The 72089-nt window shown below is 39.9% G+C and overlaps 1 long non-coding RNA gene across 1 annotated transcript; it reads left to right on the plus strand.

Annotated features, from left to right (window-relative positions):
* Nucleotides 1-41248: 41248 nt before the first annotated feature.
* On the plus strand, nucleotides 41249-48408 carry LOC141633146 (uncharacterized). Its single transcript, XR_012537949.1, has 2 exons — nucleotides 41249-41669; nucleotides 48024-48408. It is a non-coding gene; the product is annotated as an uncharacterized LOC141633146 (long non-coding RNA).
* Nucleotides 48409-72089: the final 23681 nt, after the last annotated feature.

Here is a 72089-nt window from a genome sequence, read left to right on the forward strand (position 1 = left end):
CCAGAACTCCTCCTCTTCGGTGGTCTCATCACATCGGGGGTAGTTTCATCAACATATTCCTCAAAGAAGGCACGGTTAGCCATGCCAACCTCTCGGTACTTCAAGTCGACAACCTCGTCCTTATGAAATTTGGATCTCTCTTCCAAGGACGGAGCACGTGACCACTTGACATAAGTGGGAGTCACCCATGTCGTGGCAACGTGGTTTGGTACCTCCCAAAGCGGCCGAGTGGTACCCTACAAAAAAAAAAAAACAAAGAACGTCAGGCGAAATTTCGGCATTATGACGGCATAAAATGGACAAGTCCAAAAAAAAAACACAACCTGCAAAACAAAACAAGGGCAATCCCGCCCAAAATCCAACCAAACAGAACAAAAAACAATTCACAAAAAAAAACGTACAAAAAACGACTCGCCCATATTTTCAAGCAACAGACGAGTCAAAACCACCAAAAAAAAAACGGCATTTCAAGACCCATACAAGGTCCGCCAACGAACCAAAAGTTCATTCCCAAGGCAATGGGAAATTTTTCTATGCCTCGAAAAGACAATTCATGCGCCAATTTGAGCACAAGCCGGTCAAAATTAAAAAAACGACCGCAAAAGGGGCAAACGTGATTTTACCACGCCTCAAGGCGACCTAAACTACCAATAAGGTCCATTTGAAGGCAAACTGACTCAATTCAAGCTCAAACAGACGCTTATTTTGTCAGACATAAGACCGTCACAAAAGGGAAAAATTCCAATTTTGCCCACAATACCGAACAAAGGTCCACAATGGCAAAAATTATCTTTCCCGACTACAATGCAACCTAGTGGGACCCATTATCCAAGCAAATAAACTTGGCATTGTGAAATGAGACGGTTTCTCACCTCACTCACGTTTTTCGAGCATAGGGAGCGGGAACGGGGACCAAAATGCAAACTAAAAGCACCCCTATACTCCTAAACTGTGACACCCTCATTTTTTTGCATTAAATAAACACGTAAATTCTACAGAAAAACTGACAGGATATGTTTGTAATTGGTTCAACTAGATAAAACCTGTAATTTTTAAAACTTTTCTAAACCATTCACAAACATATCCAAATGAAGAGTGCCAAAACCTGCAAATACTAACAAACTAATTTACATAACAATACTAAGTCGTGAGAATAAAGTGATACAAACCAAAGTAAAAGAGGGAGACATATGTCCCTCCAAAATATAAACACAACCATATGTTTAAAGGTTTACTACAAAATATAACCAAACTAAGTCCAAGGTTCTTTTGCTCACTAGCTCGTCCGTGTACCCCATCTAATCATCATCAACCTGTCAATCGCATTTTATACAAACACGAAAGCTACAATTCAGTGGGGAGTAACTTCGAGTCCTTCCAGCCACGAAATGTCATATTTAATGTAACATGTAATGTAACATGTAAACAACATCATAAATCAATTAATTATCGAATATTCTAACATATGAACACTAAAATGACCAAATTAAACTATCATGTGAAACATATAACAAGCAGTAATCCAAACTTTATCAATTGTAACCGGCTTGCATCTCACCTATTACAATTCATAAAATCACCATACAAGAAAGGGCAATATATCAAAGACATGCATAAGTTCTTAGCACCGTCAATAGTCACTCAGAATCTCGAGTCTATACCACGAGGTAGGGAAGGTAATCGAACCGGTATCTTGGCTCGGAGGTTCTATCAAAACATGGCCAAGACACAACACAACCCTAGTCCTAAATCTGCATGAGACCTAGACATGCGGATACACACCACCGCACCCAAGACCCACAATTTTTTTAAAACAAAGTGAGTACCCTAAGGAGTCCACCAAAGGGTTGGCTAGTACTTAAGCTGACCACTTACCCTCAAAATAAGTAACGAGGTCATGCCCCAACTTGGATATAAACCCACCAAGTCAGGAACACAAAGGCTATTAAGCAGTGAACATATACTCGTCAAAGACTATAAAGACCTATCTATGACAAACACAACAACCTGCAAGAAGTATTCAATACCAATTCCATTTCAAGCAATATTAACAATATTAAAGGTTTCGGGGAATCTAAGGCCGTTTCTACAATATAAGAACCCATTCAAAACAACCAACCACATATGTGAAATAAAAACATAATTAATGGCCTAAAACAAGAATAAGGCCAAATATCCACTTTTCACAAAAACTCATCCAACCGAATTTTTACCCGCAACCCCAGTCCTGCGACAGGTACAGGTTTAATCGCGGCTGACCAATCACACAATTGACTGACATCGATTCAGTCAAAGGGACCAAGGGCTCAGTTTTCGGCATAATCATCCAAACAATACAATTATCGCTATAAAATTCATTTTAAGCCTATTCATTACAATTTCATATCATAACCTATCCTAACATGTATAAACTACCAATATAAGCATAATTTTACCATCAACATTATATTTACTACTAACATGATTCATTTCATAAGACTACCCATATGTTACTTATACTAAATATAACATTAATTCATCCGAAACGACAAACAACGCATGGAAAATCGCGAAAACAAGCAACGGGCCAACCCGGGCCTGCCGTGGGCCTGCACGGGCCTGTCGGGCCGCCACCCCAAACCCTCCATTTCTCCATTTTTGTTCAGTTTAACATCGTCTGAAGCATCAATTAATCATTCCCATTTCATTTCCATACTAATATGTGAACTTAAACATACAAAAGACATGAATTAGACATGAATTTAACCCATATTATCATGTGAAATAAACCATTCAATTAACAATCACAAAATCATACAAAAAGCAAAGAATGTGACATTTAATCGTCGAGTAACTCGAAATATGTTACCTTAAGCTAGAAAAAGGCAAATAACCCTTGAGAAAACCCTAAAAACAGTAGCTACCCATCATCCTCTACTATATAGGAGTCCCCTATATCATCCTCATAATCTTCACCTATTAAAAACAACAAAAACACAACAATAATCACTAAAACCGAAATTATGCCCCAAAATCATCTTAAATCAACATAATGAAAACTGAAATTAAAACATACTAGGATGTAGATCTTGAAGAGAGGATTCCGAAAATATAAATTTTGCGAAAATCGGACTAGAAACGAAGAAGTTATGATGAAATTACGATTGTAAGATTATCTTATTTTTTTTTTGTGGATTTCGGTCAAGAGGCACAAAAGAAGAACAAAGGAAGTTCTAGGAAGGAATGGGAAGGAGGAAGAGGAGGTGTGCCGTGGAAAGGGTGTTGGGGTTGGTGTCCTTAACAGTTAGTGCAAGGACTTATAAACCTCTAAAAGGATCAAAGGGCATACTTTTGGTATTATTATCAGTTGATCCACGTTTATCAATAACGGTTGGCTTGCTAGATAAGTTTGACGTTATTGTCATACAGATGGCGGTGATCTACTGATCCCTAAAAGTCACACCTATAGGATACGTTCGAGAGATGTGACGGTATGAAAATACAGTCATGTAGATGCCAAATTTGACTAACCAGTTAGTCCGAGTTATTTGACTAGTAATTAGTCAAAATGTGATGTTGAGATATTATATTTAATACGGATTAAATATTATGGGCTAAGGCGAATTAACCAGTTAATTCGTAAAATTAAATATAAGCGTTTTATATTTGATTAATGTATATTGAATTTAATTATACAATATCGTCTTTGTCGGACATGTATTAATACTTCAACTAACCCGTGTTATTAGTTGATGTTTTAATAGCCAATAACCGATGACGATTTATAATAAACCGCGTCATATACATTTAGCAATTTTCGAGCCAGTCCACGAGGTAAAAATTAAGAGGAAGTGGAAGCCCACTTCCCCATGCATACCCTCGGTCCAGCCGAACCAAACAAAAGGAGAGACTCCCTCTCCTTTTGACCTAGACAATTTCATTTGACAGAAAACTAGGGTTTTGGAGATTATTTTCTCTCTGAAACTGAGATCTCACATCTCGAGAAAAGCTCACATCAAGTTCTCCCAATATTGCAAGGCAATCAGAGAACACGTTCTAGCACAAGGGCATTTCTCGGACAAATCTTGGGTGCAACAATTAGGAGGGAATCTCGTTTGATTTCTGTTCTTTACGCCGTGCATCAAAGGACCCGAGGTTGATTCTTTATCTTTATCGTTTTATTGTTGTATTTCGTTTATGACCATATTTCACATGTTAAATTTGCGTTATAGTCCTAATTTTATAGGGTAGTATACGGATATTACCCCACAAGTGGTATCATAGAGAGGCCACGTAAATTTTCATTGTGATTTTTCATAAAACGATTTGAAACGGTTGTTTTGTCTCGAAAACCGTGCCTTGTTTACACGGTTGAAATTTTTTTTTTTTGAAACCGTGACATGTTTTACACGGTTATTTCATCTTGTTTTCGATTTGTTTTTGTGCATATTGTTGTTTTATACGGAGATTATAACAATATGTCAAGTTTTATCAAATTGTTAAATTGTTTTGATGCGGTTTTGATCAAAATTGAGGTTGTTTTGTTTCACAAAATCTGTTTTCACGAGGGTTTTGTTTTTCCAGAAATTTTGCACTCGATCGAGCATGTTATTACTCGATCGAGAGGTTTTCTGTCATGTTTTTACTCGATCGAGTCCTTGCTTTGTACTCGATCGACCACTTTTTTAAACCTGATCGCTCGATCGAGACCTCCTCGTACTCGATCGAACAGTCTTCTTGATATAGGTCCTCGATCGACCTCATGTTTAGTCGATTGAGCACCTCCTGATTGGCAAACCCCTCGATCGAATGGCAGCCTCATTCGATCGAGCCCTTTTGTTCCTCGATCGAGCACTTATGTCCCTGGATCGAGGGATTTCGTTTTGGCAGCTTTGAAATTTTTTTCCTTTTGCTTTAAATTTTCTTTTGGCCTTAATTTGTACTTTATACGGATATTGTACACTCGCTATGATTGTGAAACGGTTCACACACGTACCATTAAGTTATTTTAAAGCGTATTTAAAGTAACGGACTGTATTAGATTAAAATTAAATTGATAGAAGCGGTTTTATCACATGAATTTTAATCATTAAAAGGTGGTTTGGATAAATTTCACATAATTACGGAATTATGTCACGAATGAATTTGTTTTTAGTTGATGCATTTTATTTATCGTTAATTATGAATGTTTTTGAATGCTTTTTATTACGTATTTATTTATTTATTTTGCAAACAGTTGTAACTTAGTGTGGCCTTAGTAGAACGTGTTACCGTAATGATGGAACACGGTCTTGGTTGTATTTTGAGATCTCGTATCTCCGTTTTGGATTTTTCACTTGTAATTACAGTTTTAATTAGAATGTAAATAGGTTTATATTTGTAATTTTAAATTGTAATTTTTGAGAAGACCAAAGATGAAGATCGGATGCTCACTCCCGCTACATGGATCGAGATGGAACATCAAGACAAGCTTGTCGGGTCCAACGGTGGATTCCAAAGTTGTTTTATGTTTTATTTTACTAGGATAGGCCACACTAGGAATTTTTATTTACGTATTGCATTCAATTTTTTATTTTATCGTAACGATAGTATGCATCATTTTCCGCCTAAAAACCAAACCACCTAATTATTGCATGAAAACTGACACATATAGAGGTCACGAGTTAGTTTTCATTGACATTCTCATGTCACACGATTTTTAAGCCATCACCCAAATTAATTCATTCACGCAGACGCTAGTTATTCGTTCACTTAATATGAATTATAATTTAGTTGATGGGATCTTCCTCGTATAAACAAAAATTGAGAACGGTCTTTATAGGTCAAACTCCAATGAGTCCCTTCTTCGTCGGTAGGCATAATATGACCCCTTCTACGTCGGGTAAGTTGGAACCAATTGACCTATTTTATCTCAACACTATGATCACTCGTACGATCCTGTGATTATGGTGGACTATAGATAGGATTTACAGAAATCTATCGACCAAGAGTTCTTACGAAAGAATTAGCTAAACAGTTGGCTTATCAGTTTACAGAAATTGAGTCTTGGGATCACTTGTATCATTCTTGAGGGAGATCAATTATGCAAGTGCGAGAGTCTACACGTTAAAACGAATTTTTAAATAAACTTAAATCACCTCGATGAGTTGCTTATTTCGTTTTTGTTTTTCTTTCTTTTTCAGTGTAGATCACGAACTTTTAAACTGCTAATATCAAATGGCTGGTTCTACTGATAACCCAATGCCAAGTGCCACATTGGACCGTGAGTCCTGGCTTCGGATCTTCATGAATCGGATGAATCGGTCTACTCGATCAAGAATGATGGATCAAACTTCGCGGACTGGGAGGCGGCATTACGGAATGCCGCGCTGCGACGGAAGCTCAAATATCTATTGGAGCCCATCCCGCAAACCCAGGTCCCACGGCTAGAGTCTGCTGAAAATCACCAAGTTTAATGATTTCTCGTATGGAAGTCAGTGCGATTAAAAACGTACTCATTTTTGCAATGGAACCCAATTTGCATAAACGCTTCATAGCCCATGGTGCGAACAAGATTTTCACCACGCTCACCAAGGAATTCTCGAAAGCACCGAGAATCGTGACCTATGAGCATACCACTCGCTTCTTTGATGCGAGACTCCGAAGGGCCAACCAGTTAGCCCACACATTCTCGATGATTGAGAATGTCGAGAAGCTGGAAACCTTTGATTGTAAGATCAGCGAGAACATTGTGATCGACCGCATACTTCACTCACTCCACGATGGTTATTCGCAATTTAGAGCGAATTACTATATGAATGATTTGAAGAAAACTCCCCATGAACTCGCACTCCTCCTCGTACAGACCGAGAAGGACATGAAGTTAAGTGGGAGCATGAAACAGGATGTTCTCGTTGTGACAAACAAGGGAAAGGGTAAGGGCAAAGCTCGAGCAAACCTAGCGAGGTAAGGCGAAGTTCAAGAAGTCGGGTTCAGGTAAGAGTGGACTGGTGAGTCCAAAGACCTCATCAAAGCGCGACAAAGAGCAAAACCGAAAACATGGAATGCCATCACTGCCACAAGACTGGGCATTGGAGGCGCACATGTCCTGTTTATCATGAAGACATAAAAGCGGTCGCGTTAAACTGTTGGTATGTCTTCTTCTTCTACTTTTATTCATATGATTGAGATTAACCACGCAAGTTACGGAACTTGGGTACTTGATACTAGTTGTGGTTCTCATCTGTGTAATCATGTGCAGGGCCTCCAAAATCTCGAGCCTCTCGTAAAGGGTGAGGTTGACCTGCGTGTCGGGAATGGAGCAAGAGTGGCTGCCGTCTCGAGGGGAACATATGTGATCCAACTTCCTAGCGGATTTGAGTTATCATTATATGATTGCTATTATGTACCCAGTCTTTCTAAAAACATTATTTCTGTTTCCGCACTTGACAAACTTGGTTTTTCATTTGTAATAGAGAATAATACTTGCATTTTCTCATTACACGATATGATTTATGGCAAGGCGGTCTCCATGAATGGAATTTATGTTTTAGATCAGACAACCGAAATATTACACGTAATGAATAAAAGGTTAAAGGTTGGTGACAAAGATCGACGTATCTATGGCAATCGCCGCATGGGACACATTAATGAGAAACGCGTAAAACAACTCATTAAACATGGAGCTATCTCGGCCTTTGATTTTCAATCATTTGGCACGTGTGAATCATGTCTCATCGGTAAGATGACTCGAATTTCCTTCAAAGGTGTTGGAATGCGCGCTGTTGACCTATTAGGACTCATACACACGGATGTATGTGGACCTATGTCAATCACCGCACGAGAAGGCTATAGGTATTTCATCACTTTCACGGACGATTTAAGTAGATATGGATATGTCTACTTAATGAAGCACAAAAGTGAATCCTTTGAGAAATTCAAGGAATACCGGAATAGGGTGCGAAACCTATTAGGTAGGAAGATTAAAACACTGCATTCGGATCGTGGTGGCGAGTATCTTTCTCACGAGTTTGATCAACACCTAAAGGACTGTGGGATTGCCCTACAGTTAACTCCACCTGGAACACCTCAATTGAATGGTGTGTCCGAACGGAGAAATCGAACACTACTTGATATGGTTCGATCCATGATGAGTCACACCGTGTTGCCTGACTCGTTATGGGGTTATGCTCTTATGTCAGCCGCTCTAATACTTAACCGAAGTCCATCTAAAGCTGTTGACAAGACTCCATATGAACTATGGAAGGGAACGGTCCCTAACTTGTCCTTTATACGGGTTTGAGGCTGCGAGGCTTATGTCAAGTGGAGACACGAGGATAAGCTCGGCCCGCGATCGGTCAAGACATACTTTATAGGTTATCCTAAAGGAACACTTGGTCATTACTTCTATTCGCCAACCGAACAACGTGTTTTTGTTGCGTCTAGTGCGACATTCTTAGAGAAGGAATTTCTCGAGAATGCAAAGAGTGATAGAACCTTCGACCTATCGGAGATTCCAGAACCAAGTACCGAGCATCTATTGGAGGAACCTGTTCCTTCAATCCCGGCTGCGGTTAACATTCCTGAGGAACCTAGGAGGTCGGGAAGAGTCTCTATTCCTCCGGACAGATACATTGGTATGGTCGAGGAACATGACATAGATGACGTTCTACTCTTAACGAGTAGTGAACCCGCAACCTATAAAGGTGCCATGACTAGTTCTGACTCAAAGCTATGGCTTGAGGCCATGCAATCTGAGATGGACTCTATGTATGAGAACAACGTGTGGGATCTTGTTGACTTACCTGCTAAGGTTCGTCCCCTTCAATGCAAATGGCTTTACAAGATAAAGCATTCTGCGGAAGGTCAACAAGATATCTACAAAGCACGACTAGTTGCTAAAGGTTTCACCCAAGTGCCAGGTTTGCACTACGATGAAATTTTTGCACCCGTAGTCATGCTGCGTTCCATTCGGATTATCTTAGCGATTGCCGCTTTTCATGACTATGAAATTTGGCCGATGGACGTGAAAACCGCCTTCTTAAACGGCTTTTTGGAGGAAGAGTTGTACATGGTACAACCCGAAGGTTTCATCGATCCAGAACATCCTAAGAAAGTGTGCAAGCTTAAGCGTTCCATTTATGGACTTAAGCAAGCATCAAGGAGTTGGAATCATCGCTTCGACCAAGTGATAAAAGAAAATGGATTTACTCGATCGGTCGAGGAACCATGTCTATATATCAAGTCGAGTGGGAGCAAGATTGTCTTCCTAATATTGTATGTTGACGACATACTCCTGATTGGGAATGACATACCTCTCTTAACTTCGGTGAAAGTATGGTTGAAAAACCATTTCCAGATGAAAGATCCGGGAGAGGCGCAAAGAATTCTAGGCATCCGTATCTATCGAGATAGATCACGACGGATGTTATCTCTCGATCAGGAGTCTTACATAGACAAAGTCCTAGAGAGATTCAGCATGACTAACTCCAAGAAGGGGTTTCTTCCTATGGTTCCAGGGGTGCATTTGAGCAAATCTCAGGCACCAGAGACACCGGAAGAGAAAGAGCGCATGACACGGATTCCTTATGCTTCGGCTATAGGATCAATCATGTATGCCATGATATGCACACGTCCAGGCGTGGCATATGCATTGAGTATGACAAGTCGATTCCAACAAAGATCCAGGTGAACCACATTGGCTAGCTGTCAAGAACATTCTTAAGTACCTACGGAGGACTAAAGATTGGGCATTGACTTATGGAGGCAATCAAAAGCTATGCGCAACCGGTTCTGCAGATGCTAGCTTCCAAACGGATCGAGATGACTCGAAATCTCGACTGGATTCGTTTTTACTCTTAATGGCGCTGCGGTCACCGGAAGAGTTCGAAACAAACTGTTCATGTTGATTCTACGACCGAGTCCGAGTACTATGCCGCGTCGGAAGCTACAAAGGAAGCGATATGGATGCGTCAATTCTTACATGGACTATCCGTAGTGCCTAGTTCGAATGACCCGATCACCATCTATTGCGACAATAGTGGTGCCATCTTCCAAGCTAAGGAGCCAAAGTCTAGCAACAAGTCTAGACATGTACAACGGAAAGCTCATCTAATCCGAGATTACGTGGAGCAAAAGGAAGTAGTGATAGAAAAGATTGCTACAGATGATAACATAGCAGATCCTCTCACTAAAGCATTACGACAAGATAAGCATGAAGGGCACGTTAATTCCATGGGAATTAAACGTGTTCCTAAGTTGTAGTACTCTTTTATGGATTAGATTCATTCCCTTTTGTACTCTATACGACATCATCGTTTTGATATTTTATACATATTTTGTTTTATCATGTGTAATTGTACGACAATTTTTGAACACCACAAAGTGAACTGAACGAACATTATATTTTTCAGTCCTTAATTGCCCACATGAGCTGATAACTCTGGCAATTATTTTGTGACGTTGGTTGATGGTGGGTTCAACGAGCCATAAGTCAACCGGTTGACTGACCAATCACAGAGGCGATTTATACGGATATCTCGTAGGACACAATTGTGACATCGACGTGGAGTCCTAAATGTTTTATAACATTCGGTGCCCGGTCGTGGATAGGACTTCCATGGTGATCCTAAGAGTCGATTCTTTTGACTATCGACTGTCTCTTGAGACTAAGGCATTTTGGGTGACTTTGGTTTCTTTCTCACGGTCATCCGTAACAGGGGGCCAAGTAGATTTTTTCTGGGTCATTTCATGCCGTGCTTAGATCGGAAGGAGTCGAGTTGAAGGAAATATTCAGCCTTTATCGTGTACTCGATATTTCTCGGGGCCACTCGAGGAGTCAGAATCGAAATGCATGGCCATGCTCGGATACGGATTCGTTTTATCGGTTAAGTTACTCTCTAGTCGGGGAAACCACTCTAGATACGGATCGATTGTAAAATACGACCTTTGCGGATCCGGATCTGCAAATTGTTTTACATTGAGTGGGAGAAATTTTAAATGAATATGAGAATCGGTTATCGCACATACACTTGTACGGACAAGTGGGAGTTTGTTGGGCTGTGTCCTCCAGTTAGTGCGGATAACGTCATTGCACATACACTTGTACGGACAAGTGGGAGCTTGTTGGGGTTGGTGTCCTTAACAATTAGTGCAAGGACTTATAAACCTCTAAAAGGATCAAAGGGCATACTTTTGGTATTATTATCGGTTGATCCACGTTTATCAATAACGGTTGGCTTGCTAGATAAGTTTGACGTTATTGTCATACGATGGCGGTGATCAATCGATCCCTAAAAGTCACACCTATAGGATACGTTCGAGAGATGTGACGGTATGAAAATACAGTCATGTAGATGCCAAATCTGACTAACCAATTAGTCCGAGTTATTTGACTAGTAATTAGTCAAAATGTGATGTTGAGATATTATATTTAATACGGATTAAATATTATGGGCTAAAGCGAATTAACCAGTTAATTCGTAAAATTAAATATAAGCGTTTTATATTTGATTAATGTATATTGAATTTAATTATACAATATCGTCTTTGTCGGACATGTATTAATACTTCAACTAACCCGTGTTATTAGTTGATGTTTTAATAGCCGATAACCGATGACGATTTATAATAAACCGCGTCATATACATTTAGCAATTTTCGAGCCGGTCCACGAGGTAAAAATTAAGAGGAAGTGGAAGCCCACTTCCCCATGCATACCCTCGGTCCAAATAACCAAACAAAAGGAGAGACTCCCTCTCCTTTTGACCTAGACAATTTCATTTGACGTAAAACTAGGGTTTTGGAGATTATTTTCTCTCTGAAATCGAGATCTCACATCTCGAGAAAAGCTCACATCAAGTTCTCCCAATATTGCAAGGCAATCGGAGAACACGTTCTAGCACAAGGGCATTTCTCGGACAAATCTTGGGTGCAACAATTAGGAGGGAATCTCGTTTGATTTCTGTTCTTTACGTCGTGCATCAAAGGACCCGAGGTTGATTCTTTATCTTTATCGTTTTATTGTTGTATTTCATTTATGACCATATTTCACATGTTAAATTTGCGTTATAGTCCTAATTTTATAGGGTAGTATACGGATATTACCCCACAAAGGGAAGAGGAGCGGGATTTTAGCGGAATTTCATTAGTCGGCTTTGGCTCGTTACGACGATAATTAGAACCGCTTGTCAAATGCAAATTCTGACAAGGCCAAAGTTCTTAAACACGAGATTACAAGAAGATTGAGTACTCATATGACCCATTTCCAAAATCGTTTGCCCAATTTTCAAAAGAATTGCCATTTTTCCCGATATGCCCTTATTTCGAAATAAAAGGTTTTTACATGGTTTATACTATTTTTAAACATTTCGAAACTATCAAATTAAATAATTTACTTCAAAATATAATAGAATTACATTTCGTTGAATTATTATTACTTCAAATACATTAATATTAAATTCAACTTGATTAATAAATTACTTTCGCAAAATAATAACGGTCCGAAATTACGGGGTGTTACATAAACAGGTTTCTAACCTAATGCAATCATCAATTTCACTCGGAATGGGCTCAATCAAAAACGCCCAAATCGATTTTCTAGGGTAAAATTTTGCCCTAATTCAATTAAGCCAAAAGATCAACAAAAACAAATGGATTCGAGAAGAAATGCATACCTTGAGATGACATTCTTGTTAACGGCACGATTGGAAGCTAGCAAGAGTCCAACAATGACGATTCTTTGCGGGTTTTTGTGTCGAAGGTTAAAGATGAAAGAGGAATGAAATGCAGCCAAACCTCGCGTCTTTTTACAGAAAAAAGGGAAGCCCCTTCGATTCGCCAGGTGGCTCGCGCCTCAATTAGGCGTCCCTTACTCTTTCAGCGAATTTTGGGCTTTGGCCCAATTTCCACATAACAAACTTCAAATTTTCATTGAAGATATTAAAGATCGTCATTTTCTCCAAAACAAATAGTGAAAATTTAACTTCGCTATTTTCGAAATTTTCAAACAAACGACGATCAAAACCGCCAATTTCAAAAATAATAGTGAAAATTCAAAATTCACTATTTTCTTCAATTTTCAAAAATAACAGTGAAAATTCACAATTCACTATTTCTTCAAAATTCAAACGGCGATCAAACAGCCAACTTCAAAAATAATAGTGAAAATTCAATATTCACTATTTTCGTCAATTTCAAAAATAATAGTGAAAATTCAAAATTCACTATTTTCTTCAATTTTCAAAAATAACAGTGAAAATTCAAAATTCACTATTTCTTCAAAATTCAAACGACGATCAAAACCACCAACTTCAAAAACAATAGTGAAAATTCAATATTCACTATTTTCGTCAATTTCAAAAATAATAGTGAAAATTCAAAATTCACTATTTTCTTCAATTTTCAAATAATAGTGAAGGTTCCAAATTCACTATTTCCATCACACGTCAACGGCGGCACATAAACCGTCACTTCAATCAATAGTGAAGATTCCAAATTCACTATTTTCACCACACACGTCAACGGCGGCACATAAACCATCACTTCAATCAATAGTGAAGATTCCAAATTCGCTATTTCCATCAAATGTCAACGGCGGCACATAAACCGTCACTTCAATTAATAATGAAAATTCAAAATTCGCTATTTCCATCAAAGGTCAATGGCTGCACATAAACCGTCACTTCAATTAATAAGTGAAGATTCCAAATTTACTATTTCCATCAAATGTCAACGGCGGCACATAAACTGTCACTTCAAACGTAATAGTGAAGATTTCAAATTCGCTATTTTATCACATGTCAACAGCGGCACATAAACCGTCACTCCAAACGTGATAGCAAAATTTAAAATTTGCTATTCCCTTCAAAATTCAAACAGACGGCGATCAAAACCGCCACTTCAAAATTCAAAAAAGAACAACGAATGGTGAAGATTCCAAATTCACTATTCCTTCAAATACCAGCAGGGGGCTTCCTCGAGGAACCCGCTCATTTCAACAACATTGATAGTGAAATTCGAAATTCACTATTTCCACGACGGCATCACGAGTTCGCTACTTCCAAAACAAGCCCATTTGACGCGACTATTCTCACGGTCCATTAACCGACCACTCATGGTTGGCGAGCCTTGCTACGCGCCATGGTTGGCGAGCCTTACTACGCCCCATGGCTGGCGAACCTTACTACGCGTCATGCCTGGCGAGCCTTACTACGCATCATGGCTGGCAAGACTTACTACGCCCCATGGCTGGCGAGCCTTACTACGCGCCATGGCTGGCGAGCCTTACCACACACCATGGCTGGCGAGCCTTTGTCCGCATACACCCGAGGACATATCCCGAAGATGCCTCAAGTACAACTCCTTATCACAGCTGGCGAGCCTTTGTCTGCAAACACGCAAGGACATATCTGAAGATGACTCAGGTATGACTCCTTCCTATGGCTGGCGAGCCTTTGTACGTAGTCTAACGGACTTTAAACGACCCGCACGGATTCTCGACAGACTCTAAACTGTTCCCGACGATAGGTCCTTGGCTCGTACCATCGAGTCGCCTTGGCGTCGCCCTTCCCGACGGCAGGTCCTCGGCCCGAATCCTTTCGAGGCGCCTCGACGTAGCTTGGGTCTCCAGGTTGTAATCTTCGATTGACCTGGGGGCTATACTTTGACTTTTGCCCTGTCTAAGCCTCAGTCAAAGTTGGGGCTCTGTAGATACCCAGTATCTGCTGAGACTCCGACAAACACCCGATGATTATCGGACTACAACACGCTTTGGAATCGCGGCGTTTGATCGACAGTTTGTGTACAACTTTACGTCGGAAAACTTAAAACGATTTCGAAAATAAAACATTTCAAAACATTTCAAAAATACCTGGAGTGTTTAATGCACAATGACGGGGTCGCAATGACACTAACTAGAGTCAAAACCGACACCGGACCAAAAACCGACTCAAAAATTCAAATCTTGACTCCAACAACGAGTCAAACAGAGTCAACCACCAAAAACAAAACATTTCCAACCTTCTATCTTTATTTTTCCCGGATTTATGTTTGGTCAAGTACCAAACATATGACTAAAAAACCTAGGATAGAACAAATCATGATTGCGTTTGTGTGAAACCGACAACTCACCTCGAAGACCTGAGACGTGGCTCGCGCTTCTTTGAGCAAACCAGGTGGGTACGTTGCTCAAAACTCACACAACCACTCATTTCCCTATAAATACCCCTCAAATGCCCCCCATTTGAGACTTACGCGAGTGTCCGCCCCCTCTTTTCTCCCTTAAAATTCTCGACTCGACTTCTTAAGTCACAATCCGACGCGTATTTTATTTCATTTGTTTTGACCATAAAACATTTTTCACCTTGGTTCCTCATACCATGACGGTTAAATCCGTGTTTCGGTGACAATATTTGGTTAATGACATTTAAAAGGCATTTGAAACCTTTTATTTCATTTCTTTACATTTTGGGAGGTATTTTAAAGCCTTTCATCATTTCTTTACATTTTCGAAACAAATATATTAGTCACCATCACAAAGTCATCCTTGGTTCTACATACCATGCCGGATTTTAACTCGGGTACGATGATGAGTATCGACTAATTATAGTCAAATGAACTTAAAACAATTAGTTCATAATCACTTTTAAACTATTCATGTCAAGCTTGTCAAGTCGAACCCAACACCGAATATTATCAAAGTAATGATGATTATTCGAGTCTAGTTCTTCAAATCAACAAATGCGGTCTAAACAACCCTTTCAAACCAAATCGGGTTCAAATAGCCATTTTTCAACACGTTTTATAATGTTTTCAAAAGATCGGGACACGGCATATAACCGTAGGCTGACCCACGCCTCAAGCAGGCCTTTTCTTTCTCATTTTCAGAACCAGGGGAGGCCCCTTTACATCACCGTCTGGCTCGCGCCTCATGTAGCCGTCTGGTACAGGGCCTGTTCCCTTTCCAGCATTAGTCTAGGACGATCCTGTTGGAATATGTGTCCTCCGACAATGATGCGATCACAACTGTCGATCATGATGATCACATGTTTAAGTCTCATTTTAAGAATACATGTGGGAAGTAATATTTCTACCACAACCGGTCCACACATATCGGTAATTATTGGCTGACTAGAGTTTGATATTACTGTCGTGCGACGGTGGTTATCAGTTGATCCCCTTAGGTCATACCTAAAGGGTAACACTCTTAATTGAATATTTAATTGGTCGTATGACGATACGAGTCAATTAAATTGCTTAAAATTGACGGACTATTTTGGGAGTAATATTTACGTGTCTAGTTGTAATTTGATTAAATTAGACACGGTCTAAGTAATCGAATTGTTTTATTGCTTAGATGAAATTATTGTTTACGGAAACAATTGAACTGAATGAATAATTTATTATAAATACAAGATGTTGTAATTTATAATTGGTAAAGTGTTTTGGTACAAGTAATTGTGAATTACTAAGTCGATTTTGTACATGACGTATTTTATTAATACATTGATTTTTAATACGTTAAAAATACATGACAAATTTACATGACTTGTGACATGTGACAAATTGAGAAATTAACAAAGATAAAATGGAATCCGTTTTATCTAATATGGACCGAAAAATTGGAGGGAGTATGGTGTTTAAATTATGTTTAATTAATTGAGTGGAAACAACATGATTACACTTCCAACACCTAGCCTTTCATGCCTATTTCTTGATTAGAGAATTAAGCCCATGCATTGGCTCCCCAATCCCTCCTCCCACCGGTTTTCTAAGACCAATTTAGAGAGTTTTTACTCTCTAATTTTCATTCATACTACACACAATTATTTTTAGAGTAAGAAATAAAATTTCCTCTCTACATCTCATAAAATTAGAGAGATAAAAACTCCAAAATTCTTTCCTCTATTTACCGAAATAATAGAGTACAAAATAAATATTTTGGGTCAATTTTAGTAAGATTATTATTATTCTAGATAAAGTAATATTAATCTATTAATGGGTTATCTTGGGTATTCATCTTTGGGAGAGATTCTACCTTTGAATCTTTGTTCATCCATATAAGGAAAGCTCAAGAACAAGTAAGAAGGATATCTTACTTGTGCCCTTTGATCCGAATTTTAATGTGAGGAAAACGATTTCTTCTCTTTATTTATTTATGTTTGCATGCATAAGATCAATATTTAATTTTATGACTAAATTATTTCATCACATATATGAATATATAAAGTAATAAGATATAGATTTCGAACAAGCGGTATCATGAGCTTTAGGTTGTTTGCATGCAAATCGGTTATAGTTTTTCCGAGTTATACGATTAACATATAAAACTTATAAATTTGTGTTTATTATGATACATCACGAAATCAATTATGCATGTTAAATTTTCTGATCCTAAAATGTATTTAGGATATTTTAGTTAATTTATGGATTTTTATTGTTCATTTTATATAATAATGGCATTAAAAATGTGATTTTATGATAAAAATGTCATTTTGGACTAAAATTAGCTAAACTTCGATTTTTTCAGTGGTTTTTGGATATGTTTTCACATATATTATTTTTAGATGACCTTTAAATTTTAATAATTTTATGAGTTTTATGCTCGAAATATGGATTTTTCATGATAAAATCGAATTTAAATGATAAAATAGGTTAATATGATAAATATTTCTAATATGGTCATATAAATTTATTATGTTGTCATATGTAATTTTACAAGATGTGTGTAAAATAATAGGCTATAATGAAGTCCTTATGCATGATTTATGAATTTTTGATGAAAAATAGAATAAATAGTGACTTTAATTAGTGAATAATTGCTAAAACATACTTCATGACTAAGGAAAAACGTCACATGTTGCATTTTATCATATATTTCAGATCTAAAATTGAAAAGTTGATAAATATAATTTTTCTCATGTTTTTATGATTATAATTGATTAATCCGATAAACCGCAACATTGTTTTTCCCGATAAATTTCGAAATTTTAACCTAAGTTTTTGAACATTATGAGTGTCATGGTATTTTTCCATAATGTTCATGAGTTTAAATTTCAAATTTCAAATTTATTTAAAATTTTTGTGATTTATTTGAAGTTTATAGCATTTTATTGTAATTTTTGAGTCCATTTATGAACAATTTTAAGTAATATAAGTTAATTATTGTCAATATGTTAGTGGAGACTAATTTTGAGTCCTAAGATGGTTAGGGTAATTCACTAATACATAAATGTGATTTTATGTAATTTATTGTGATTTTAAAAGGTTGAATCACGCAAATCCATAAAAACCGTTTAATATACGATATTGGCTCCTTAAAGGCGATTTAGGATAAAAATTGGGCATGTTCATACATATTATAATGTTGCATTTTATTTATGATTGTCATAATTTTATTTTATGTAATTTTTGAATTATGTAATTTTTACTTAGTATGGCCTTAGTTTTTAATTGGTATTACCCGAAATGTATGGGAATATCAATTTGGTTGTAATTTATTGTGATATCGTATCACCGTTTTGTAATTTAATAGATTTATTTTATTTTAATTACAAATGTATAATAGGAAATTATGTAATTTGTTATGTAATTTATTTATTCCGGAGAACCTTGAAGACAGTGTTACCTCGAGATGCGTGCCAAAACCGAAGTTCAAGGGACCAATGGAGTTGGTTTCCGAATTTGTAATAGTTTATTAGATTTACTATTTTAGGAAGGCCATACTAGTATTTAATTTATGTTTTGCATTTTATTTATATGTCGCATGCATCGCTAAATCGCCATAACTAAAACATGCATCATCATTTTAATCGAGTATTTCGACCGTGTCAATTACAATTATCGTATTTCACCGCTTTAGTTCACTTAAAACGTGATAGATGATAAATTGACATGACCTCTCGCTAAAAATAAACAATTGAGACTTAGCCTTACCAAAAAGTAGAAACCATGAAAACCTATTTCGTGAAGGAGTGCACTCGGCTTTACCGGGGTACAAACCTTGTTACGTAGGGGAAGTGGGTGATAAATGTATACCCACCGAATTTATAAAGATGAGGGTTGTTTTCGGCTTTACCGATGCCCAAGTTGATGTAAATTTGGATCATGGACACATTTATTCGAAATTTGGGTTGAATTCAACGAAAGTATTCTCGACGGTTGCCGGATGTGGTTCGGGCTATAGATAAATATTAATGTAATTTTATCGACCAAGAGTTCTAAAAGTAAAATCAATTAAAGCGTTAATCCACCGAGTTATATTGATAAGGGTTGTTTTCGGCTTTACCGATGCCTAAGTTAATATGAATTTGGGTCTTGGAATCATTTATAATAGTTGGGTAGAGGTCACTATATAAATGTTCATATCTTGTTAAATTTATTTACAAGTATGATTTAAAAAGACAAATGTTAATATTTCCTTTTCCTCCATATTTGTAGTTCATTACAAAGAATCCAACAAACGCTACCGCACCGATAACTATTGAGTCTTGCCATAATGTTTTTGACGACGTTTGCTTCAACAATGATTTCGACACTACTAGAGAAATTTCGTTTGGGATAGGTTCGGATGGAAACATAAATTTCATCACTTCTTCTAAACTCCTACTACTACTACTACAATATCTCTTGTGAGCCGGTCTCAGGAAGACCGCCTCATAAAATCTATAGGATCTTTGTCCTTGGAAGATAAAGATGCCAAAACTAGTGGGAGCTCAAGCAATCAAGTTCTTGCTTCAAAGGGCAAAAGGTTCAAGAAGAAGGGAAAGAAAAAAAACTTCAAGCAAGTTGAAGATAAGTGCCATTATTGCTATATATGGCATGGGACATTGGCTTAGGAATTGTCCCGTATATTTGCGAAATATAAGGGAGGGAATCATCGTTCCAAAAGGTAAAATTCCTAAGGAAATTTATATTAATATAAATTATACTTCCACTACGACATGGGTACTGGATACCGGTTGTGGTTCTCACCTTTGTAATCATTTACGGGGTTTAAGAGACGTGAAGAGGCTTAGCAAAGGAGATGTGGATCTACGCCTTGGAAATGGAGCTCGAGTAGCGGCCGAATCCAAATGAACTTATGTATTAGCTTTCCCTAATAGATTTGAGTTGTATTTACATAATTGTTTTTAAGTGCCTACACTCTCTAAAAACATTATTTCTATCGCTATGTTAGACATGGACGGATTTTGTTTTGTCATTAAGAACAATCGTTGTACTATTTCGAGGAACGACTTGGTTATAGGCCAACTTCTTCCATTAATGGCATTTACATTTTATAAACCTCGAATCCGACTAATGATATCTATAACATTCAATCAAAGAAACTCAAATCAAGTGACCCAAATGAATCGTTCATTTTGGCATTGTCGATTAGGTCACATAAACGAGAATCGCATCAAAAGATTAATTTCGACTAATGTGATTACACAATTTGATTTTCAATCATATGGAACATGCGAATATTGCCTTCTTGGCAAAATGACTCGAAATCCTTTTAGTGGTAAAGGGACACGAGCAAGTGAACTATTGGGACTCATACATACCGATGTGTGTTGACCAATGAGTATCACCGCTTGTGGAAATTATGAATACTTCATAACCTTCACCGATAACTTGAGTAGATATGGGTATATCTATTTAATGAAGCATAAAAGTGAAACTTTTGAGAAATTCAAGGAATTTCAAAACGAAGTAGAGAACCAATTGAACAAAAGAATTAAGGCACTACGATCCGATCGTGGTGGAGAATATCTTAGCCTTGAACTCGATTCACACTTGAAAGGTTGTGGTATTATATCACAACTTAATCCACCCGGAACACCAACCCTTAATGGTGTTGCCTAAAGGAGAAATCGAACCCTACTTGATATGGTTCGATCCATGATGAGTCAAACCGAGTTACCAAATTCGTTTTGGGGATTTGCGATTCAAACCGCAATAAGATCTTTGAACAGTTGTCCCACCAAAGCCACCGAGAAAACTCCATTTGAGATATGGAAAGGAAGAGTTCCTAATCTATCCTACATGAAAATTTGGGGTTGTAATGCTTATGTCAAAACCAAAAATGACAATAAGCTAGCCCCACGATCTGAAAAATGCACCTTTGTAGGCTATTCTAACACCCGAGGTTATTACTTCTATAAACCTCAAGAAAATAAAGTGTTTGTGTCTTCTGAGGCTGTCTTCTTAGAAAGGGATTTTATTTCTAAGAGACAGAGTGGGAGAAATTTTGAACTTGATGAAATTCAAGAGCCACAAACTGAGGTAGAAACGCAAGAAGATGGTCCTTCGTCGTCTAGCGCGGTTGTCCCTCCTCCTCTTAGAAGAACGGGCCGAGTTATTCGCCATCCCGATCGATATGTAGGACTTATCGAAGAAGATGGAACACTCGATGTGTTGGTTTTAGAAAGTGACGAGCCCACTACCTACAAGGCCGCAATCTCTAGTCCTAATTCCTCCTTATGGCTTGAAGCCATGATGTCCGAAATGGATTCTATGCATGAAAACCAAGTATGGAACTTGGTAGATTTGCCTAAAGGGACAAGACCTCTTCAATGCAAATGGATTTTCAAAGTCAAGAATGGCATAGAAGGACATGATGATGTCTACAAAGCTAGGATAGTGGCAAAAGCATTTACCCAAGTCCAAGGTCTCCATTATGATGAGACCTTCGCCCCCGTAGCCATGCTAAGATCCATACGGATTTTGTTAGCGATTGCCACATTTCATGATTATGAAATATGGCAAATGGATGTCAAAACCGCTTTTCTAAATGGGCATTTAGAAGAGGAAGTGTACATGATACAACCCGAAGGTTTTGTTGATTCTAAGAATCCTAACAAAGTGTGCAAACTTATGAGATCCATTTATGGTCTTAAGCAAGCATCTAGAAGTTGGAATCATCGATTCGATCATGTTATAAAAGAGAATGGTTTCACTCGAAGTGTTGAGGAACCATGTTTATACATGAAATTTAGTGGGAGCAATGTTGTGTTCCTAATCTTGTATGTCGATGACATACTACTCATTGGAAATGATATTCCGATGTTATCTTCTGTTAAGAAGTGGTTAGGTGACCACTTCCAAATGAAGGATTTAGGAGAGGCACAACGGATATTAGGTATCCGGATCCATAGAGATATATCCAAGAGGATATTGGCACTAAGTCAAGAGTCTTATGTTGATAAGATTCTTCGACGGTTCAGCATGGACAAATCAAAAAGGGGTTTGGTACCTATGGTAATCGGGACTATATTGAGCAAGTCCCAATCTCCTCCGAACCCCATGATGTTGAACGCATGAAGATGATCCCTTATGTTTCCGCTGTTGGATCAATCATGTACGCCATGATATGCACACGTCCTGATGTCTCGTATGCCTTGAGCATGACGAGTAGATATCAAGGAAATCCAGGTGAGAGTCACTGGATAGCCGTCAAGAACATCCTTAAGTACTTGAGAAGAACTAAGTATTCTATCTTAGTGTTTGGAGGAGACACCGAGCTACGTGTTAATGGATACACGGACTCAAGTTTTCAAACGGATAGATATGACATGAAATCACAAGCTGGTTTCATTTTCATGCTCAATGGTGGTACCGTTAGTTGGAGAAGCTTCAAGGAAGTTGTGACTGCAGATTCAACAACGGAGGCTGAGTACATTGCAGCATCAGAAGCTGCCAAGGAAGCTGTGTGGATCAGGAAATTCACGGAAGGTCTAAGAGTAGTACCTACCGCCAATGATCCCATCACTCTCTATTGTGATAATAGTGGGACGATCTTCCAAGCTAAAGAGCCTAAGTCTAGTAATAGATCTAGAAATGTACATAGAAAATATCATGTAATTAGAGATTTCATTGAAAGAAAGGAAATTGCGATATGTAAGGTTGGGACGGATGACAACATAGCCGATCCGCTCACCAAGCCTTTATCGCAGGCCAAGCATGATGGACATGTTGAGTCCATGGGACTTAAACGTGTACCAAGTTTTTGTTAGATTTTGAAATGAAATAAAAGTGTTATTTTTGTTCATGTTCATAATCACATTTGTCTTTTATCTTTTCTTTATATATTGTTACATCCAAATGGGTTGTAGTGACAAATTGAACCCCGTTAAAGTGAACACGGATTAACATAGTATTCGCCCATAATAACTTACATGAGGTGACGTCTCGAAGTGACTAAAGTGTGATGCGATTGATGGCAAGTTCAAGTGCCATGAAGTCATGTGAGATGATTAGTCGATCACATAGGCAGACTGTTAGGAACACTTTGTTGGGCCTTATGACCGCTTATAGAGTTCTGGCAAATTTATATAGCCTGGTCGTGACGAGAGCTACTATAGTATTCTAATGAGTCGATTCTTTTGACTAAAGACTGTTCGCCTAAGATGGCCCAGTTTCAGATTAACTTTGATTTGTGTTACTATGAGCTTCGTAAATGGGGTCAAATGGGCATATTTTGGGTTATGATGGCTGTGGCTAGTTGAAGGGAATAAGTGCGATAGGAATTGTCCACCCCTTCTCAGGGTTATAACAATATCTCAGGGCCACTCGAGGAGTAATGAATTGGAAATGTGTGGCCACGCTCGGAAGATATGTATGGTAGATAAATCCGGTCAATCAGTTATTCTCCAGATCGAGGATACCACTCTCGATATGATCACTTGCAAGTACGACCTGAAAGACACCTTGCATTGAGTGGGAGATAGTAATAGGACAAGAGAATTGGTGACGAACACTTGTCGAGGACAAGTGGGAGATTGTTGGAATATGTGTCCTCCGACAATGATGCGATCACAACTGTCGATCATGATGATCACATGTTTAAGTCTCATTTTAAGAATACATGTGGGAAGAAATATTTTACTGTTAACTGGTCCACACATATCGGTAATGATTGGCTGACTAGAGTTTGACATTACTGTCGTGCGACGGTGGTGATCAGTTGATCCCCTTAGGTCATACCTAAAGGGTAACACTCTTAATTGAATATTTAATTGGTCGTATGACGATACGAGTCAATTAAATTGCTTAAAATTGACGGACGATTTTGGGAGTAATATTTACGTGTCTCGTTTTAATTTGATTAAATTAGACACGGTCTAATTAATTGAATTGTTTTATTGATTAGATGAAATTATTGTTTACGGAAACAATTGAACTGGATGAATAATTTATTATAAATACAAGATGTTGTAATTTATAATTGGTAAAGTGTTTTGGTACAAGTAATTGTGAATTACTAAGTCAATTTTGTACATGACGTATTTTATTAATACGTTTATTTTTAATACGTTAAAAATACATGACAATTTTACATGACTTGTGACATGTGACAAATTGAGAAATTGACAAAGACAAAATGGAATCCATTTTATCTAATATGGACCGAAAAATTGGAGGGAGTATGGTGTTTAAATTATGTTTAATTAATGGAGTGGAAACAACATGATTACACTTCCAACACCTAGCCTTGCATGCCTATTTCTTGATTAGAGAATTAAGCCCATGCATTGGCTCCCCAATCCCTCCTCCCACCGGTTTCCTAAGATAAATTTAGAGAGTTTTTACTCTCTAATTTTCATTCATACTACACACAATTATTTCTAGAGTAAGAAATAAAATTTCCTCTCTACATCTCATAAAATTAGAGAGATAAAAACTCAAAAATTCTTTCCTCTATTTACCGAAATAATAGAGTACAAAATAAATATTTTGGGTCAATTTTAGTAAGATTATTATTATTATTCTAGATCAAGTAATATTAATCTATTAAGGGGTTATCTTGGGTATTCATCTTTGGGAGAGATTCTACCTTTGAATTTTTGTTCATCCATATAAGGAAAGCTCAAGAACAAGTAAGAAGGAGATCTTACTTGTGCCCTTTGATCCGAATTTTAATGTGAAGAAAACGATTTCTTCTCTTTATTTATTTATGTTTGCATGCATAAGATCAATATTTAATTTTATGACTAAATTAATTCATCACATATATGAATATGTAAAGTAATAAGATATAGATTTCTAACAGATCCCGAATCCGGTTAGCCCGGATATAGGACGGATCAGACGACTATTCGTTCGTTCAAAATCATATTTGCAAAATTCTTTACTAAGACAAACGGATCACGTTATGCACCCTAAACCTAATACGGTAAATGGATGTTTAATTTCCGTCTTGCATGAAAATCAATCATTAATCCAACCCAACATCTTATACTTGATACTTGGATTAAATCAACCGACTTAGAAAGCTGTCACATATTAGGTTTAAATTATTGGATGCGCATTCATGCATTTAAACCGTTTTATCAACTTTTGAATTCAACCAACCAAGATCGATCACTAGAGGCCGCTACCGTGGGTGGGATTGGGTGTTTGATTAAAGGGCTTCCCAATACGTACCTTCAACTCTTACTCAGAAACTTTGGAAAGTGAACGACCTTATCCAGGGCATACGAGAGTCATTCTAGAGATAGGATGCTAAAGAGGGACGATTTCCTTATCTTTAGTACCTATGTCAAACGCTGCTTTGTGCTTTGATTTGACCGAGGTATAAAGTGGATTTGAACGGGTTCCAAGCATCCCACAAATGCTTAGTGGCGACTCCGAACATCTCTAATCGTTTCGAGACCCTTACCGAGACGAAACCGACCGATCTAAAATGATCCAGTCGAAAGCATTTTTACGCCGCCGAGCGTGGCTTTCAAAAGACCGCTGCGTGTCCACGGATCGAAGTGGGCTCGCAGGTGGGCCATGTCCACAACTACCAATCATGAAACTAAATAGAATCAACCACTACAACCAACATACTAGACAACCAACAGTACCGTAGAAGAACCTACCTCTAGCAAACCGCATCGATTCCGCACACGACCACAAGCCGACAAGCAACCACCATAACCACATATAACAAACAGTATGACCATCTATTACTACTGCCACAATCACAAACGAAACCAAGGAAGACGATGATGACGATGACAACATACCTGTAACACCCCTTATACCAAGGTACCTTACAAGAACTACCCTCGCATGAAAGGTTGTCACCATCTCGGTTGCCCGAGGTTAGTATATATCAAAAGCAACAGTCCAAACACATTTATTAAAGTACAAAAGTTATAAAAGTTACATTGTCCCAAAAACCAACATAAGTATTATCCAAAACTAACAACTACAATAAGGACAGCTAAGACTCTTGACGGTGATAACTAATCTGCGTGGTGACTCTCCCAAGACTGCCCCATGCTCATCAAGTGCATCATCTGTCACAATCTGCTCACCATCCCCAAATGGATCACCACAGGTTTTACAAAACACAACGGGGTCAGTTACTGTATAATTAGAATAAGACAAGTGTATAAAGCAACCAGCTGATCATCCTCCATCCCCGGTCTCCCGATGTCACACAGTAACCGACTACACACCGAAGTGTGTAGCCCTGCCAGATTACCCATCGCAACAGGTAATCCTCGCCGCCAGTGGGGGACCGCAGCCAATCCCCACCTAAATCCCGCTCATCAACGAGCGATAACTCTATCCCTTAATGTGCACATCCCCTCCTATGGCGGGTTCCACGGAGGGCAACTAGGGTGTGAAGCTACTCCCGCAAGTGACTCCACCACAATCATCACAACACCATCACAACCACCACACCACCACCACACCAACACTCCAATGATGATCAACAGACAACAATCATACACAGTACAACAATATATCTCAAATCAATTAAACAGGAACTGAGTAAGGAAACCCTACCATAGCACAACAATAAGGAATACGAGCAAGCAATCTAGAACGACTCCTCTACTAAGTCTCCGCCTAATCAATAATCATATAACACAATCACTATATGCAAACCCCTTTTCCTTCAATTCATAATCAAAGACAAACCCTAAAATATAAACCATAGAATATGAAGACGAGAACTTACCAACGATGAATCAAAGGAAAGAATGCAATTGCTATAATCACCCACACACAAAGGAGAGATTCAAAGATGATTAGAGCGTTGTAGGATGTTTTAGGTTTTGTAAAACGTAATTAGAAACTGTTTAGCGTAATATATAATGCCCTAATAATTTCCAAATCAAACCGCGGAAATAACACTCGACAGACCGGATACTCGGTCGAGTATAGAGTATACTCGGCCGAGTACCCTCTACTCAGTCGAGTATTCCGCATACTCGGCCGAGTGTTCCTGGGCAGTAGCCAAACAAGATACACGACACACTTTACTCGATCGAGTAGGCCATACTTGGTCAAGTACCATCCTATGAAACCCGTAGTATTACGGTCTTCCCCCCTTAAAAAGAACTTCGTCCCAAAAGTTCACACTTCTACAAAAACATACTACTACCAAACAACCTCCCGACACAACATACTAAACAATATACTAACACAAAGCATCATAAAACACCACTAAATCGACTCAAACAAGACTCAAACTACCCCAAAAACACACAGGCGCCCCTCTCTTACCCCCCTACAAAGACAACTGTTACGTCCCGTAACCAACCGTACCTGACCAAAAAGGTTAGTAAAACGCCCTCGCATAGCCTCCTCTGGTTCCCATGTGGCCTCTTCTACATTATGATTGGACCAAAGCACCTTGACTAAGACGGTCTCACCATTCCTTGTCTTGCGTACTTTGCGGTCTAGAATCTCTTTAGGAACCTCAGCATAGGACAAGGACTCATCAAGCTCGATGTTCTCAACCTCAAGCACATGTGACGGATCACTCACATACTTCCGGAGCTGTGAAACATGAAAGACATTGTGGACTCTATCCAAAGTTGGTGGCAAAGCTAACCTGTAGGCTACCTCACCTACACGGTCCAAAATCTCATAAGGACCGATAAAATTCTCGCTCAACTTGCGCTTCTTTCCAAATCTCATCACTCCTCGCATTGGTGACACTTTCAAAAGGACCTTGTCACCTACTGAGAACTCAATGTCTCTGAGCTCGATCAAATCCAGTCTGTCCTCCCAACTTCCCCCAAACTCCATGGTACATGCTCTCAACATGTCCACCAAGCTCTTGATAGTCCTCTCAGTCTGACCATCAGTTGCAGGATGAAAAGCTGTACTACTCATCTTCAAGGTAGTACACATCAAGTCCTGAAGTTCTTGCCAAAACTTGGATATAAACCTCGCATCTCGGTCAGACATTATATCTTTAGGTATACCATATAACTGGACCACATGTCTCCTATAACCCAAGACCAGCTGCATCTTAGACCAGGTATCCTTCATAGGAAGGAAATGAGCTGACTTTGTTAACCAGGCGATAATCACCCAGATCATATTGTTACCTTGCTCTGTCCTAGGTAACCTCACGATAAAGTCCATAGAGATCAACTCCCACTTCCACTCAGGTACCTCAAGGGATTGAATCTTACCTTGTTGTCTCCGCTGCTCACCCTTGACCCTCTGACAAGTAAAACATCTAGCCATGAACTCAGCCACATCCCTCTTCATGTTGGGCCACCAAAAAGTATTCTTATGGTCTTTATACAGCTTGTCACCTCCTGGGTGAACCGAATAAGGAGTGAAATGAGCCTCCGTCAGGATCACTCTCCTCAAATCTGCATCATCAAAAACACACCATCTCCCATCAAAGCAAACACTCCCGTCTATGTGGATAGAAAACCTAGAAACTGTGCCACTCTCCACTCTAGACTTCCACTCTTAAATCTTAGGATCAAGCTCCTGTTTACTCTTGATGTTCTCGTACAAATCCGGCTCGATCGTTAAATCCCCGATGATATCCCCTTTCCTTATCATATAGATCCCCATCTTGGACATCCCATACCTCATCTTCAGCAAAGACATAGTTGTACATAGCGAGTGAACGCTCTTTCTAATCAAAGAATCTGCAACAACGTTAGCCTTACCCTCGTGATAGATGATCTCCATATCGTAGTCCCCAATCAGCTCCATCCATCGTCTCTGTCGCATGTTAAGCTCCCTTTGAGTGTAGATATACTTCAGACTCTTATGATCTGAAAACACCTTAAAGGTTGCCTCGTAAAGGTAGTGCCTCCAAATCTTAAGAGCAAAGACAACTGCACCCAGCTCCAAATCATGAGTAGGGTAGTTCTCCTCTTATGGCTTCAGCTGCCTCAAAGCATAAGCTATAACCTTCCCATCCTGCATCAAAACATAACCCAGACCATTCTTTGAAGCATCGGTATATACTTCAAAGTTCTCACATCCCTTTGGCAAAGCTAGAATAGGAGCTGTGGTCAAACGCTCTTTTAAGGTCCAGAACGCCGTCTCACAACTCTCATGCCAAACAAATCTGGTCTCTTTCCTCATCAAAGCAGTCACAGGCCGTGCTATTGTGGAAAAGTCTTTCACGAACCTCCTGTAGTAACCAGCAAAACCCAAGAAACTCTTAACCTCAGCAAAAATCTTCGGTTATTCCCACTTGGTCATTGCCTCAATCTTGCTAGGATCCACGGACACCCCCTTCTTAGATATCACATGACCCAGAAAAGCCACCTCCTCTAACCAGAACTCACACTTAGATAGCTTGGCATAAAGTTGGTTCTCTCGCAGAGTCTGCAAAACTATCCTCAAATGCTCCTCATGTTCCTCCTTAGTCTTAGAGTAGACTAAGATGTCATCAACGAAGACAACCACAAACTTTTCCAAAAACGGACTGAAAATCCGATTTGTCAGATCCATGAAATCTGCTGGTGCATTAGTCAAACCAAAAGGCATTACCACCTATTCATAGTGGCTATAACGAGACTGGAAAGCTGTCTTGGGAATATCCCCATCTGCTATCCTCAACTGGTGATAACCTGACCTCAGATCGATCTTAGAGAACACCCCTGCTCGACTCAGCTGGTCAAACAGATCATCAATCCTAGGCAAAGGATACTTGTTCTTCACTGTGACACGGTTAAGCTCTCTGTAGTCGATACAAAGCCTCATGCTCCCATCTTTCTTCTTTACAAACAAAACTGGAGCTCCCCATGGCGACACACTTAGCCGGATATAACCCTTAACTAACAGCTCATGTAACTGTTTCTTCAACTCTGCTAGTTCCTTAGGTGCCATACGGTATGGTGCTTTAGATATAGGACATGTTCCTGGTTTGAGCTCCACGTTGAAGTCAACATCTCTCTTTGGCGGCAACCCCGGTATCTCTTCTGGAAAGACATCATCAAACTCTCCCACCACCGGTATATCAGAAGCTGTCTTTGGCTCCACTCGGAGATCTCTCACTTGACAAAGAATCAAGGGACACTTCTTCCTCAAGCACGACTTTAAGGTCATTACCGCGATGAACTTACACTTAGGCCGCACAACAAACCCCTTATAAGACACCCTTATACCCTTAGGACCCTTTAAAGACACCTTCTTTTGCCGACAATCTATCTTGGCATCATACTTACCCAACCAATCCATCCCGACAATAACCTCAAACCCATCCATAGGAAACTCTAGCAAGTCAACCGGTACGTCTACCCCTCCAACCAACATAGACACACCCCTATACAACTTAACACATGACACCGACTCCCCAGAAGGTATAAACACATCATCTTTTACAAGTTCAAACTCCCCCAAGCCCATAGACAAAGCATGACTCCTAGACACGAAAGAGTGTGTTGCCCTCGAGTCAAACAAAACAAAAGACGGTGTATTATGAATAAGAAAGGTACCGGTAACTACATGTGCATCGTTCTGAGCTTCCTGCTTGTCCATCATAAAGAGATTCCCACTGCTTTTCTGACCTCCTCCCTAAACTGAGGCGTTAGAAGTACTCGACTTAGCTGCCGAATCCTGGGTTACACTGTTATTTGGGCGCTGGTACGATCCTCCACTGTTGCGGTTAAAACCGCCATTGTTGCTATGTCTTCCACGGTTACCCCATGACCCATATTGCCAGTTGCTATCAAATCTCTGACTCGGACCATGTGAGAAATTCCCCTGAAAAGCTCCCGAGCCTACTCCAGTCCTGGCACTTGTGCAGTCACGTCTCTTGTGGCCTATGCCACCACAGTTGAAGCAAGAAAGGTTGGAGTTGTCACTCACACTTCGACCACTAACTCTACCCCATGCTCGTGATCCTCCAGAAAAAGCTCTAGCCTGATTGAAGTTGTCCTTCTTATTACCTGACTGATTGTTGTTCCCACCCTCTGCTTTTCTTTTCTCAGCAGCAGTTCTCTCGGTAGCTTCCTTAGAGAGATCTACCAACCTCTCAGCTTGACCAGCCCTCAGGTACACATCCTTAAGATTAGTGATAACTCCAGCAAGTAAACGGTTCATGATCTTGGCTGACAAACCCCTCTCAAAGCGAAGAGCCAAACCCCTTTGCCCTAGCTGCATGTCTTTCGCTTAGCGATACAACTCAAGGAACCGGTTATAGTACTTGGTGACTGTCATATCATCGGTCATAGTGAAGGAATCGAACTCAGATATCTACTTGTGACGGATATGTTCCAGCACAAACTGTTCCCGCATGACACTATTCAAACCTGACCATGGTATAGCCCCTAGACCCTCAGTCTGGTAGTAAGCTTTGGCGTCTTCTTTGACGTTCTGCCACCACACAGCAGCCTAACCCCTCAGGTAGTACACTACCTGCTTAACCACTAACTCCGGCGGACACTTAACGACCTCCATAAGACTCTCCATCTCACGATGCCAGTTTTCGAGCAATTTTGGTTCTCCGACGCCCTCATAAGTAGGTGGGTTAAAGCGCACGATGATGATGCTAAGTTAGGTAGCATCCACAGGTTTCTCTACACCCTTTCCCACATTTATAAGAGCCTCAAGGATAGCCTCTTGTTGCTCGATCATGCGAGCTATCTCATCGATAGTCATCTCAGATGCTTGAATTTGCGCGGCGGTCCTCTTTGGCGGCATTTTGAGCTGATAAGAGATAAAGGAACGTAATCACAAAAGCCTACGGCTCACAATGTAAATGACCCTCTACCAAAGAAGTACTCGGCCGAGTATATAGCAATACTCGGTCGAGTATCACTGATACTCGGTCGAGAATCCACTCCAGTAGCCAACGTGAAAAAACACAAGAATCATACTCGGTCGAGTATAAACCATACTCGATCGAGTATGCTCTACTCAGTCGAGTATGCTTAAATACTCGGTCGAGAAAACACTTCCAGTAGCCACTGTTACTTACTGCTAAACAACACTCGGTCGAGTGCTTGGTTACTTAGCCGAGTACCCCCTACTCGATCGAGTACCTGCCCTGCTCGGCCGAGTCATGCCAAAACGAGTTAAAACAGTATATAAACAAATTCTAGAATTTCTTTCTACCCAAAGTTAAACATAATACGTCATCAATCTTAAAGCCATATAATAAACACATAACATGCCAACATGTTTCATACCAAATCCGTCTCAACCAATTTCACCATGTTTTACACATATTTCCACACATCACACCTTCTACCACATGTTCCAACTATTCAATTTCTACATACCACACACATGCATTGAATAGACACATAACAAATTCCCCCTGGTGACCGGCTTGAGATTGTGAGGGTCATAGTGCGACTGCGGGACGTCTCCCAAGTCCTTGCGGTAGCTCCAAAAAACTCTCCCCTGGTTCATTTTATTTAGACTCCCTAAGTTCATTGGGTTCATTAGTTTTAGGTGCTGGAATCGTCGGCTCTAATACCACTTTGTAACATCCCCTCATACCAAGGTACCTTACCAGGACTACCCTCGCATGAAAGGCTGTTACCATCTCGGTTGCCCGAGGTTAGTATATATCAAAAGCAACCGTCCGAACACATTTATTAAAGTACGAAAGTTATAAAAGTTACATTGACCCAAAAATCAACATAAGTATTATCCAAAACTAAAAACTACAAGAAGGACAGCTAAGACTCTTGACGGTGATAACTAATCTGCGTGGTGACTCTCCCAGGACTGCCCCAAGCTCATCAAGTGCATCACCTGTCACAATCTGCTCACCATCCCCGAATGGATCATCACAGATTTTACAAAACACAACGGGTCAGTTACTGTATAATTAAAATAAGACAAGCGTATAAAGCAACCAGCAGATCATCCTCCATCCTCGGTCTCCCGTTCTCACACGGTAACCGACTACACACCGAAGTGCGTAGCCCTGCCAGATTACCCATCTTAACAGGTAATCCTCGCCTCCAGTGGGGGACAGTAGCCAATCCCCACCTAAATCCCGCTCATCAACGAGCGACAACCTTGTCCCTTAATGTGCACATCTCCTCCCATGGTGGATTCCACGGAGGGCGAACTAGGGTGTGAAGCCACTCCCGCAAGTGACTCCACCACAATCATCACAACACCATCACAACCACCACACCACCACCACACCAACACTCCAATGATGATCAGCAGACAACAATCATACACAGTTTAACAATATATCTCAAATCAATTAAACAGGAACTGAGTAGGGAAACCCTACCTTAGCACAACAGCAAGGAATGCGAGCAAGCAATCTAGAACGGCTCCTCTACGAAGTCTCCGCCTAATCAATAATCACATAACACAATCACTATATGCAAACCCCATTTCCCCCAATTCATAATAAAAAACAAACCCTAAAATATAAACCATTGAATATGAAGACGAGAACTTCCCGACGATAAATCAAAGGAAAGAATGCAATTGCTATGATCACCCACACACAAAGGAGAGATTCATAGATGATTAGAGCGTCGTAGGATGTTTTAGGTTTTGTAAAACGTAATTAGAATTTTTTTAGCGTAATATATAATGCCCTAATCATTTCCAAATCAAACCGCGGCAATTACACTCGGCAGACCGGATACTCGGTCGAGTATAGAGTATACTCAGTCGAGTACCCTCTACTCGGTCGAGTATTCCACATACTCGGTTGAGTGTTCCTGGGCAGTAGCCAAACAGGATACACGACACACTTTACTCGACCGAGTAAGCCATACTCGGCCGAGTACCAGCCTATGAAACCCGTAGTATTCCAATACCTGTACATAGCATCCTGGCGACAAGACCGCTACCCGACTCGTGCTTCCCATCCCCATGGTGTCTTCACTCTCAAAAGCTCCAAAAGGGTGAATATAGGTGAAGAAATACAGGTATGACGACATCTAGGTTTAGGAGAAAACAAAATGAAATGATTTGGGTTTCCCGATATCACGATTTATATTTGCACGCTGAACTCCCGTTACTCGATCGAGCATGTAACTTACTCGATCGAGTGCCTATACTCGATCGAGTGACTAAGCTACTCGATCGATTAGCCTCCGCTAGATCGAGTCACCAGAACTAAAAGGTTTACTATGTCACAAGGTTAACTCGTAAGGTTTCCGAAGGTCTAGACATGTGTCTAAGGTCAGTCAACGACGGTCAATGGGTCCCTAAAAGGATGGGTATTACAGTCTTCCCTCCTTAAAAAGAACTTTGTCCCCGAAGTTCAACTCATCATCCCCCATGACATAAGGTGAAAAGTGCAGTAAGACAGTCGACAACCATCCACCCTGACAAGGACAAGCACAACCATTCTTATATACCACCCATCCATGTACGCCCCCACCCATCGTCTTCATCTACCTTAGCAACACATCATCAAATACAACCTCCTATCGAGTCATCAAACATGCATTATACACGAGAACACACTAACACAAACCGTTACTTCCACTTACTAACCGAATTTTCTTGCATGATTCCATATATCACACACATCATATTCATCTAATACAACTATTCTATTTGACTCGTCTAATAATTAATCATCAATAACAATTAGTTACTAATTACCAAAGTACAGCAATCCAAAATACAGCCAACCATCAGTCAAAGTGTACAACAATAGCTTAACATTCATTTAAACCATTTCCATAACATTAATATTACTCAACAATGTAACAATTCAATTTACTACCATTTTCGCCTAACATCACAATACATGCATTACCTTCACATAACCAAACTTAAAATTCTTTTTTTTTTAAGCACACAAAGGGATTAAGCAACCTGAGAATTTTACCGACAATTTACTCAAAATGTGATATGCTTGTCATAACTTGTTATTTTTCTCATGCGACATTACTCTTCCCCTCTTAAAAGGAACTTCGTCCCCGAAGTTCACCTTTAAGACGATCTACAAATATTACATGAAATGATAACTTTACTCAATCTTGACATTACAAAACAATTTTATCATACGTTGAGACCTAACAACTATCATGGTACCTTACTGATATTACGTAGATAAAATGTATGCATGTTAGTATATATATTAGATGTAGATAATCACAAATAAGTAAGTGAAATGTACCGCCACCCCATTATTATACATGAACACCGACAAATTATTTAAGTGACATTACCCAATCATGTGTACTCTACATAACCAGCTGTAAACTTAAGACCGCAACGATAAACTATAACCACCGTTCAACATGGTACTTCAAGCAATTCAATTAAGCATCCATGGGTGAAAATAATGAAAACCATACTGATATTATATAAACTGCACTTGAAACATGATGCTGTGATTACCAACCATGACAATGAAACATATTATCAGCAAGATACACATAGGTGATGCCAACTAATAATTTTAAAAATGAAATATACCAATAACACGGGGTACTCGATCGAGTTAAGGAACAACTCGATCGAGTTCATGCTACTTGATCTAGTTCAACAGCTACTCGATCGAGTATGTCGAGTCCAATAAGCATTTCAGAATCCCATACGCAGTTACTCGATCGAGTTAGGGGCACTCGGTCGAGTAACTACAGGTCAAATTGCTCTATATACACGTTGTCAGACTAAGAAAACATAACAATCGTCGGTGTTTCATCTCTGACATTATCCACTTGCATATCAAGTTTCAAAATCTAACAAAATACGGCCTTATGGCCAAGTACAAATCAAAGTATATCCAAGTGCCAACCAAAACAAGTATCAACTAACTAAAATCCCTGTAAGAGCAAGTAAAACAACATGAAACAACATCACTCTAAACCCGGCTCCTCCATTACCTCATCTCCGCCTCCTCCGGACGTGTCGGCTCCAGTTGTACCCTCGCCAGTGGTAGCTCCTATGCCCGAGTCTCCTTCTACTCGCCATGACGCCATACAACCGAGAGGATAACTCCTAGGCTCCCCCCATGTAGCCGGATCTACACCATAAGAGTAGAAGACTCCACTATCATCCCCGACACCTCTCCACCAAACTGGTTGGGCCAGGTTGGTCCCAATGCTCTGCACGTACGCCATCTTGTGAAGGTTCCGGAGGGTCAACGTTTTGGATACCCTCTCTGTGAGCTCACTCACCTGCATCGCATGACTAAAGGACGAAGGGTAATTGGGATACTAATACTATGGAGGCACGGGCTGCACTGGTTGAGTCTCACCATCCCTCTCTCTCACCCGTCTAGGACCTCTCCCTACTCTAGGTTGCTGATCCTCAGGTCTAGTCTGGTCCCCCTTGGTCGGCTCTGGCATCACCTCCAAAAGATCATCATCTATCAGGTAGTAATACTGAGTATGGGCAACCTTCTCGTCGTCGGAGTCCGATGAAACCATCACCGCTGTCAAAGGCTCAGTCACAGGGAGGTGCACAGGGTTAGGTAGCTTTATCCAACTCATACCTCGCACTCTTCAAGCTAACCTACCAGCCACCAAAGTCCTCAACCATTTCTGGTCGATGAAGTAATCTCGGTCCAAAGTGGGCACAGCTTGGACCATAGGTGTGAGGGCCGAAGACGCCTCAAAGGTAGTCAACCGCTCAGCTAACCGTGTGACAATATCACCACAACTCAAGTACCGGGTCTAAGAGGTGGCCATCAAGGCCAAGTAGCACATGTTGAACATCATTAATCAACATGTTACTTGAAGTAGAGGCGACCTTACTAGTGAAATAGGGCATATAACTACTAGCCCCACACTCAGTTGGAATGTCTCTAAGAGATCCCTTCTCGGGTCGAGCAAGTCCAAGGTGAGAAGCAAATTGGTCCATGGACAAAAGAGAATTGGTGTTCATAAGACAAAACTGTACAGTCTTAGCTGCCGCATCATAAGAAAAAGAGCTAATATACTCCAAAGTCAAGAAAGGGTAAGAGTGCTTCCTAAGATGATACAACCCCGCCAAACCCAATATCTCAAAGATATGCCTCACATCTGTGTCTATTTTCAGGTCCTCAAGGATGGTAGTGTCGATACATCTAGTAGGTTTCATATGGCGCTTTTGCAACTCAATAAAGGCATCTTTTTGCTCAAAGTTAGCAAAGACAATGGTAGGATACTCGGAAACGGGTGGAACAGTGGGTCCCTGACTCCCCTTTCCCACCTCCGGCTTAGAGGCCCTCGACCTCTTACTCTATCGGGTCGTAGCTGTGACTCTTGGCATCAGTTTCAACATGTTTTTAGACACACCAAATGGATACTTACTTGATCAAAAAAGAACTTTTCAAAGTATACTCATGGATAGAGAAACAACAATTTAAAGTAGTTTTCATAAGACAACCAACAATTTCCAAAAATAACGTTACTCCCATATCTCACAAAAGACGGTGTCATGGCTTTTAAAAAACAAAAACTTTAACAATAATCAGAAAAATTGGGGTCTTAATCCCTCAAAAATAGCTTCACATAAGATCATTATCACCAAGATTTGGGGCGAAATTCAGTTTTGGGCACTTTTAAGACGGAGTTTTAAGACGAAATTTTGGTGAAATTAGTCAAAATCAACACCAAACATGTTACCAACAACATACCCTACTCTATTTTCCCTTTTAGTTGCTCAAAAGACAAACAAAAATCCAATTTGTAACCCAAACTTTAGAAATTTCGGTCCAATTGTACTCACAAATTGGTTTGATTTTGCAATTTCGAGCATCAATAATAAAGAAATTAAATCAATTTTACCAAAATACTACAACCATAAACAAAATCCATGAGTATAAATCGAATTTTTCAGAAAACTAACACTTTTATGTGCTACTAATTGATTAAAACAAAGAAAGAGAGTAACAAACTTACCTTGAATGATTTGCAAAAGGATTGAATGAATGAATAAAGAGGTTTCAAGAGTATTAAGCACAACCTTCACCAAGAACTTTGAGAAAAAAGGGGGTTTTAGTGATTTTAGGGTTGAATTAAGGAGAAATAAGAAGGAAGAATGAATCAAAGAAAGAATAAGAATTCCGTTCTAATACGGGTACTGTAGCAACCAACTCGATCGAGTTACTCGGTTACTTGATCGAGCGGCCTCTACTCGATCGAGTTGGAGTTGCTCGATCGAGTTTCCGCTGGTAGTTTCAACGGTTTCGATCTAATAACCCAACTACTTGATCGAGTAAGGTCTACTTGGTTGTGTAGGCACTCGTACTCGGTCGAATAAGGTTAAGAACAAAGTCAAAAGTTACGAGTTCGGTTAACGGTTCCTGCAAAACAACAACTCGTTCCGAGTCCAAGGTGTATTTGGAACTCGTCACTGATTATTTCAACCAATAACGATCCATTAGTACTAACTCAAATGCAACACAACTATCTCATCCGAACATTGTACATATTATTCCATCCTATATGAAACATTTTACAAAATAATTCGACTATGACTTGCTTCAACTCAAATGAACATATATATATATATATATAATAGCACATTATTCTACTCTCACTTACGCATATTAAAATTCAATCGTTCAACATGTGATTAAACTACATTAAGCATTCCATTTGGCAATATAGCTACTACTTAATACTCATGTTTGCTCAAAGTTTTAACATATCACAACATATCACAACAATCCGACAACCACAAGATAACTCACATACTATGCCTATTCACAGGAGTACGCAACAACATTCATCCACTAAATTCGACAGCATTACATGTCAATTAATACTAACCTAAGCACATGTGAAGATTCACAACCCATTATCACCGTCACATTATCAGATACTCGTATGCAACTATCAACACATCCACTACTCCCATCATACACACACACACACACACACAAACACACACACAAACACACACACACACACACACACGATCTATCACTACTACTTGCACGCACCAGACATTAACACAGACTCAAACACACAATATCTATTCTATACACCACACACAACTATTCGCACACAATTCCCGACTCAATATTCCCATACGAAGTGACTGGCTTAAGTATATTGGGGCCAGGATTTTGAAATGAGGGTGCCTTCTCACCCAAAATCAAGCAACTGCCGGGGCTCCCAATATACATGCACTGGTTCATTTTATTAGACTCACTATGTTCATTAGTTACAGGTTCCAAAATCGTCTCTCTGATACCACTTTGTAACACCCCCATCTGCCAAGGAGCCTTAACAAGATCTTCCCCAGCAGATAAGGGCGTTACCATCTCGGTTGCCCGAGGAACAGTAATAATCAAATGTCGATAAAAGAACAATTATGTTTACAAGTAATTAACCAAAAAGGAAAGATACAACTTGTGACAACTACCAACTACGTGATACTCTCTCCGCCATGACTCGTCGTAGACTCGTCCCTCCAAGCACCCAACTATGATCCAGATATCAACCTGTTAAGACCGACTGCTCAGCATAGTGGATCACGGCAGACGCAACATAAGAAGAAAACACAACAACACCACCCAAGGTCAGTAACTGAAGGAACACAAAAAACCACGCACATCAACCATACACACATCACCTTCTCCAATCACCCACACTTCTCTGACTGCCCGAAGGTCCAGTCCTGCCAGATTACCAATCGCAACCAGTAATCCACGCCACCAGTGGAGGACCGCAGCCATATAAACCAAATCCCTGCTCATCAATCCCGAGCGAAAACTCATGTTCCTTAATGTGCACATCCCCTTCTATGGCGTGTTCCACAGAGGGCGAATCAAGGGCGTGTAGCCACTCCCGTAAGTGACTCCACTCAGCCGAGGAGACGCCTCGCGAGCCAGAGACAAATAAACAACAACCAACAACAATCAATCCACACTACCAATCATAACACCAAATACAATTAAGCACTACAACTGACATACTAGACAACCAACAGCACTGAGTAGGAGAACCTACCTCTAGCAAACCGTAGTGATTCCGCACTCGACCACAAGCTGACAAGCAACCACCATAACCACCTATAACAAACAGTATGACCATCTATTACTACTGCCACAATCACAAACGAAACCAAGGAAAACGATGATGACGATGACAACATACCTATACATAGCATCCCGACGACAAGACCGCTACCCGACTCGTGCTTCCCATCCCCATGGTGTCTTCACTCTCAAAAGCTCCAAAAGAGTGAATATAGGTGAAGGAATAGAGGTATGATGACATCTAGGTTTAGGAGAAAAGAAAATGAAATGATTTGGTTTTCCCGATATCACAATTTATATTTCCCCGGTGAACTCCCGTTATTCGATCGAGCATGTAACTTACTCGATCGAGTGGCCTCTACTCGATCGAGTGACTAAGCTACTCGATCGAGTAGCCTCCGCTAGATCGAGTCACCAGAACTAAAAGGGTTACTACGTCACAAGGTTAACTCCTATGGTTTTCGAAGGTCTAGACATGTGTCTAAGGTCAGTCAACGATGGTCAACGGGTCCCTAAAAGGACGGGTATTACATCTATGTGGTGGCGTTTGTGGCCATGTGGGTGTTGATTGGTTTTATGCGGTGGGGAAATAGTTGTTGGGCAAAATGAAAATTGATGGGTTAAAGGGTAAGGGTAAAACGGTCAGTTTGTTATTTTTTTGTCAGAATTTCAACTTGGTATTAAGTTTGTAATAAATGAAGATTTTTGGTATAAGTTTTGAAAAAAAGTTATCTTAGGTATAAAATTTAAAAAGTCGTGTTATAGAAGGTATAAATTATCAATTTACCCTAAAAATAATGAAAACAATATTAAAGTTGGATTTTGCACCATCAGACTGACATATAGGTGGTCACAAAATTTAACTAAATTGTCCTTTAACGAAAACTCGACTTGATTTTGATGCAATGTGAAAGCGCCCTTGATTACTTCAGGTAGAATATATTGATTTGATTAATTAACTATTGATTATGTTACACCCGTGATTTTATCATAATGGATAACTTATTTAAAATCGCAAATTTAATAATACTTAATTTTATGTGATATATTATTTATTTATTTTGTACTTTCAAAATTGTGCTTTAGTTTTTTAAAATTAATTTGGTTTTATTATAGTCCGGAAAACTTATAAAAGTCGTAGTATGGATCATTTAAGTGGAAAACCGAGTCACAAACCAAGTGCCTTAGTAATTGGGTCTAAACAAATCTAAGTACCTTCCTTAAGACAACCAAAGCTCTCGCTTTTAGGGTTTGATTCTCAATTTTTCAGCAACTTCGCTTCATGTTCTTCATTAGAAAAGAGGAGATTTCTCAATTAAAACTCATCCTAAATCTTTAATTTCTAGTAAAACTCACATAAAACCTCCAATTTTTAATCAAATTTATATCCGTTTGTTGTTCTAGAATCCTACCCACTCCCTCCTTTCTAGATAAGTACAGTAAAGATATTGAAACTCTTTCTAAAACCCACTTTTCCATATTTTTCTCCTCCTTTTCTAATGGTATCAATGTTAATAAAAGGATGTACTTTGAAGATTGGGACAAGGAATTCTTGGGTGCCAATGACTACTACGAAAATTTGAAGACTTGGAGCGTTACAAAGGTAATGGTGATGGATTATGTGTTTAGATGAGTGTTTCACATGAAAAAGATTAGTTCTTTTATGTGCGTTTTCCTTAGGAATCTCTTGTTTACGTTAGGTAATGTTTTGTGATTTTTGTATGATGAGTTTTATTGAATTGCTTTTGTTAAATGATTCTTTAATTGATGGTTTTATGTGTTGGTTTGGTTATAATGTAATAAAGATTAATGGGTTAATTGTAAGGTGTTAACTTATTGTTGTTGGCTCGATTTATTTTGATAAAAATCTTGTGCTTGAATCCATCAAGATGTGTGAAAATTATATTCTTAGAGTTGTATTATGTATCATTGTTGTTACATGTAAATTTTGGATGTATTTTGGACGAAAAATTGGTAAATGTCGACATTAAGATGCGTGCAGCAGTACAGAACCAGAGTAGAATGTAAGCTGCGACTGCCACCGCAAGCCGCTGTTTCAGTCTGTCAAGTTTTCGTAAAGTGGTCATAACGCCCTGGTTTCTTATCCCTTTTGGGCTTATGACATACCGTTAGAATCGTAAAAAGATTCTATATCATGTCCAATTGGTTTCACCTTAATATCATTTATACAAGTGATGATATGACCATTTAAAGTTGACAATTGTCGGAATTGGGTTCTAAACTTGTTGTATTGAATTGAGTTTATGTTTCTCGTTTATTGTGCTCTTAAAATTGACTCTAATGCTTATGTATGGTACTTTAACACTTGTTCTACATTAGAATACTTTGATGAAGTCTCATTCACATGTTTAATGACGGTTTTTTGATATTTCACCCATGTATACCATGTTTGCGTTAATTGGTCATTGGAATCAAGTTTGATTGTGTTGGATCAAACTCCCATGCTTTGTAAGCTCTTATTTGTTGTTGGAATTAACATCTAAGTTGTGTTACTATCTACTCATAGTACTCACTTGTCTTTGAACTTTGTCGTACTATGCTTGACTCCATAATCCGCCTCTTTCGTGTCGTTCGGCCGAACTTGGGGTACTCAGCTTCCGCTCTGTTGGCCCGAGTCTTGGATGCTAAATGTTTATCAGATGAGGAATCGGGAAATGTTCATCCCGAGAATTTAGGATGAGACCATATTATCGTCGTCCAATCGTATTTAGAAACGTTCATGTTGAGAGTTCGGTGTCGGGCTTAGGCTAGGGTCGTATTATTATCATCGCCCTACCGAGAGGATAATAGTCTTCTATGGTTTCCTGCTGGTGTTAGCGTGAGTATGACGCCATTTTTTGGAGGCGATCGTGTAGCGTTGGTCGACCCGACCATTAAATGTTGTACTCATGCGAGGTGGTGTCATTGTGCTTAGCATACTAGCATAAATTTTGCGCCTCTTCCATGCCTTTCTGGCGGATTTGGTCTGCTGGTTCTCTATCCGCCGCTTTTGTGCTGTTCTATCGAATTCAAGGTAATCGACATCCGTTCAGTTGCTTCGAGTCTTGGATGCAAAAGGTTTATTGCATGTCGAATCTGAAAATGTTCATCCAGAGAGTCTGGATGCAAGTTTAGACTAGGACCGTATATAATCATCGTCCTACCACGAGGATTGAGTCTAGAGTCATCTTATCTTGCTTAATCACGAGGAGTGACCCAAGGCCACGTTTTATAGGCCGTGAGCAACCCGTCCCTTATGCACGGTTTTCTAGGCCTTAGGCCATGTATTTGTGCCGCTCGTGTCGTATACCATAGTCGGACTCATGCTTATTCTAAGAGTAAGAATCTCTATTAATTCCTTCTTTGTTTCCTTTTGTTTTTTTTCAATTGAACTCACATGCTAAATTTACTCGACGAGTTGTTTGCATTAAATTGACATAGAATGGAATTCAGATGTTAGGATTTAATTTGTTGGATGCATTCTCACATGTGTTACGTAGCCAAATAGCTATTGTAGTTCATTAGTAAAGGCCATTATTGCAACGGGCGGGGTTGTGTTTTTTTTGTTTTAATTAACTTTACAATACGTACTTTCACACGAACTCGAATCTCTAAAACTGGTTTCTAAATTTCACCTAAAATTTAGTGGTGACTGTTTAAGAGAAATTTTTTTTTTTGAAAAGAAACGTCGCGTGGATGAATTTCCCTTGTCCACAATTTGGCGACTCTACGGGGATAGTGCGACTCGAAAAGGAAAACGATGACTATTAGGATTATATAGCATATGTTTTTTCTTTTACATTCATCATGCATAAACCAACGAGACTTTAGGATTTGGGTCATTTTCTCTCTTGGGTCGATCTTAAGGTAGGAAAATAACATCCACTATGCCTGATTTAAATATCGAGGTGGTTCCCCCGAGGTTAGCAAGTGCTTATCTTTCTTATTCACAGTGCTTATGGTGGGTTTGCACTTCCCTAACAAAGTAGGATCATTGGCATAAACTCGTAATAGAGGACCGACCGAGACTTAGAAGAGTCTAGGTTTATGCATAGCATCCTTAATATGCGAATGGATATATGTGATTTTTGAGTCTTTTTTTTTTTTTTCTAATTTTAAAAAGACTCTTTTCGAAATTTTTAGTCAAGATGGCTATCCTTTTTTCGAATTTTTGAGTCGTTGTCAAGCCTTATTTATTTCAAAATTTTGGCCCATTTCCAACCCTATATTTTCGAAAATTCCAATTTATTATCAATCCCGAACCTTTAAACGTTCTGTCTTTTGAAAAAAAAAGAATATTTTTGAAGCAAAATGCTGTCCAAATAGGATTAGACTTTTGGCCCATTTGGTTTTTTTAAACCAATATGTTCATTTCAAAGTATCCACACTCTAGCCAAAGCTAGGGAGGATTTTTTTAGACAAAAGGCCAAATGTGATTGGGCGGTAGATGGGGATGCTAATAAATCTATGTTCCACAAGGTTATTAAGCAGAGGCATGTACACAATGAGGTTATATAGATTGAGAATGCTGGTGGGTGATTTGTAAAAAACCTGAGGATATTCAGCAAGCATTTGTTTACTACTATGTTGAACTGCTTGACACAAATGCTAACACTACTGGTTTTTACTCCAATATTGTGACTAAGGACAGGTTGGTGGATGTTGAGGACTAGGATAGCATTGTGAGTATTCCAAATTATGGTGACATTAAGAAGATAGTTTACTCCATTCCAGATGATAAAAGTCTAGGGCATGATGGGTACTCTAGCTGCTTTTACAAATTTGGCTGGGAGGTCATTAAGGATGAAGTTTGAAGTGCAGTTAAGGATTTATTTAGGGAAGGGAGATTACTGAGCAAATTAACAGCACCAATCTGGTTTTGATACCTAAAGTGGACAATCCAATCTCTGTAAAGGAATTTAGACATTTGGCTTGTTTCAACACAATAAATAAAATAATATCCAAGCTCATTTGCTCTAGATTGGCAGTGATACTTCCTAAAGTCATTAATCATGCTCAGTCTGCTTTCATTAAAGAGAGAAGCTTAATGGGTAATATCATTATAAGCCAGGATTTAGTGACATTGTACACTAGGAAGAGTGCTTGACCCAGATGTATGATGAAGGTTGATTTGAGAAAGGCATACGATTCCGTTGAGTGGAAGTTTGTGCATCAGATGATGAATAGTCTAAATTTTGCTCCCATGTATACTCAGATGGTGATGGAATGTGTAATATCCACTACTTTCTCAATTGTTCTCAATGGAAAGGCCCATGGATTCTTTAAGGGGAGAAGAGGTCTAAGACAAGGGGACCCCCTTTCCCCCTTGTTGTTTACTCTTTGTAAGGAATATTTAAGCAGACTTTTAGAGGCGGTGTGTGTCAGGCCCCCTTTCTCAATGGACAGGCCCATGGATTCTTTAAGGGGAGAAGAGGACTAATACAAGGGGACCCCCTTTCCCCCCTTATTGTTTACTCTTTGTATGGAGTATTTAAGCAGACTTTTAGAGGCGGTGTGTGTCAGGCCTCACTTTAGGTTTCATCCTCTTTGCAATGGTATCAAGTTATCCCATTTGATGTTTGCTAATGACATATTGTCATTCTGCAAAGGTGATATAAAATCGGTGGTGACCATTTTGGAGGCATTTAATTATTTTTCTGAGGCATTAGGCTTGAAGATTAGTAATGAGAAGTCTGATATGATTTTCAATGGTATTCAACCAGATGCTAAGGATGCCCTTCTGAGGTTTACTAGTTTTAAAAAGGGAGATATTCCCTTTAAATATCTTGGGATCAGTATATCTTATAAGAAACTGGCAAGAATTGATTGTAATATTCTGGTTGACAGAATGCTAGCAAGGATTAGAGGTTGGAACAAGAGGTATCATATACTGGAAGATTAACCTTGGTAAAAGCTGTTGTAAATACTATCCATACCTATTGGCTCAAATATTCATTCTCTCTGATGATGTTATGGATAGAATCCAAGCTTTATGCAGGAATTTTTTTAGGAAGATAACGAGAGTTAATCAAAAGCTCCTTTAATAGCTCGGAGTACGATTTGTAAGCTAAAAGAGAAGGGGGGATTAGAACTGGTAGATAGCAGAACTTGGAATACAGTTGCAGTTAGGAAATTAGTTTGGTGGATGGTTAGCAAAAAGGACTATCTTTGGATTAAATGGATTGATAAGGTTTATATGAAAGGAAGAAACTGGATGGATTATTCACCTAGCAGTGCTAGCTCTTGGGCGTGGAGAAAAATCTGTGAGGTAAATGAGAAACTGAAGAGGGCTTATATTGGAGGGAAATGGTTGGGGGAAGATGGAGAGTATACCATAACAAGTAGATGTGAATGGCTCATGGGAAATAATGATATGAATGTTTCTTGGGTAAAGTCAATGTGGAATAGATTAAACAAACCAAAGCATTATTTTGTTGCCTGGTTGATTCAATATGGTATGCTCCTAACATTTAACATGATCAGTAAAGGTATGCTGAAGATGTGGATATTATCGGGTTTTGTTAGACTGTTACTCAATTCATTGATTGTAGCTAGTAGTCCAATATCATGTGTGGGTAACAAGAAACAGATGTAGGTTGGATTCTTATATAATGCATCCTATGAAGATTATTCAAACTACGAGGGAGGAGTGCAAAATGAGGATCATGAATTGTCAGATAGGGAAACTAAAATATGGCGAGATTATATGGTGTCAACAGAGAGGTTTAATGTGATGATTGGTAGAGTTTGCAAGTGTTGTAATGAGTTATTTCGGTGAGTTGGTATAACTCTCAATGTAGTGTAACAAGCGTATGTAACATGGTGAATGCCTTATGGGCTGCTTTTTAATATTACTAACATTTCCACCAAAAAAAACTATCCACACTTTGTTTCCAAAATCATTCCAACTCAATTGTAATACCGGCCTTATTTAAAGACCCGTTGACTGACCGATTGACCAAAGAAGACCCGTAGCAAGGGATATGGGAGAGGATATGAGAGCTACTATACTGGTTGCTCTACCTAGTAAAGGTTACTTGGCCGAGTAGTGAGAATACTCGACCGAGTAGGGGTTACTCGGCCGAGTATATCTACACTCGACCGACTATCACGTCTTTTAACGCGTTATTATAACACGCGAGATCGTAAACTTTATTTCATTTTTCGACGGTTCCTTCTCTTTATAACCCCAATTTATGTCTCTCTCACCTATCACCCATCTTTCTACTCTCTTAATTAGCCTAGACACAAACCCAACATAGGAGATGGTTCATTCTTGGAGTCATCGAGTCAGGTTGTCATCGTTGCCGACTTCGGTCTGCATCTCAAGGTGAGTTTATGTTTCATCGTCATCTTTCAGTAGGTTTTTGGGTAGTCTAGTAATAGAATGTGGTTACTACTTGTAGGATTCACCTAGGAGTCAAGCTTGGCTAGTTGCTGGATGCACTTTCATGGAATAGCGAAAAGATAGGGTTTCCCTACTCAGTTGATTGTATAATTGATTTAAGATATGTTGTTGTGATTTAATTGATATGATTAATATTGTTGGTTGACTGTTGTTGTTTGATTGTACTACGGAGTATTGGATTTGAGATGGATTGACGATGATTAAAAGGTGCGTCCTCGGCTGAGTGGAGTCACTTGCGGGAGTGGCTTCACGCCCTTGATTCGCCCCTTGTCGAACCCACCACAAGAGGGGATGTGCACATTAATGAACATAGGTTATCGCTCGTGTGATGAGCGTGGCTTAGGTGGGCAAGGCTGCAGTCCCCCACTGGTGGTGAGGATTATCTGTTGCGGCAGTAATCTGGCAGGGTTACACACTTAATTGTGTAGTCAGTTATGAGATGTGATGGTGAGATGGAGATGATTGTGGAATGGTTGCTTTTATCATTGTTGTACTCTGCTTATCTTTATTATTCAGTGAACTGACCCTGTGTTGTGTTTTTAAAACTAGGGTGATCCATTCAAGGATGGTAAGCAGTTGGTTTATCAGGTACAGCTAGTCTTGATGCTTGCGGGACATGGAAGTGAATCGAGTCATCACGCTACCGAAGTAGATATTGTTGTCACTCATGTCTAGTAGTCCTTCGGGTTATTTATGTTGTATCTTTCTCACGCTCGTTTATGATGTAAAGTGTAAAGCTATTTAAAAAATGTTCTGTTATTGTTTATTTGATCTACTTACCTCGGGAAACCGAGATGGTAACACCTCTATACACTGAGGTGGTCCTTGGTAAGGCACCTTGGTGTATGGTGGTGTTACAAAGTGGTATCAAAGCGACGATTTTAGAACCTGGACCAATGAAACAAATAAATGTAGGGTGTCGAATTAAAATGAACCTAGTGTATGTGTGTTGGAGCCCCTTCTGTCGGTTTTGGGAGAGAAGGCACCCTCATCTCAGAATCCCGACCGCAGTAATACTTAAGCTAGCCACCGTGGAAGGGTAGATGTATAGGAGTGTATCTATGCAAGTGTGTATGTGTGTCAAGTGTGCATGTATGTAGAAGTCTGTGTAGTAATGAGTTGAGTGTGGAATATGTGGAGTTCTAAATGCGCGAAAATGGTTGTCATCGATGAAGTGCTAGTAAAATTAAGTGTGCGTGCATGTATGGATGAGTCGGATGATAAGTCTAAAGTCTTATGCATAGTGGTACATGACCGGGGAGGTAACAAGCAATGGTAGTGTTGTAACACGACAAGAAGGACGGGAGCGTAAACGTGTGCTTAATGGTATATGTATGTGTACTTGTAACAATGATGTAGATGTATGCTCGTCAATAGACTTTGAAACATATGACATGTCCTACTTGCAACATAGCCAAGTTGGTTGCGGTATATGTGTTGTGGCATGGATTGTTTTACTACCGGTTATGTGCACTATAACATGTGTTGCATAAGTATATTGTAATGAACTTTAAAACTCAAGACGTGCCTTGTGTATGATAGAAATAGGGTATAATTGTGACGAGCCCGATTATGTGGAACTCCGAACGATGTTTATTGTTTTGCAGGGAAATACTCTTTGTATCTTCCAATTTTATCACTGTTCTGTTGAACTCGGCCGAGTAACCGAGTAGGCCATACTCGGCCGAGTAAAGAGGCACTCGACCGAGTATTCAGAATGACAGATTAAACCAGCTACTAATCTCTGAGTACTCAACCAAGTAGACCGAGTTCCCAAAAATCGCGGCCCAGCTCGGTTATTTCCGGAAAACCTTATAACCCTTTTCCTTCCTTTATTCCGCCTCCTACCTTCATTCTATACAAAATTTTCTCTCTTTCAAAATACTAAGGTGATTTTTGGTTGTAGTTGCTCTTGGATTTCCCTCTTGCTTTGTTCAAATCTCCAACTAAGGTAATGTATCTAATCAATCGTCTTAGCTTTTAATTCAATCAATGGAAAACTTGCCCCAAAATCTAAATTTTACTCTTGTAATCCAATGTTTTTATACTTCTATATTGTTATTTTGGTCATATTTGCTCTTAAACACAACCTATTTGATGCGTGTCTTTTATATAAGGTTTTCACCTCTTTTTTTACACGCATTTCTGTGCTTTTTATGTAACATCTGGCTACAAATACCCCCGAATATTCTACTTTGGTCCGTTTATTGTAATTTGCAGGAATTGACTGAAGAGAAGCTAAATCGAGCCTTAACTGTCCCAATTGCATGCATTCATGGAAAATAAGGAGCTGGAGCTTAGAAATCTAACACTTGGAAGACGCATGAGCCGAGTTTGGGAAGCAATTCAAGGTCTAACGTGCCTATGTAGCTCGATCGAGTGGTTAACTGCTCGATCGAATGCTTTATACACTCAAGATTGATCGATCGAGCTGGTTGAGGGGTCGATCGAGGAGTTTATGCTAGTGGTGCTCGATCGAGTGGGTCACATCTACTCGATCGAGTGGTTTAGTTATGATATTGCTCGATCGAGTAGATTATTCTTACTCGATCGAGTGGTGTCGTGTGTTTTAGTTAATTTCCGCCTAATTATTTATGGGCTTTTGTAATCAGTCCATAGATTAGTCTTGAGAGTGAATTTTAGTATAAGACTGGAGAGGAGTAATTACGTTACTCATCTCTCTTCACTTGGTTTTTTTTTGACAGGTACGCGACACACGCGTCACTATTTATGCTCAAAAACGGTTTTTATGCTTGAAACCACCCAACTTATGTTGGAAATTCTCTAGGGTTTACCTCAAAGTTTTGATTTTTGGTCACCTAGATTGCCTCTAGGATGTTCCCTGTGAGTTAATGAGTGATAGCAATGCTTTACTTGATTAGTATGTCATGTCTTTTATGAGAAAATTTCGTCTTAAAACTTCGTATTAAAAAGTGTATTACTTGAAAAATAGTCCTTGCTATGGCAAATTTCTGGAAAATCCTTGTTGAATTCATCTTTTGCAGCATGCCGAAATCAAAAGCCCCAGCTAAGAAGTGGACTCGCGCCAATGTCAACTTGGAAACTGGCCAATCTAACCAAGAACCCATTGTTCCTCCAGTGGACATTTATCCATCGGTAAATTTCTCTGACTTCAAGCAGGGGGCTACTTTTGTGGCCTTAATGGGTCGGACCATGAGACCGACTCATTGTGTGGACCCCAAAATCTTGGAGACCTGTGGAGGTTAAAGGGGATATCATTCACATTTTTGAGATATTGGTAATGGAGGGACTCTACCATCTTCAAAAGAAGTCATGCCCATACCTCACCTTGGAGTTCCTGAGCTCCTTCGTTTATGATGTAGAGGGAAAAACCGTTTCCTTCTACCTTATGAACGATGACCATAGCTTGATACTTGATGAGTTTTCTAACCACCTTAGGCTAAAGACTAAGAAAAAGGGGTACTTGAGTGATGTGGCGAAAAATAGTGGGGCACCTCACTACCTACCTTACCTAACCGAGAGACCAGTTCCGAGTGCGAGTGCCATGTTGATTAATGATGTTCAACATGTGTCACTCCGTATGTTCCTTAGGATGATGACTTGTCTACTATTCGGGAGGGAGAATGTGAGCAAGATGAACACCCATGAGGTAATGCTGTTAATGTCCTATCTTAACCCTCGTCGAGGGAAGTCTTTTTACAATAGTGCTCCCGGGGTTTTATGCTCTGGTTTGTCTCTTATTGCACAGTCTTCGAGCCGTTACCTTACTTGTAGGGCCATAGTGACCGCTTAGCCCAGAGATTGACTGACTTTGAAGCTCCACCTGCGTCGGGTACTGGGTTGTTCGAATCTATCCCTACAATGGATAAGAAGTACTGTTGTCATAATAGGTGACTTAGGAAGTTGGAGAATGGGTCTTTTGCTTGGAGGGTGAGAGGATCTATGTGGATGGTGCTTCCCGATCCCGAGCACCTTCCCGTGGTGGACCAACTGGCAGAGTATGACCCGGTGAGTGGTGAGAGTAGACCCGACCCTCAGTCTTACCTGATCGATCCCAGGATTCTAATAGACCTACCTGAGCCTATCTCCGTGTCGGAGAAACAGTCGATCGCTCTCCCGCCCCACGACCAACGTAGAGGGAGAGCAGCAAGGGTGGCTGAGACTGAGACTTCCTTTTCTACACCTAGCTTTTACCCATCGCAGTACTCGCCCTACCCTATTATCCACGACCCTAGGATGCAGGTTAGCGACCTTCCTGAGCGGATCTCTTCTACCTTGGTGCTAGGGACCATGCATGAGATGGCCTACAACCAGGGTATAGGGAAGGACTTGGCACAGCCGCTTTGGTGGAGAGGACCCGGGGTTGACACTGGAGTATTCCATAGTTATGGGGTTGATCCCACCTTTTGTAGACCACCCACAGAGACCGAGTTTGGCTACCTCGCAGGACCGTGGGGAGCCAACTATGGCAGTCAGCTAGACGAGGTAGGGAGGTGGACCGGCGGTGGAGGCTACTCATCTGGAGCTTATCAGGGAGCGGGAACATCTGGAGCAGGGACAGCTGGCACCGGAGGTGGTGAGGATATGGAGGAGGATGCGGACATTTGAGTTCGCTTTGTTTTCTAGCCTTGTTTTTCTTGATTTGTTGTTGGATATTTGCTGAACTTTCACCGTACTCCTTTATTTTTGCGTTTTAATTGGCCATAAGGCCACTACTTGTTTTCCGTACTGCTATTGGGTCATTTAGACCGTGAACCTCAAGCTGAGGATAGACATCTAGTTGTTTTGCAGGATAAGACATTGGTGTTATAGATATGAGTGGTCAAAATTGTATTCTGCGCCAGAAGATTCGGCCGAGCTTGCCGATAATCGACCGAGTATCGCGTACTCGACCGAGTACTCCTTGGTACTCGGCCGAGTATCTAGACATTGCATTCCTCGCTATTTGTATTTGTTGTAGAGTACAGTTGAGTATCTATTTTTCTATGTATGTATCTTTCGGTGTCCTAGTATTGGTTTAAGTCTTCATGGTATAAACTTTGCTTATATGGTAATGATACACGGTCAGAATCAGTGCTGAGATGGTAATAGTAGTATAAGAACCGAAAAGGGGTGACGGAATGGCAATGGTATCATCATGGTTCACATACGTACAATTTACATCTCTTTGTCTATGTTGCATATACCTATTTTCCTTAAATTGCATGAATATAATGGTTGTTTATTTACATTACATGCGTCTCGTAATTGTTACGCGACGTGATATATGTTCTATGTTGTTGTTTCTTTGCGCCCTTATGAGCTTGGTCCGATGGGTGGAATGAACTGCGGGGACGAGGTTCCTTTTTAGAGGGGTAGATAACATCACGGTAAAAGTCCTAGCAAGTTGACAGAGTACTTCTATGTTTCACCGTTGTTTTAACTTTCAAGTCTTTAACTTGTCACAAACTTATGTAATATGTACTTTTGATGTCGTCATCTCAGAACTTAATGGGGTTACGATATCAACTTTGTCACGTAATTAACTTGGTGGTTGTATATAGTAAAAGTATAGTGATTCTGTGGTTGACAAAACTATGTCAAAATATGTTTATAACCTAGTGTCATATATGTCTTAAACTTATTTGGTGTTCGTCGTTGTGGGAGTGATAGGTCTTTTCTTAGGTGCCTTGTCTTGTCGTGTTTGGAGGTGTGAGACAAACTTCGGGGATGAAGTTCCTTTTAAGGGGGGAAGACTTTAATACCCGCCCTGTTTAAGTACCCGTTGACTGAACGTTTGACCAAAGGAGAGCTGGATATGGGAGAGGATAGGAGACCTACGTTACTGGTTAATCGACCTAGTAAAGGTTACTCGGCCGAGTATGTCTATACTCGACCAAGTATCACGTCTATTAACACGTTATTATAAAACGCGAGATCGTAAACTTTGTTTCATTTTTCGACGATTCCTTCTCTTTCTAACCTTAATTTCTCTCTCTCTCACTCTCTCTCTCTCTCTCTCTCTCTCTCTCTCTCTCCCACCTATTACCCTTCTTTTTACTCTCTTAGTTAGCCTAGGCACTAACCCAAGAAGGGGGATGGTTCATGCTTGGAGTCATCAAGTCAGGTTGTCATCGTTGCCGACTTCGGTCCACATATCAAGGTGAGTTTATATTTTGTCGTCATCTTTTAGTAGGTTTTTGGGTAGTCTAGTAATAGGATGTGGTTATTACTTGTAGGATTCACCTAGGACTCTTGCTTGGCTAGTTGTTGGATGGACTATCATGGAATAGCGAAAACGTAGGGTTTCCCTACTCAGTTGATTGTATAATTGATTTAAGATGTGTTGTTGTGATTTAATTGATATGATTAATATTGTTGGTTGACTGTTGTTGACTGATTGTATTATGGAGTATTGGAGTTGAGATGGATTGACGATGATTGCGAGGTGCGTCCTCGGCTGAGTGGAGTCACTTGTGGGAGTGGCTTCACGCCCTTGATTCGCCCCTTGTGGAACCCGCTACAAGAGGGGATGTGCACATTAATGAACATGGGTTTTCGCTCGTGTGATGAGCGGGGCTTAGGTGGGCAAGGCTGCGGTCCCCCACTGGCGGTGAGGACTATCTGTTGTGGCAGTAATCTAGCAGGGCAACACACTTAAGTGTGGGTCAGTTATGAGATGTGATGGTGAGTAGAGATGATTGTGGAACGGTTGCTTTTGTCATTGTTGTACTCTGCTTATCTTTATTATTCGAGGATGGTGAGCAATTGGTTTAGCAGGTACATCTAGTCTTAATGCTTGCGGGACATGGAAGGGAATCGAGTCATCACGCTACCGAAGTAGATATCGTTGTCACTCATGTCTAGTAGTCCTCCCAGTTGTCTATGGTGTATCTTTCTCACGCTGGTTTATGATATAAAGTGTAAAGCTATTTAATAAATGTTCTGTTATTGTTTATTTGATCTACTTACCTCGGGAAACCGAGATGGTAGCACCTCTATACACTGGGGTGGTCCTTGGTAAGGCACCTTGGTGTATAGGGGTGTTACATCAATTCCCAAACCTAAGCCCAATATGAGATGCGTCGAGTCTTAGGTTATGTCTATGGTCTTTTCTTGTCACTTCCTAAGAGTCTAGGACACAACCTAGTTAGGTAACCCGAGCTCACATCTTGGGTTCAAGTCTATTTGGTCCGACTCAAACCACAAAAAATGCCCCAGTTAGGTCTCTTAGGCGTTTTTCACAAAGCCCGCGGACTATGTTTGGTTCGATCACGGGCATAATGACACCGGGTCTAGTTTAGAATTTCATCATAAAGTTGTCAATCTCGTTAGAGTTCCGAGTCTGAGACGAATAAATGTCTAAGTCAAACCATACGTCGAACCTATCATCAATTTGAGTCTGAGTCTAGTTTTCGTTTGAGTCAGTTTGTGGGTCGAGTCTTTGAGTATGCAGGTCTTTGATCAATTATAGATTGGTTCAGGATTTTCTTCTAGAGAGGCCGCCGAAAACCCGACTTCAAACCATGGAACCCGCTATTGACAAGCTCACCAAGGTTGTGAACCACATAATGACCCGAATGGAAGTGATCGAATCAAAGCTTAGTGAAGATTACTCTTCATCCACCCCATCTTTGACTCATATGGAGAAACAATTCAAATTCATTGAGGACCATCTGAAATTATCCCACGGGGAAAACATTCAGTATGAAAATGCTAGGGTCTATGCCCCAGTTTAAGACAAGCTGCCCACAAATTTTATGCTCATTGGTCTCCTAAAATTTAAGGGCACCGAAGATCCGGTCCATCATATTAAGACTTAAGGAATACAGGTTTTTGAAGGGAGTACCTGCTGATATGCTCTCTCAAATTTTTGCTCAGTTATTTGGAGAACACCCGAATGCGTGGTTCTACAATCCTGAACTTAAGAACTTCCCCACTTTCGAAGATATCACTGTGGAGTTCTGTAAAAATTATGCTCATAATGTTGAAATCCAAACTAGCATGAGAACAATAGAGTTTATGACTCAAAAAGACAAAGAGGGATTTACTGATTTCTACTCGAGAAGGCGAGAAACTGGCTAACAAGCCAGATGAAACCGAAATGGTGGATAAGTCATAAAGAATTTACGACCTATCTACCGTGATGTAATCAAATACCAAAATTTCAGTTCCATTAAAGAATTGAAAAGGGTTGGGAGAAGGATTAAAGATGACATCAGAACGATGGAAAATGAAAAACCTAAAGGGTACCAAGAGGCCTCCTCTTTTAAGGGCAAAGCTCCTCCAACAAATAATTTTGTCGAAGCCATCAATTTGTTAGAGGGGAAACCAAAGAGGTCGCAACGCCAAAATCTAAGGGTAATCAATGATATTGGAAGCACCTATGCTTATAGTTTTGGGTGAAATGTGCTCAAGGCTGAATCAGGTTAGGGTAAAATGATTGCAGGGTTAACTAGCTCAGCTATCTCTATAATAACTGCTGGGCAGGATAAAGTGTACGTAATGTAAAGTAAATAAATAAAGTAAACAAATAAGATAATAGAATTCGTACGTGGAAAACCTTTAAATGGGAAAAAACCATGGGGACCAAGCCTGGAGAGGATTTCACTATGATTTTAGGAGATTAAAGTGTAAAGAGAGCACAATGTAGTTCATTATCTATAAATATTGTAGTAATCTGGCTTGGAATGTTGTAGAATATGTTGGAATGTCTTCAAATGATCTTGGCTACCTCCTTTTATAGTATTGCTTGAACAGTTGTATAATCTTCACTATTTAAGACGTGATATTTGCTCGTAATTATACTCTTAATTGCTTCTTAATTACTCTTTAATGCCTGGATTAATGGTTTGTCTTGACGACCAAATATTCTCCATAATTGCTCCTTTAATAACTTGATTAATGTTTTATTAATCTAATATAAATATCTTCGTTGACTTGGTCAAATATTACCTTTATACCTGACCGTTGCCCTCTCCTGCTTGGTGCCAATCCTGAGCTACCCTGACATTCCTGTCCTGATCGTCAGGCCAGGGTAGAAATATATCCTGAAGATGATACGAAATATAAGGCCCAACAATTGCCCCTTATCTCCTCATTGTCGCTGGGTCAGGTCAGTAATGTGGAGATAATTATATTTGTAATCAAAGTAACTTCTCTTAGACGGTTCAGGATACTCATCATAAAAAACGGTAAGTTGATTTAAATGTGACAAGTGTTAATCATGTCAACCACCTCTTCAATTATTGCGTTGAAGCTGCAGTAAAACCATAATTTTTGCCGACTATAAGTAGTTTTACCCGTTGCTTTATTCTTCACCGAAAAAACAATCATAGCTTCAAAATTCTTCAAACTCGTCCCTGGTCTTCATCTTCAACTTCTTTAACCTTGCTTCTTTTTTCCACAAATTTTCCAGAAACTAACACCATGGTTACCAAAAGAAAGTCTACTAGAGGTGTTACTACTCCTAGAACTCCATTAGTCCCTAAACTTGCTGAAGTAATTTATGAAAATCAACCTGAATCCTCTCAAAACCCAGTTTCTGCTCCTCCTATGGAGATGGTGTTTAGCTTTCACAAGGAGCTTGAATTTAAGCCTACGAAGACACTTGATGAACAGTAGTCTCTTGTTAATCACCTCAAGACCGAGTTTGAAAAATTCATAAAGGATAAAGGGATCATCCCAGTTGATGCCGAAGTGCGGATTCCAGAAGACTCTCCTATTAGGGCAGACTGGGCTTGCCCTAGCTGGTCCTGTATCCATGATTGGGCCTTTAGGTCAGGTTATATGTTGCCTCCTTGTCCCCTGATGGTCGAAGTGATTAAAGAAATTGGTATTCCTTCTTACCAAATCATGCCAATTATTTGGAAGGTGGTTCATTCCTGTTGTAACGGAGGCGTCCCGTTACCCAAACAGTCAATTGATAAGATAATAAGAACAATAAATAACGAATGTAAATACAGTTGACACAAAGATTTTCGTGGTTCACCAGTAAATTAACTGGCTACGTCCACCCTGTGAGGAGATCAAATTTCACTATAGTGGAGAAAATAGTACAGCAGTAGACCGGTACACATGCGCTCAATATGAGCCAAAAATATACCTTATTCTACCAACAAATATAGTAGTCTCAAAGGAACAAAAGAGACTACCCCAATAAGACGAAGGACAAATAATCTTGAGGCCAATCAAGATCTGAACAAACTCCTCCGATCTTCAAAGACAGACGAACACCAATAATAGAGCCCCGAACAAATTGAGTTTTCTTCTTCAGAAGGAACCTCACAAATCGACCCTCTTTATTGTGCTCTCAAATCTCTCTCTTAATTAACCTAGAATAAAATTTGGGTCTTTATATAATTATTTCCCTCAAGATAAAATATCTAGACTAATAAAGAATAAACTAATAGGAAATTAAATACTTAATTTCCCAACTAATGCAAATTGTCCACAAAACTCACGTATAACAAAATATAGGAAATTCATAGTGGGACCTACACCCACTAAATTTCCAAGAAACAAAACACGTTGACTCGTGCTACCACAATCACATGACGAAACAACTTCATGTTACAGCAGTTCATGCGACTCGCCGTGTCACGGCTTCATCTCCACTTAGCTTATTCGTCTTCGACACAAATTCAAGGCACAAATCCTAACAAATCTCCACCTTGACTTAAATTACCCAAAAACGAATCAAACCCAAATCAGCTTCAATAGAATCGATCCTCAAGTCACTATCTGTCCCAATAGTCTCCACTTTGACTTGAACACAACTCCCAAAACGGACAAATGAACCAAGTGTGCAAGAAATGTGACCAATATACGAAGTACCCAATGTAAAAAGCTGAAAACTACCAATTGTACTAAGTACCCAACATATCTTCATACCAACAGGAAGGTCAAACGTAGCAAACTCCGCATAGGACAAAAGCTACCAAACACCAACACAAATATATGAGATACCAAATGTCACTATGATGGAACGGTGTACCAAAACAACACACACTAGACTCCAAACAAAATCTCCTCCAAACTACATGGGTAAATGTACCGTCGTACCAAACTGTCCCAAAAAGAACATAAACGCCAGGAACAAAACAAATGTCTCACTTAAGTGAACTAGGTGTCATGACCACCACAAAAATGCCTACACCAAGCCAACAAAACTCAAGTCGAAACCAAACAAAAACAACATTCTAAGCGAGCACAAATTACCTCCATCAAAGGTACTAATCGTTAGACTAGATAGTCCAACCCAAAATCTCCAAAGAATAAACTCCCGTCGAAGTTCCAAATGACCCCTTACGAGGTCCCAACGGCTCTCTTTCAAGAGCCACAAACAGCTTTACCTGAAGCACCAAACCGCCCCACCTCTTGGGGCGCAGAACGCCTCATTGAGGCGAAGAGACAAAAGTAGATAGCTTGTCTTGAGAACCTTGTAGCCTGATCTGTACCGGAATAGACTTCACCTTACTATCAACACTACCATTCTCACTAAAGCTATCCAAACCCGAATTATCCAGAATATCACCAAGTGACCCAAACTGGATGTGCTTTAAAGTATCGTTCACATATCTAAGTTGCATATGCCCCAACTTAGACTCTAGAGAGACAAAAGAACGATTACCTGATGCTCCAACAGTCAGCACAGTGCCTTGAAGGACATAAACAATTCTTTCCTTAACACCCCTCCAAGCAACAGAAGAACCCTTACCAACGCACAACGATCCACCATCACCTTGAAAACTATAGCCCTGATCAACTAACATTCCAAGTGAAACAAGATTTCTCTTCAAACGTGGAACATGCCTAACACCTTCTAGAAAGATAACAACACCATCACATGTCCTAGCCCAAATAGTACAAACTCCAAGCACCTCACAGATAGACCCGTCACCCAAGGCAACATTGACCCCATGTGAAGCTTCATAAGAAGTAAACCATTCCCTAAAAGGACACATATGATAAACGCATCCCGTATCCAAAATCCAACTATCCGAAGAACATAGAACAACATCAACAACGAGAGCATAATCTTCCTCAGAATCGTATTTGGCAACCTTTTGTGCAACAGCAGAAACACCAGCATCCTTCAACGAAGGACACTGATTTTTTCAATGACCGGGTTCCTTGCAGTAATTGCAGACATTCTTACGAGGACTCTTAGACTTGGCTTTACCCTTACTAGAACCCTCCGAATTCACAACAAGCCCTACAGGACTACTGTCTAAAACACCACCTAACGCTACTCGGCGCAAATCCCTAGTGTGAAGCGCTGACCTCACTTCCTTTAGGGTCAAAGAATATTTACCAACAACAAACGACTCCACAAAAGTCTCAAACGAATTTGGCAAAGAAACTAACAAAATCAAGGCGGTATCCTCATCATCTACCTTAACATCTAAATTATGTAAATCGAGTAAAATAGAGTTAAGACGGTCTAGATGGTCCTTGAGAGACGTACTTTCTTGCATACGAAGACCAAACAAATGCTGCTTAAGAAGCAACTTGTTGGTTAGAGTCTTTGTCATATACAAAGATTCCAACTTCAACCACAAACCTATAGCAGTTTCCTCATCGGCAACCTCAACCATAACGTGATCAGATAAACATAACAGAATTAAAGAATGAGCCTTCTCCTCCAAGGCCACCTCTGCATCTGTCTTTGCTTTCTTTTCTGCATCAGACGAACTACCTGCTGAATTTGCCTTTGAGATAACAGACCAAACGCCTTGCTGTCTAAGCAAAGCTCTTATCTTTAACTGCCATAGCCCAAAACTATTTCTCCCAGTGAACTTTTCAACATTCAAAACATTCGTTCCCGACATCTTTTCACCTGAAAATCAAGAAACCCAAATAACGCCTAAAAACAACTAACGCGGAAGCAGATTCCAAATCAAAACCTTAGCTCTGGTGCCAATTGTTGTAACGGAGGCGTCCCGTTACCCAAACAGTTAATTGATAAGGTAATAAGAACAATAAATAACGAATGTAAATACAGTTGACACAAAGATTTACGTGGTTCACCAGTAAATTAACTGGCTACGTCCACCCTCCGAGTAGATCAAATTTCACTATAGAGGAGAAAATAGTACAGCAGTAGACCGGTACACACGCGCTCAATTTGAGCCAAAAGTATACCCTATTCTACCAACAAATATAGTAGTCTCAAAGGAACAAAAGAGACTACCCCAATAATACGAAGGACAAATAATCTTGAGGCCTATCAAGATCTGAACAAACTCCTTCGATCTTCAAAGACAGACAAACACCAATAATAGAGCCCGGAACAAATTGAGTTTTCTTCTTCAGAAGGAACCTCACAAATCGACCCTCTTTATTGTGCTCTCAAATCTCTCTCTTAATTAACCTAGAATAAAATTTGGGTCTTTATATAATTATTCCACTCAAGATAAAATATCTAGACTAATAAAGAATAAACTAATAGGAAATTAAATACTTAATTTCCTAACTAATGCAAATTGTTAACAAAACTCACGTATAACAAAATCTAGGAAATTCATAGTGGGACCTACACCCACTAAATTTCCAAGAAACAAAACCCGTTGACTCGTGCTACCACAATCACATGACGATACAACTTCATGTTACAGCAGTTCATGCGACTCGCCGTGTCACGGCTTCATCTCCACTTAGCTTATTCGTCTTCGACACAAATTCAAGGCACAAATCCTAACAATTCCGTTGAATATTTGTGTCAGCAACACAGCGTGTCTTTCTCTCTAGAAGACCTGAAAAGCTGCTATATTCTGAGGACGAATAGTCCTGGTAGGGTTAGTTTTAAGGTTAGACCTTCAACTACTCCGCTGCTCAACAACCTGGACAACGGCCATGACAAGAACTCGTCTACTGGCTAGTTGTTTATCTGGACCAACTCGGTTGGATCTGATCTGAGTTCTCTCAATTATGATGCTTGTGTTGCTGGTAAGCAACCTAAAAATTTTTTCCTTCCTGCAAAAATTTTTGTCAAGACATAAATAAATACTAAACAGGGTGTACCTTTCTTGTAGTGGACAATTGGTTGTCCAATATTGATTAGCCTTCCGAAAGGGTAACTGCTTTCCAAGCTATCCCTCCCATGGAGAGGACATGACCATTCTGCTTTGAACGCTTTCCTCATTTCTTGAGGGCTGATGGCCCCCTTAAAGTTCCTAGGCCTGTCAAGGCTGCTAGTGCCTCCACTTCTGGTAGTAAGATCCTTCCTTTTGATTTTTCTTATCTTTTGCTTACTGAGGCAATTGCTGTATTATTGAGATAGATCTTCGTATTGCAGCTACGAGTTCCTCTACCAAGCTAGCCAGGTTTGGTACAGGTGACCTGAACGCCAGGCTTGCCAAAGTCAAGGAGGGGGTTCTCAAGGCAGCGGTGGACCTATCTTTGGTAGTGGGATAGAGCCTCATAAGCCAATTGATGTAACTAATATCCCTGTTGTTCCTGCTAAGACTGTTTCATCAACTCAGAAAAGAAACTAGAAAGAAGTTGATATCCATGCCCCTGTTAGATAGGTGAAAGCCAGAGTTGATAATCTGATGCTGTCGCGGAGAAGATCTTGAACTTTGTTGCTTCCAATTCTCCTTCAATGCTGTCAATGGACCCCATTGAAACTTCCACCAAGGCTGTTGAGGTGCTGGATCATGTTTTTAAGCTTTTAGGAAATGCCTTCAAATCTACGCAAGAGGTACTTCACATTTCTTCTTTACTTGGTTATTTTCCTTGTAAGTTTCTTGACTGTTTCTCCTAACACTTTTTATACTTCTGTTCAGGGTGCGGCAGCCTGTCTTCTTAATGCTTATCAGGCTACCTCACTAGTGGCTAGGATTAATATCCTGAATGCTGACTTTGATAAGCTGAAGTTTGACTCTTCATTTGTCTATGCTGATCTGGTTTCTGCTAAGGGTGATCTGAGGAGGGTGCACGCTAAACGTAATGCTGCCAAGCTTGAGGTTGACTCGAGTAGGTAGCTGTTGCAGGAGGCGCTGAATAGGAATGAGGAGCTCTGTCTTGAGAAAGATGATTTAGAGGGTAAGCTTGATGATGTTGCTTTTTATTTCTTTATCAAAGGAAAGGCTGCTGCCATGTCTGAGCCTGTGGAAGCCAGGGCAAATTGGAACTCTAAAGCTGAGATGGCCATAGCTGGTGCTAGGTATCCTGACCTGCACGACCTTGATGAAGATAAGGAGGTAGACTCTCTAGGAGAGCAGGATGTTGAGGATGTCGTATACTGTTGATGCTGCTTTTAAGGGAGAGCAGTAGGTTTTTAATAATTTTTATTTGTTTGGCCCATCCAAGGGGGATGTTCTTGCAAAAACAATTTGATACTCTGGTGTTCCTAGTCCAGGAGGTTATCCCTGACAGGACAGATATATTTTGGTGCCTGTAACCGAGGGGGTAAGGGCTTTATTAATATGTTTTCTTCAAACCTGTTAATCTGTTAACCATGTTTTCTTCTAGCCTATTAACCTGTTAAAAACTGTTTTCTTCAAACCTGTTAACCCCGTTAAACCTGTTTGATTTTTTCAATCCTGTGTAGATCTTCAACCATGTGCAGCTCTTATCCTGTCATGGTTGAAGTGGGTGGAAAGTCGACCTATTTAGAGGGCTTATGTCCCCTGCCTGTCTGGAGGGCTTGGTATTCGGCCTCTCTAGAGGACATTGTACGTGTACTTAGGATTTTTCACTTTCTTACCCGTCATATTGCTGCGTCCAGCCGTTATGGAGGTATAAGGCAAATAGCAAGGTCAAACAATTATTTCATGTCTAATTGGTCCTGTATTTGCCATATCTGGTGTGGGTTACCAACTACTTTAGGCAAGGTAGGATGCAAAAATTAAAAAAATACTTGTACGAAGAATAAAGCTAAGATATAATAGAGTAGCCCTCAATCATGAGGACTTATTCATGCAATAACAAATCATGTATAATTTTTCAGGATTCAAATATTATATTAGAGATGCATACATTATGGTCAGGGTTGAACATTGAGGTTTCAGATATAAAGGCACACATAGAATTTGCTTGTTGAGCACATAAGATAGGCAAAGAAACACATCGTACATGGTAAAATATGTCAGGAGTAGTATTGGTTTTTACCTGATCAGGACAAGATAGAACTGTTTTTATTCTTAGAATTTATATATGAAATAATTTCAAATGAGTTACATTCTAAGACCTTGGAGTCATTTCTCCTTCCAGGGTTTGGAGCCTGTATGCTCCTTGTCCGAGGATTGAGTCAATTAAATATGGGCCTACGCATGCAGGGGCTAGCATGCCTGCTGATTTTTCTTTTTTTTATTTGCGAATACTTTTCGTAGGACAAGGTCTCGTTCCTTAAAAACTCTAATTTTGATGTTTTTGTTATAGCTTCTTGCTACCCTTTGTTGATATGATCCTATCCTGATTTTGGCAACATCTCTCAACTCTTCTGTCGGGACTAGACTGTCTTGCATCAAGCCGTTATTTGCTTCTATGTTATTTATGCTGAATCTTAAGGTTAGCACTTCTACTTCGGCATGAATGACTGCTTCACAACCATACACCAAGGAATAAGGTGTTTGGCCTGATGAAATTTTTATAGTTGTCTTGTCTGCCCAAAATACTAATGGAAGTTCTTCTGCTCATCTGCCCCGTCTGCTTTTCAGCTTCTTCTTTAAACAACCGATGACTACCTTGTTACTTGATTCAGCCTGACCATTTGCTTTAGGGTAGCCAAGGGTTGATGTTACCAGGTTGATATTCCATTCATCACAAAAAGCCTTGGCTCTTTTTCCAACGAATTATGTGCTATTGTCACACACTATTTCTGAAGGGACTCCATATCTACATATGATATTTTTTCTGATAAAAATATTACTTCTTTCTCAGTGACTTGCCTGAAGAATCAGCTTCTATCCATTTGGAGAAGTAGTCGGTCATGGCTAACATGAATACTTTTTGTTATGGAGCTACTGGTAGCTTCCCTACTATGTCCATATCCCACTTCATGAATGGCCAGGGTGCGAAAATTGAATGAAGTAACTCTAATGGTTGATGAATTATTGGAGCATGTATCTGATAGACTTCAAATTTTGTATAGTACTTTAAGCAGACAGCCCTCAAGGTTGGCCAATAATAACCAGTCCTGAGTATCTTGCTTGCCAGGCTCCTTCCGCTTTTATTGTTGCCACAATATCCGTCATGTATTTTCTGGAGCACTTGTTTGGCTTCATGTGGTTCAAGGCATCTTAAGTATGGTCCATCTTGAGATCTTAAGTCCTGCTATGAGGGCTTCATACTTAGCTTCATTATTGGTGGCTTTGAACTCACAGCTTATAGCCTGGGCTATTATATCCCCTTGTGGCGATTTTAGCACTAATCCTAACCCTGTACCCCGTACATTGGATGCCCCATCTATGAACAGGGTCCATTCCTAGTCTGATGTCTTATTTTCTAATTGGTTAATATCTTTGGCCAGGTTCGATTCTAGGTTAGGGCTGAAATCAGCGACAAAGTAGGCTAAGGCCTGTGATTTAATTGTTCTCTTGGGTTCAAATGTGGTATCAGAGGTGCTGAGCTGGATTGACCATTTGGCCATCCTACCTGAGACTTCAGGCTTCTGTAGAACAGACTTTATGGGTAGGTTGGTCCTGACTATTAGGGGGTGACACTCAAAGTAAGGACGCAATTTAGCACATGACATAATTAAAGCTAAAATGTACTTTCCAAGTAAATCATACCTCAATTCGGCATCTAATAGACTTTCACTTATATAGTAGATAGGGTGTTGCTGGACTTCTTGCTCTTTTACCAGGACTGCACTTACCGCAGTGTTAATAACAGAGAGATATACTGCCAGGGGTTCTCCCTTTTCTGGCTTGGCCAGTAAAGGTGGAGAGGAGAGAGATAACTTTAGATCCTGAAAGGCTTCTTCATGTTCAAATGTCCAGTAGAACTGTTTGTTTTTTCTGAGCAGGCTATAAAATGCTTTACACATTTCAGAAGATCTGGATAAGAATCTATTTAGGCCAGCATCCATGCCTGTCAATTTCTGAATGTCCTTGAAAGACTTGGGCGATTATAGTTTCAGTATAGCTTTAATCTGTTCAGGGTTAGACTCTATCCCTCTTTCTGTCACCATGTAGCCTAGGAACTTCCCTACAGAAACTCTAAAGTGGCCTTTTGCAGGGTTGTGCTTCATGTTATACTTTTCCAGAATATGAAATTGTGTTTCATATGATATTTTGCATTATTGGATTTCACAATCATATCATCGATGTAGACTTCCATTGTGTCCCAAATCTGATGTTTGAACATCGTGTTGACCAGGCATTGGTATGTTGCCCCTGTATTCTTTTGACCGAATGGCATGGCAGTTGTTTTAGCAGGATTTTTATTGATCTAAAGCGTCCTGCCAGGGATTTATGTGTAGGGTGATCTAACTCGAATAACTCGCCTGATTGGTATAATTAAATGTAAAACAAATTAATAAATAACGACACAAGGATTTATACGTGGAAAAACCCTGGGAATAAGGGAAAAAACCACGGGCACCAAGCCAGGAGTGATTGTTACTATGATTTTAGGTAGCCTGACAGAGTATTGTTATATCAGGCGTGACAGGCGAATATATAGCTTAAGAATACAAAGAATATGAGTAAAAGTGATGGTCTTTCAGATAATGCTTCTTGTCTTCTCCTCCTTTCTATTTATAGGTGGTTATTTCCAATTGTTTTTGTGCCGTTTAGGTTTTCCTGGTAAATAGGGGATGTGCCCTATTTACTCGGAGGTGGTTGCCTTTAGACTAGCCGTTGCTTTGACTGCTTCTTATATCTTTTGGCTTCTTGAATTGGTCTTCCTTTTTTGTAGAGAATATACATAAACTGCCTGTTTGTAGCCTGAAGTAGCCTGGTGCTTTTCCTTTTCAGGTTGCTGGTTGTCTTTCGCCTGTCTTTTATCAATTCCTGCTTGGTGCCTATCCACGTTGAAGTAATGCCTGATTTTAGTTATCTTTGGCCTGGGAATTATCCTTGGCTGTTGCCTGGCCTATTCAGGTCAGGCAGGATAATTTAGGGCCCAACAGCAGTGTAACAATATATGCCTCGGTCAGTAATGAATGCAATACTCTCCTGATCAGTAGGGTGCATCTTTATCTAGTTGAATCCACTTGAAGCATCCATAAACTTTAGCATTGCGTGCCCTGCTGTTGCATCTACCATGGCGTCAATGTGTGGAAGAGGGAATGGGTCTTTTGGACAGGCTTTATTCAGGTCAGTGTAGTCTACACAGACTCTCTACTTGCCATTCTTCTACTACACGATGACCACGTTTGCCAGCCATTCAGGGTACATCACTTCTCTGATTATGCCCATATCCAGGAGCTTGTCTACTTCTTCATTGATGATAACATTTCTCTTAGGTGCAAACTTTCATCGTTTTTGCTTCATAGGCTTGAAAGATGTGTTAATATTAAGCCATTGAGTAATAATAAGCAAAACAAGAGGATTTTTTTTTTTAGAAAACTTACTAATAAATCAGGCATGACTGAATCTGGGGAATCAGATGCAACTAGAATAAACTTGTTAGGATACACAGAGTTGAGGATTACTTGGTCTAATTCCATCCTGGGTGGCACTACATATGTGCTCTGGATAGGGTACGGTAATTGCTATGCGAGAGACTACCTGCCTTGGAAGGTTTTAAGGCCTCAGTCTAAAATTCCCGGGCTGAGTTATGCTCACCTTTGATGGTTGCTACTCACCAATCCGTTGGTATCTTGGTACACTGATGATAAGTTGAAGGGACAGCCTTGACATTGTGAATCCCTGGCTTGCCTAGGATGGCATTGTCGGAGGATAGACAATCTAGGACTCTAAATGACGCAACGCCTTCAGTATAGGTAGGAAGATGGATTTCTCCTAATGTATTCTTTTTTTTCCCCACTGAATCCCACCAAGAGACTGGATTTCTTGGTGATCTGATCTTCATTGATTTTCATGGCTTTGAGCACATCCATGATGATCAGGTTCACTGACCTGCCTCCGTCTACCTGGATTATCCTTACATTGGTAGTTCCAATTTACATGGAAATCACCAGGCTGTCATGATGTAGATCAGGGATGCCCACTAAGTCGCAGTCAATGAAGGTGATCAGCGGTATATTGATAGGCTTGCAGGGTGACTTTGTTTGAGGGGTCCTGGTTATCGTTTTTATTACTGAACTGGTTAGGCCTCAAATTCCTGATCCGCCGTATATGAATTTTACTTCATAGATTGAAGGTGGTGGAGAAACATTGCGCTCCTGCCTTTGCTCCTAATCTCTATTTCCAGGATCTTCATTCCTGCCTCTGGTTCTGATTATATCTTTGTGGTATCCTGCCAGTAAGCCACATCTTTCCTGAGTATAAAGTTGTCCTCCGTTGTATGTCCTACATCCATGTGAAACTCACATGATTTTGTATGGTCTCTTCTTAGATTAGGGTTGTCCACCTTTCTTGGCCATCTGACCACTGGTCCCATGTTGTCAAGTCGCTGGATCAGGCTTGCAATGTCAACGCAGAAGTTATGTTTAGAGATAGGTGGATGAACATTAGCCTTACCTTGATGTTCGTGTCAGGTTGACTTCTAAATGGTCAGACCTGGTATATGGGGCCATCCTGTAATTTTTTCCTCTACTATGATTGGCACTCTTTATGTTCATCTTTTCATATTCTTTTGCATTGGACGCTCCAGACTTGTAGATTTTGTCGTCCTTTAGCCTGATATATGCTAGTGTCTTGGCCTGAACATCCTTGAAGATATGGCAGGGATACTTGGTGAGTTCACCATAGAGATCATTATTGGGTAGTAATTCATGCCTGAATGCCTTCACTGCTGTTCCAATGTCACATCTGGCAATAGACACTTTATCTTTGTTGAATCTGTTGAGGAAAGATCTGATGGTCTCATTTGGTTTCTGGGTAATCCTGCACAGGTCACTAGAACGTTTCCCCAATTCCCTGCTGCTTGCAAATTGCTGGTTGAAGGTATTGATTAGTTCAGCAAAGGATCTGATGCTTCCGTTGGGCAGGTTAATGTACCATTGCAGTGCAGGACAAGTCAGGGTTGCTCCAAATCATTTGCACATGAAAACCTGCCTATATTCGCTTAGAATTGATGTAGCCAACATTTTTTGTTTATAGAAGGCCACATGGTTTGGTGGATCTGAGGTTCCATGATAAGTTCTCATTGGTGGAATCACACATTTCTTGGGAAGATCCACCTTAACTATCTCGTCCACAAAAGGCGAGTCAGTGTAACTATCTGGAGCAGCCTCTTCCATGCTGGCATGTACTCCTGTTATTTTTTCGAATTTCTCTTTGAGTTTTTTGATTTCCTGGACTATAGCCATCATGACAACTGCTCATATCTCATCAGGTTGTTCCTTGGCATTTTTGGGAATATCATCCTCATCCACATTGATCACTTTCTTGGTGTTACTTAGGCTCCCAAATTTCAAGAAATCAAAGTGTTTGATGATTGATGAGAATGGGGTTCCTGGCGGGATTTTAGAGCCTGCTCCCTGACTTTTCTGCAACTTCTTTTCAAGGCTGACTTAGATTCCTTCAGCTGTAGGATTTCAGCTTAGGACTGGGCCATTTTTTCTTTCAGGCTCTTCATTTCTGCTATTTGTTGTAATGCGGCGGTCAACTATTCTTCAATGGTGGGTTGTGCTATTTTTTGCTAGTTCTTGGACTTTTTGTGAAAAAGAAAAAAAGATTTTAATGAGTTAGATGCCCCACGGTGGGCACCAATTATTTTTGGGTGGGTTCTGTGGAAGACTGAATCAGTTCAGAGTAGAATGATGGTAGGGTTAACTAGCTCAACTATCTTTATAATAACCGCAGGGCAGGAAAAAGTGTACGTAATGTAAAGTAAATAAAGTAAACAAATAAGACAATAGAATTTGTAAGTGGAAAATCTTTCAATGGGAAAAAACTACGAGCACTAAGCCAGGAGAGGATTTCACTATGATTTTAGGAGATTAAAGTGTAAAGAGCACAATGTAGTATATTATCTATAAATATTGTAGTAATGTCGCTTGGAATGTTGTAGAATATGTTGGAATGTCTTCAAATGATCTTGGCTTCCTCCTTTTATTGTATTGCTTGAACGGTTGTATAATCTTCAGTATTTAAAACGTGGTATTTGCCCTTAATTATGCTCTTAATTGCTCCTTAATTACTCTTTAATGCCTGGATTAATGCTCTGTCTTGATGACAAAATATTCTTAATAATTGCTCCTTTAATCACCAGATTAATGTTGTAATAATCTTATATAAATATCTTCGTTGACTTGGTCACATATTATCTTTATACCTAACCGTTGCCCTCTCCTGCCAATCTGGAGCTACCCTGATACTACTGTCCTGATCGTCAGGCTAGGGTAGAAATTTATCCTGAAGATGATGCGAAATATCAGGCCCAACACTTATGCTCACATAAGGCTGATGGCCCATGGGAAGCTAAAACTAGAATCCATTGGTCGAACTCCGGACCCACCTGCCCATCAATATGGAAAATGGTATAAATCAAATGCCTACTTTGCCTTCCACCAAGGGAAGTGTTACGATATTGAATGGTGCTTTAGATTACGCACGAAATCCAAGATATGATTGAGAACGGCGCTGCCAATCCCAACTATGAAGCCCAACAACGTCACTAACCCATTTGGTGATCATGCCAATTTTGTCAGCGTTGAAAATAATGTGGATTATTCCTATCTCATTCGACCATGTCATCTAAAAGAGGTGTTTGTCGGGGAAATATTTTTGGATTGTTCCAAGTTCATGCCGAGCCTGAAGAATGAAATTCTAATTCGGGATTTTGCTATTGACTGTACCCCATATATCCTTCAAAGCGCCAATGAAGTTAATTGTGTTTGGGATGATGACGAGGATAATGCGTACCTCATTGAACGTGCCACTTTCCCACACACTCAAGAGGAAATCTTGAAAGTAAGGAAAGATGCCCTCGAGTCTAACCATTTGGCTCGATCTGGGCGCCGGTACCGTGTGGAGAAGGCTAACAACGCCTCTAATTCTAAGGATGTTCTGGAAAAGACGTCACCTAAAGATCCTACAATAGTCGAGGTTCTTGGTGAAGGGTCGACCTTAGAGGCTTCCCTTATCAAGTAACTCCAAATGACTAAGGCCGATGTATCTATTTGGCAACTTATGTTGAGTTCATTCTCGCACCGTCAGGCTTTACCTCAAGCTCGTATGAACATGATTGTATAAACCAACGCTACTCCCAATGACATGATCGCCTATTTTGCTGAACCGTTGCTCACTAATGCCGTGACCATTTCTTTTGAAGATGTACCACCATTTAGGCCTCAACACATGTTGACCCTTTACATTGCTGTGGTATGTCGTAATAAGCATATCCTTATGACCCTTGTCGACGACGGGTTCGTTGTCAATGTACTTCTTTTGAAGACCGTGAACATTTTGGGCCTCGAGAAAAATGATTTCATTTGGACTACCCAAATGGTTCGAGCGTTCGATTGCATTGTGCGTCGAGTGGCTGGGCTTGTCAACATAGTGGTGTATAATGGTTTAATAGAACAAAAGATAAGCTGTCAGATGATAGATGTTGCATCATCCGTCAACTTGTTACTCGGGAGGCTCTGGATCCACGTCTTGGGGGCCATGTCTTCAACCTTACGTCGAAAAATAAAAATTCCACTTGATGGCATCAAAATTAATGCCACACCAGCCGTGGTAGCTGAAGGGATGTTACTACCGAAGTAAGGGTCGATGTTGCCAATGACCTCTGTGGTTTTGAAGTGGCCAATATCATTGAGCTGAATCCCGAGCTAGAAAATATGGATCTATACACGTAAAGTCATGTTTGTGAAGTAATTCTCAAGACGGCGAAATACGTGTCTTTCTATATACCTGATGCGTGCAATTTATATAGGTATTTCATACTTCATTTGCACGCATTTCTATGCATTTTGTGTAGTATTTAGCTACAAATGTCCCCCGAATTGTCTACTTTGGTTTCTCTTGTATTATTTACAGGTATGAACCGGAAAGAAGCATAATAAAGCCTAAAACATGTCCCTATGCATTCATTTAGGAGATGAGTTGAGTCGGAGCTTAGAAACTACTATTTTGAGATGCGCAAAGAAGTAAGATAGCTAGGCGAGTAAAGGAAGAACTTCAAATTATAAGTGCCTATTTTGAAGAACCATATCTCGAGTTCTACAACATATTTTCAGGTGATTCTAATTGGAGATGAAAGCTTGTCCTCTTATCTTTCCAACTCCACTAAACACGCCTTGTTTGCCCAAGTAACGAAGAAATGGCGGGCATTTGAAGTTTAGTGCGCGAAGTAGGAATTATGCGCTGGAAAGTACTCGATCGAGTACAATTGTGTTCGATCGACTCTATTTTCTACTCGATCGAGTAGTGCCTATTTGAAAAGTGTTCGATCGAGTACTTTAAGTACTCGATCGAGTGGTTTGAGCTTAATTTTATTCGATCGAGTGGTTTCAAATCACTCGATCGAGTGGAATCGCTTATGGGCTCGGGCTTTTTGTTTTATTTTGTAATTAGGTTAAATAAAACTCGTCTCCTTTATAAATAGGATGACGACTAACACTAAAAA

Source organism: Silene latifolia, chromosome Y (assembly GCF_048544455.1).
Source record: "Silene latifolia isolate original U9 population chromosome Y, ASM4854445v1, whole genome shotgun sequence".
Taxonomy (NCBI): Eukaryota; Viridiplantae; Streptophyta; class Magnoliopsida; order Caryophyllales; family Caryophyllaceae; genus Silene; species Silene latifolia.